This window comes from Hermetia illucens, chromosome 3 (genome assembly GCF_905115235.1).
Source record: "Hermetia illucens chromosome 3, iHerIll2.2.curated.20191125, whole genome shotgun sequence".
Classification (NCBI taxonomy): domain Eukaryota; kingdom Metazoa; phylum Arthropoda; class Insecta; order Diptera; family Stratiomyidae; genus Hermetia; species Hermetia illucens.
Genome location: NC_051851.1, coordinates 90802609 through 90872178, shown reverse-complemented (window position 1 = coordinate 90872178; position 69570 = coordinate 90802609). Strand labels below are relative to the sequence as shown.

Below are 69570 nucleotides of genomic sequence, written 5' to 3'. Positions count from 1 at the left end.
GGGGTTGAAAGTGATCACTTCTTTAAGGGGGCCATTCTCAGAAACTACCAAACCGAAAAATCTGAAAAAAATCAGGAGGCTGCCACTATATAGTGCCTTGGCTCTGAAATACCTTCTATAGTGATATCTGTACAAACAAAGTTAATAACAGTATATTACCATAATTTTTAATAATTGACTGCAAAACTCCCCTTAAGTTCTTGCTAGCACGACAACACAACAATATAGAGTATAACATGGAGCATGATCTTACCAAGTTTGGTGGAAATCGCAAATTCAAGACTATGAATGTCAATATCATCCGAAAATGGAAATTCTCACATAATATATGGATATATTACGTGCTACGTACTAAGAAATACACAAAACCTTTCGTACCTGAAGCGTCCAGCTTCCGGTTTCCCGACTTGTTTTTCTTTTAAATCTGATCATTACTTTCCCAATATATCTCCTAAGCCAGACGGGGAAAAATTGAGAATTTCAGAATTGAATCAGTATTTATATTCAGAACACAGAAATCAAATAAGTCAGTATGAATGACAGGAAGATATTCTACAAATTTTGTTGGTCTGTATAATGGGGCGAACGCTCTCAAAAATATTTACTTTCTCCATTACTAGCTTTTGTCAACAGCAAAGTACTTCGCCATGATGATCCTTCTCGCAAAATGCAGGTGTTGTCATTACAAGCAATTCCCTCTCGACATTTTTCTCCCAACCAAAAAAGGAGTGGACAAAAAACAAACAAGGTTTTGTGTAAAACAAAATCTGATTAAAATCGGTTCATTTGCTGCCAGACACACGCACACGCACTCTTCTTAGAAATGGTTTTACCGATTGACACGAAATTTGGTAGGAAAGTGGGAACTGTGAATGCCTACACATGCAAGGGGTTCCATCGTTCTACATTGAGTTTAATGGGGACGGGGGTCTCAATAGATACAAAAGGGGGTGTAAATTTGTTTTACCGAGTATAGTCATGTGGGGTATCAAATGAAAGGTCTCGATTATTAGTTAACGAAACTGATATTAGTTTTGGCGTGAATTATAAAATGCGAGAGTAAGGAGTCAAAATAAAGATAGACAGCGTTTATTTTCAGAAACTACACAATCCGAAAATCTTATCTTATATAAAATCAATGCCTCAAAATATGTCCCATTCCGAAATATGCTCAAATTTAGTTAGTACATTACCAGCTTTTAGCAATTGACTGGAAAGAACAAAGTTAAGTTCATTCTAAGACTTCTAAATTGCACCAGCATAGAAGGAAGCATTATACATACGCATGCCAAGTTTGAAGGAAATCCGGCTATTAGTGTCAAAGTTGTAGCAGTTCAAACTTACCAATTCCGCGCGAATTTACTGCATCATGCAAACAAGGTGCTGACGTCATTATTAACGAGAATAATTCACATACGCGTGAAGAAGAAGAATCTACTTCTTGCTAACCCTTTTTAAGGTTTCGTTTGAAAAAAAATCTTATTAAAATTGATTCAATGTCTGCTTGTCACACCGGTTTTACTCAAAAACGGCTGAACCGAAATTTGTTGAGAATGTGTGGTCTGTGAATCACTTTATAAAGAGCAAGTGGCGCCACTTTGCGTTGAGTTTGAAGGGGGCTCCCTATACATGCGAAAGGGGGTATAAAATTTCTTTTTACAGAATATGTGGGGTATCAAATGAAAGGGAAAAGCTATGTTTTCTTCGTAATTTAGAGTGATAAACATCTTCATATTCGAAAGGGGACTTTTCAAACAGATTTTTTTCAAACGCTTTTTTCTCAACATGACTTTTTTCCATTTGTGGAAATTCTAACTCAAAAAGTAATAAAATTATGAAATTTATAGGTATAAGTCCTTAGAAAACTACCAAGAATATGAACCAACACATTTGGGATGATATTATATTTTTAAAGGCGCCATTTTGACATAATTACTGAAAAAAAAATGGAGAAAATCCGAATGTGTTTTTTTTGTAGTTTCGATTTTCAACTCCATTGAGGTTCATACTCTTAGAAAGTAAGTGATGTAAAAATAAAACCTTCATGGTTTCAGATAAAAATTGAAGTTGCCACACATCACGCAGTTGGAAAATGTGGAACAATGTCGCGTAATTTTTTTTATTTTTGGCTTAAATTTTTGGAAAAAATTGTCAAAAATTGTTCGGAATATGTCTAATATGACTGAAGCCATCCACAACACAACCCTCCGCGACACCTATAAGAGGGAAATGGATGCCGCAATAACCGCAGTCAATAGAGGACCTGGAGATGAAGCATCAACTAATGATCTTCACAACCACCTGAAGAACGTTATCATGGATACGGCCACAAATATACTTGGCCCCAGCCGCAAAAGGAGTCGGAACGGCTGGTTTGACGATGAATGTAAGCTAGCAACGGAACGGAAGAATGCCGCATACCGAGTAATGTTGCATTCTCAAAGAACGCGGGCACGCGCAGAGACTTATCACGAACTCCGTCGAGCGGAGAAGCGACTTCACAGACGGAAAAAGGAAGCCTGGGAGAACCAACAAGTCTGTGAACTAGAAAAGTACAGGGAGCAACCGCACCAGGCGCGGAAGTTTTACCAACAAGTCAGCAGGATGAAGCCTTATACACCTCGATGCTCATCCTGCCGAGACAAAGAGGGAAATCTGATTTCCGACAGAATGGGCATATTAGAGCGATGGGTTGAGTACTTTGATGAGCTACTGAACAACCAGAACATCGGCGAGTTGGAGGTCCCGCCAACTGAAGACGACGGACAAATACTGCCACCACCAAGTTTAGGAGAAACAGTCCGTGCAATTCATCGGCTAAAAAATCATAAGTCGCCAGGAGCCGATGGAATTACAGCCGAATTGGTTAAATATGGAGGCGACCAGTTACACCAAGTGGTTCATCAACTTGTGCTCAAGGTATGGGACAGCGAATCAATGCCTGACGATTGGCAGCGAGGCATAATCTGTCTCATACATAAAAAGGGAGATATCACACAGTGCAGCAATTATAGAGGTATCACGTTGCTGAGTACCATCTATAAGATATTCTCCTCTATCTTGCTAGGCCGGATAGCCCCATACGCCCAGAACATCATTGGCCCATACCAAAGAGGCTTCACTCCAGGCAAATCAGCAACAGATCAGATTTTCTCTCTGCGGCAGGCGATGGAAAAACTGTTGGAATATGGACAACAGTTGCACCATCTGTTCATCGACTTTAAAGCCGCCTATGATAGCATAGCCAGGGTAAAACTGTACACGGCCATGAGGGAATTCGGTATCCCGACGAAATTAATAAGACTGACTAGGCTGACCCTGACCAATGTGCGAGGCCAGATAAAAGCAGCAGGATCACTGTCAAGACCATTCGACATCAACAACGGTCTACGACAAGGGGATGCGCTATCATGCGTCCTCTTTAACCTGGCCCTCGAGAAGGTGATCCGTGATGCTGAGGTGAATGCAAGAGGTACGATCCTCTTCAAGTCCACCCAACTACTGGCCTATGCTGACGATATCGACATCATGGGAAGAACCACCCGAGACGTTCAAACTGCCTTCATCCAGATCGAGCAGGCGGCGCGAGATCTTGGGCTGCACATCAATGAAGGCAAGACAAAATACATGGTGGCAACGTCAGCACCGAAGACGAATCAACCAACAACATCAAACCGCACTGGTCAAACACAAACACGAACAAAAATAAGGATAGGGGAATACAACTTTGAGACCGTTGACAATTTCTCCTATCTAGGGTCGAAAATCACAACCGATAACAACTACGATGATGAAATCCGCGCACGGTTGTTGTCAGCCAACAGAGCCTACTTCAGCTTACAAAGACTGTTCCGCTCGAAACGTCTCACCATAGGGTCAAAGCTCTTACTGTACAAGACTATGATCTTGCCAGTCCTCATGTATTCCTCGGAAACTTGGGTTCTTAGCAAGAAAAATTGCGAACTCTTGGCCGCGTTCGAGAGAAGAATCCTCCGAAGAATTTTTGGCCCCCTACATGAGGATGGACGATTCCGTAGCCTACACAATGACGAACTCTATGAGCGATACCATGACCGTCCGGTTGTGGATAAAATCCGGCTCAATAGGTTACGGTGGGCGGGTCACTTAATCCGTATGGATGAAGATGATCCCACCCGGAAAGTCTATAAGGGCAATATCTATGGTAGGAAAAGAAGACGAGGCAGACCCTGCCTAAGATGGAGCGATGGCGTGGGCCAGGACGCCAGACAGCTTTTAGGGATATCGAATTGGTGGACCTCGGCGCAAAACCGGGATGTCTGGAGTTCCTTATTAAGGCAGGCCTAGACCGGATACCGGTTGTTGCGCCGTTGATGATGATGAATATGTCTAATATAATGTAATTTGATTAAATTCCAATTAAATCTTCCCACTAAGAAATCCGAAAAATAAACTCTCTAATGTGATTTCCCCCCTTAAGGATGCGCATTGAACAACAATTTTCGAAGAATTTTAAGGTCATTGTACTCAAATATTATAAATTGACACCCCCTGGCTAAGACGACGTGCCTGAGAAAGGATTATTTTTTGTAACGACTTGAATCGCTAAAAAGGAATGATTCAGTAAAACCTCTCAGTAGAGACGTTTAAGGTAAAAAATGCAATCTGGGTAAATTTAACTGTTTCAAGGCAATAACTGGTTGTAAACTCTTCGGAGTAAGACAGCGCCTTCAACTTCTAGTGACTCCCATTTAACGTCTTGCATCTATGCATATGTGCACATCAATAGACATATGTATAGATATGTATGTACGTCTGTTTATATCCATGTCGCGTTCCTCACATACTGTACGTTTCTTGTCAAACAATCTTCCAAATATGCATTCTCAGTCGATGCATATTAGGTTGGCGTTGTTAGCTGAATCTCATCAAACATATCAAATATAGACATAAAATAACTATTAATGTTCCTTCCGTGGTACCAACCCAATCCATCCAGTCATCATTTGGTCACACGTTCTGTATGCATTCCACACATGCATTCGATACTGCGAAAAGTGGCGGTGACCTCCCCGACGATTGCCTTTTAATGAATGAAGAAGTTATTCCCCGAACTCATTTCTCTCCGTTGAGAGCCTTTACAACCGTTGTTTCCCTACACATGTGCGGCACCTTCTAATATGCGGCACGTTTTCATCCCAATAGCCGACCGAAAGCAATTAAATAAAAATCACACATGCAAAATATTTAAGAACATTTTAAGCAACGAACAGCAGCTGGAGAAACTAAGCGCCACATTCGACTGGAAACATATGTACCATGCACATCTACATACTCTCAGACGAATTGGCCCACCATGTATAAAAGCATAATTTGCGGCCAATTCCAAATTAGTGCATGTGAAAGCCAATGAAAATTATTAATGAAGGCGCAGCTATTATAATTAGTCAGAACAAAGAACTTTCAACCCATCACAGTGGAACTAAAAAAATCACATGTATATTTTCATAACGAGCTCTGGTGTGCAACAAAGTTGGTATCGCTTCGGGTTATTAGCCTCATCGGAAAAAGACATCAAACTGAGAAACGCGCGTCAACCAAATGTCGATTTTATATTACATCAACACTATCATCATTTGTCTGAGTTTTTCCTGAGGTACTCCCTGGCAGGTCAAGGTGCTCCGTACCCCAGGTACGAAATTAACATTTTCATTTGGGTTTTGGGCTTAGTTTCACAGTTTTTCTTCAAGAATGTAGTATATATGGTATGTAGTATAGCTTCATTAGACAGTGCATAGCCTTCCGCGAAAACTTGCGCGACTTGTATTGCAGGAAAAAAGATGGAAACCGTTTATTACATTAAACTTAAATATGAATCTATGAGCGATACCATGACCGTTGTGGATAAAATCCGGCTCAATAGGTGGGCGGGTCACTTAATTCGTATGGATGAGGATGATCCAGCCCGGAAAGTCTATAAGGGCAACATCTATGGTAGGAAAAGAAGACGAGGCAGACCCTGCCTGAGATGGAGCGATAGCGTAGGTCAGACAGGTTTTATGGATATCGAATTGGTAGACCTCAGCACAAAAGCGGGGTGTCTGCAGTTCCTTATTAAGACAGGCCTAGACTGGATCCCAGGCCTTCATTATAGAAGGAGAACAATTAAAAGTAGGAAATTCAGGAGATTAAAATTGTACGATGATCCATAAAACCGATCTCTCCATATAATTTTTTTCTCATAAATTTCTGACTCGTACAGGATATGAACTGACTTCACGGTTTCGGCCTTTGGCAAAAAAACGGTTTAAGTTTGGTATATAGAATGCGAGCACACTCCTGGTCAGCCATATGGAGGACCCCCAGAGTGGTTGCCTCCTTCAATTCAAGCGATACAGATGGACATGCTGGGCCTATGCGAAGTAAGATGGTGCGACCCTAGAGACTTATTCTCTCCCCCTTGCTGCACCCTGCTTCAGTACTTGGTATAGCCTAGTTGCAACAAACGCGAATCCGCTATCGGTTTATTGCTGACAACTATCCGAAGGTACGTTCTCATAACGTGGCAGGATTTCACTGTGAGATTCCAATCACAATTGTGTAGTTGGGTTTCGGCGTACATATAATAAGACCGACCCTATCGCGATTAGCAGTAGATTTACAAGCTATCCTTGATCTGCATCTGAATCGGTATTGAAGGGGATCGTCGTCTTCACTCATAAGAGCACAGAGCGTCGACCCCAAAGGTTTGATATGAGCCGTTTCCGCGAACGATTTGTCATTTGTACCTTTCAAAATAAAATAGCGGCTTCCAAGCATTGTCCCAGAGGTATCGTCTTCTCATAGCTGCATTGCGAACGGTTTATTTTATGGTATTGTTCCAAATATACATCACCAAAACCAAAAAAAGATTAGGTATTAAATCAGCTTCGACATTAAATATTAAACAAGTCGGGTAATTGGAAGCTGAACACTTCAGGTATGAAAGGTTTTGTGTATTTCTTATATAAGAATATTTCAGGGGGCATTTGTCCCATTTGTACCTAGCTTGTAATGTTTGTGCATTTAGTTTGCCAGACTATTCACGTTAGTGTGATACTGAATTAGAAGGCAATAAATTTGTACAAAAGAGACAACTTTGACCTATAAGAACTTTATTAGTAAGCCTATATTGCTACGAAACTTGATGATGATGAACTTAAGAGTGGTTCCAGTCAACTTCTAAACTTTTCCCTATAATAAATAGAGTAATATGGTACTAGATTACTTGGTACACTGACGAATCCCTCACAGCAGAGGGAGCGGGTTCCGGTGTCATTGGTCCAAAGAAAATGTACTTTGAGCCAATGGGTAGGTACACTAGCATATACGCCATAGACAAATGTGCCTCCTTTAATCTGCAAAGGAACTACAGGGGCAGAACATAGCTATTCTCACCGATAGCCAAGCAGCGATCAAGACATCAGGTCCAACCAGGTGAACTCTAAACTGGTGAATGCCATGAGAGACTGAATACACTCGGCTCGTCCAACAAGGTCTGAATACTTTGGGTTCCAGGCCATGCTGGCTTGGAAAGCAACGAGGCAGCGGACGAACTAGCCAAGAAGGGAGCAGTACACCACAGTTTACACGGGCCAGAACCCTGCTGTGGAATCGGAAACGATTTCATGGCTATGACTCTAAAAAATGAAGAGGAACGGTTGAGGGAACTATATTGCGCGGGCCTAGCAGGGATGGAGGGTGCTTATTGGGCGATGCGAACCCATGCGCAAAAAGGATTGCTTAAACCTCATCAAAAAGAACCTCCGAATCATAGTGGGAATTCTCACTGGTCATTGTCGGCTGAACTATCACCTAGGGAAGCTAGGGATATCTACGGACACTGCTTGCAGGTTTTGTGAGGAGTGTGACGAAACCTCTATACACGTCCTGGGACAGTGCCCAGCATTTATGCAAAGTATGTCGAGGCATCTGGGAGAACACTTAATTTAAATAGGCATCGATATGGAGGGTATTTTGATGCCTGCTCCCAAGCGCAGGTAAGGGAGGGTTAAAAACAAAATGATCATGATGAGAGATTCTACGCCTCGGAAAAATTTAAGAGCGTTTCCCTCAGTCGACCGACAAGACCGGCTCCGATTCTGTCGAGTAATGGGTAAGGATTCTTGACGCATGCACGGCGTCAGGACGTAAGTAAATTAGTCCGAGCGAAACAAATACGTGTTCGCATGCTAAATATTGGCACCCTCACTGGAAAGAACGAGAGGAAGAAATGATCTCACTTACGCAATTACCAACCATTGCGAATTTGGAAGAAACGTGGAGGCAAGTTAAAGGCACGATCTACAAAGTGGCCTACGCAACCCTCGGGGTCACCAAGACAAGTGAACGGTTCATCAACCGAGATACTTGGCCTTGGGATGACGATTATCAAATGAAGTTCCGCTGAAATAAAATGCCTCTACCACAAGCTTCTTGACGATAAAACCCTGGCCGATTGATAAATTAACAGCTAATCGGGATGCAAGGAAAGCTATCGCTGTCGCCCAAGAGGTCCATTACAAAGATCTTTACGATAAACTGAACACTCGGGATGACGAAAGAGATCTGCAACAACTTTTCAAAAGCCAACATAAGCACACATAGGATATTGAACACTTCTGTGTTCGGTTGCTGTCCCACACAATGAAGATTTTTGAACGCATTCTTGACAACCGCATTCACGAAATGGTTCATTGTGAATTAAACCGGATTTGTGAAGAAATGTCCAGTGCCCTATACACTACTTTATGCAGATGATGTTTTCCTGGCGTCCAATAACAAAGGAAAAAAATAGAATCTTCGTCGACCGATCCCCATGAAACAACAACTCAGAATGATTTAGATATTTCTGGTCAATGCTATCAGCCAATGGAGAACTGCGTTATGAAATTGGTCTCGTTGTTTGTGATCGATGAACGTCTCAAATCTAAAATTTACCGCACTGTCGTCCATTCAACAATGAACGGCGTCTCGCGGTAATGGAGACGAAGATGTCGCGCTCAATTAGTGGGACGTGCCTTGTTCACATCTGAAATGAGGATATCCGCGATCGATATGGAATTGCATCAATCGTGGAAAAATTGTGAGAAAGGCGTTTTCAATGGTGTGATCATGTAATTCGCGCTAACGAGAATTCACTTGCCAAGATTGGTTTGAAGATCGAAGTCGATGGTAAGCGACCAAAAGGCCAGCCGAAACAACGGCGGCTTTATACGCTGGATGGGGATTTGAAAGCCTCGTGGGTGCATCCAGATCAGGCCTTTGATAGAATAAAATGGCGCAGCCGACCACGACGAACCGACCCTGCTTGTGAACGTGACAAAAGGTTCTTTACCTATTAAAAAATCTGTTCCATCAGAATATAATCATACTGACTACATCTTAGACATGAAAAAAATTCCTGCATTTGGTACACGTTTAAACTTAAACAAATGTGTTTTTCTCACACGAAATTTTCCTGTTTAACCTAACATTTCTGTATCAAATGAAAGGTCTCAATTTTGATGCCCGTCTTAGTTTTGACATTTGTTGGAAAGGCGGGGAGTGCTCAAAACCTTCTCAAAAAATACCCAACCGAAAAGTCTGACAAAAATCATGAAGATGCCTTTACACGGTGTTCAGTGTACATATACATATCGATATATACTTAAATAAAGCTAATAATAGTACATTATTTTTGTGAAATTGATTAGAAACCGCTCTTAAGTTGATCCTAGAGTTATAAAAATTTGCAGACTATAGAAGCATAATATCCCAATAAGTGATAAAGTTAGCTCTTAGTTGTCTTTTTCGTGTAAAATTACAGCAACCTAAAATACAAAATATCAATATGATACTAAAATAAGTAGTTTGGCAAGCTAAATATACATATATATTACGGGCTACACACAAATGGGATAGTTCTGCACTCAATTAAGAGTATGCATAGCAAGCTACAAAACTTTTCACACCTGAAGCGACTTCCTTCCGGTTTCTGACATGTCCGTTAAGACCGAATTTCTGTGCTTCCTTTAAAAATTGTGTGGCTTTTCCCTATTTATGTTCTACCTTCACAGGCTTGTAACTGCCACTAGGCGGGTATTTAGTATAAAATGATGTTAATATGATTTTATTAGAATAAAACGAAAGATTAATGTTTGTAAAAGAAAATGAGTACATTGTGTATGTTAAAATTCGAAAAAAATTTGGATTAAACAGGAAAATTTTGGGAGAGAAAAACACAATTTTCGAGTTAGAAAATTTATTATTTCCAAACGACTCACTTTATTTATTATATATAAATTGACATTTGTATTTCAAAATGAAGTCTTCGCTACGATGTAGTGGTTTTTTCAATGCCTTAGCTATCATAGTTATTGAGTTATTGCGATTTTAGTATTTTAAGGACGATTTTTTTTTAAAGTAGAATGCCTGTGGCAACTAAGGAGTTGAGAAATCAAAAAAAAATTGCTTTATATTTCATCTTTTACTAGTAATTTGATGCGAAAGGGGTAAATTTGACCTCTTATAACTCTGTTACTAATAGTAGGATGGTAATGACTTAATTAGGTTGTTGATCATCAAAAGATCTTCTTTAGTGGCCGGGGAGAGGGAAGAGCTAACCCAAAACCTAAAAAGATGGCAAAATTGACCGTGAAGGTCGGCCCGTAAATATTGAACCTTCATTGAAGTGCTCCATCTACATGTGCCTCTGTGCTAGCCAGGCTCGGGAATGTGGGGGAGTCCTTTGAGCACTTAGATCCCTCACGCCTCATTGCACGAAATTTACGTGTCTTTTCCGGTGCGTGGGTTCGCACCCGATCCTAGAGAATTAATTAAACATGGGGATTAGCGCGCACTCAAGACAACTGAGATCGTCCAGATCCCAAGATACTAAGAAGGCACAATCCTCTTTTTCGCGTTAAACCTGCACGACCGACGTTCTCGCGGCGAAATTTTGAAACAATTTCACTCATTCTTAACCACTGCTAACGTATTTTCCAAACTTAATAGTTCGTCGGTGCATTAGCATCGATGTCGCCGCATACGTGCAGAACGCAAGTGAAATAAGACCCCGGGTGGAGGAAAACGCATCCACCCATCGCTCAGTCGCCGCCGGCGCAGCAACACAACAGAAAGTCTCAGAAACTCCTACCCCGACCAATTTCCCACATCAGATTTTCCTCCCACAACAAAAGAACAACAGCACACTGAAATCGTAGGTCGTTCTGAAGCCCGAAGCAAAATCGGACCGCTTTCACTAAATTTTCATCCAAATATTTGAGGCAAATCAAAATTCCAACTTAGTACTTAGTAGAACGGAAGTGAGCATGATTCCAACCTTATAAACAGGAGACTGCGAGAGTTTTATTGGATTTCTGAAACTTACATATTGAACAGCGACCCGAGTAGGTCAAAATTAGGTTCGGAACACCAAATTTTCCTGCCAAAGTTAACAACATTCACCTCTACAGTGATCTGTAACCAACTTTCCAGTCAAGCTGTCCATCGATCAGCTGGTCTAGGTCCCGCTAATTTACAATACCTTTTCAGTCGCCTCAACCAGAAGCAAAACGTTAGGCCTGCATTTAATAATATGTGACCTGGGCAAGTTTATTTGCAAGGTCAACGTTTCCTTTTGGACGGGTCATGCAATATTCGAAAATTATCCTTATTCACAAATTGATTTTAGGGAAAAGTAACAGGTGGTTAGGTTTTTATTAATGAAATGAAATGATTAATTTTAAAATTTTAAATTATTGACGTAAGTGAATGCTAGGGTGGGAAATAGGAAACTAGCAGCAGTATATTGGGGAAAGCAAGGGATATTAAAATGAAAGAAAAGGGGAGAATATTATATATTATTACATGCATTCCCTTTTAAGTTTGCTGTGGAAAAGGCGAATGAAGTACTGCACGTGTAGCAAAGCTGCGGACACTACAGGATTTGCTCCAAACATTACACTATGTTGCCTATATTGCTGCACTATCTAGGATGAACTTAAGCTGGGTTTTCAATAAATTTTCAGAATACATTAATATACTATTATTAACTTTATTTGAGCAGATATCGATATTGAGGATATTTGAGTCCTTGGCACCATATAGGGGCTGGAAATGGGTCCGTGAAAGCAATGCTCACTTTCGAACACCCAAATCCCAACCCCGAAGACTTGGCAACTTATCTCCAAGGAAGTTCGGGTTCAGAGCAGAGAAATTCATGGTGGATGCTGTTATGGAGGCGAGAGTGTCGCTGATCTCGACAGATAGTGCTCCTTGTAGTGCTTGATGTCAGAAATGCCTTCAATTTTGTAAGATGGACAGATATGGTAGGCACATTCGGAATTTCATTCCACATGCGGAGCATGTGGGTTATTGAGGGATTATTTGAGAGATCGCTCCCTGCTCTATGACACGTTAGAGGACCAGAGGAGGATGAAGATCACGTCAGAATAGTACAGAGAACCATCCTAGGACCGACAGTCTATTGAGATCCGACATGCCATAAGAGTCGAGCCTGATCGGTTATGCAGATGATGATGTACTGTTGAACAGACGCATGGTATATTGATTCAACGGGTATGCGGATAACAGCCCGTGGTGAAGTAATCGTCTTGACCAGAAAGAGAATCCCCGCCCTGCGTCCCAAGTCGATCGGCAAGTTGACTATGGATCGAAAACAAGGGCTGAAGTGCAGAGACGGGGAGCTTTGCAAGTGGCGAGACAGGTGAACTGCGCGGTTCATCAGCAATTCAAAATGGGCATGTAGGTTTTCAGTCCTACTTGCACAAGATTGGGAAGGCACGATCTTTTGATTGTGTATTCTGCATTACATAATTTTTTTCTTGTGAACGATGGGATAAGTTTCGTTAACAGGTTTATGAAGACAGCTGGACTCGTGTTGCGCATTACGCTCGGATTTTTTATGTTGCGAAGAAGATTGAGCTCTACACCTTTTCCCTCTTCCCTCTTCACCTTAAAATCAACCATTAGAGTTGCTGTACATCGTGCAAATGATTTCTAATTGTCTGATCGCTGACAGAGTACCAGTTATCCTGGCCTGTACGCCGAGCAGCTCTTCGTTCTAGAGTGTGTGGGGCTAGGTACACTGATGACAGGCCTGAGACAGGTGCTAAGGGGTGGAGGTTTCCAGTAACAGTGGTGGCGTGCGTTGCTCCCATATAAAAGCACAAAGAGAACATTAGCGCGAAACCTCCGATAGACCTTATACAAAACAGCGAAGAGGAATCTTACGCGTCAGCATGTTGGTGTTAATCTTCATAGAGAGCAACATGTTCGAGGTATTTGAGGAAAAATATCGTGGTGTATTTAAGTCCTCCATATCCTCCGGACAAAACAGTAGGATGAACGTCACCGATAGCAAGAAGGAATAGTATTGGAGACAAAATGCATTTTGGTCAAACCCAGCTTTGATATATATCGCTCTGATAATAGCTATTAGTTTCTTCGGAGCGCCAATGCTTCGTAAATCATTCCAGATACACTCTCTCTTCAAACGAAAGTTTTCTCGAAATCAATGATTAGCAGTTGTAGGGAAGGTCTAAACTCCGAACGTTGCTCCAAAATTATCCACAGGGTGTCCATTACAGATGAATCCTGAGCGAAAATCGGCCTGGTTCCTGATGATCAAGCTTTCCTAATGTTCTTTGATGAAGTCCAGGGTAATCTTATCTCTGAAAATTTCCAAATCTTGCAATCCTGTCAAAAAAAAACTATTTCGACATCAAACAAGAATATGCACGACTTAAATTTTACCGTCTCTGATTCAGCTATGCTATCACCACTTAGGAGAGTGCAACCTAATCTCTCGTACGATAATGCCATTACAGCATTAAACATCTTCAAGTTGAATTTGATGTACCTATATACAGCATTGTATCTACTATCGCGCTGACTCTGACGATTAGCTTGTGCATAGCATCCAGACAAAACATGGTGCACGTTTATACTTTAACTGATGTCAAATTTTAGGTATTATTAGCTCAAAATTGGCAGAGGAAATTTAAAAATTTCTCTTAGAATGATCAGATTTATGTTAATTAATGTTCGTGGGATCAACATTTTATTACACTTTATATCTGTATGAAAAAAGTAGGGTATTACACCCTTGACCCTACGCCGAACACAACAGAAATGAGACGAATTCGGGAAACCGGAAACTGGTAGCCCCAGATATGGAAGGTTTTGTGTACTTCTTATCTACTTGCGTGGACATTTGTCCCATTTGTACCTATCTCGCAATGTTTATGCATTTTGTATGTCAAATTATGTATTCACTTCAGTGTGATCCTGAAACTCAATCAGACAATTTTGAACTATTATAACATTGTCGATCAGTCATTTTCGGTTAAAAAATCCATTACGATCTGTTGCTTCCCCACTTTAATACTTTAAGTGCGACTAAGATCTTTGATTTCTTTCACGCGAATACACTTAAAGAAACAAGTCGAAATCTAAGAAGCTTGTCGTCTCGAGTATAAAGATTTCGTGTTCATCTGGCTCAATAGATTACGGGGGGCGGGTCACTTAATCCGTATGGATGAGGATGATCCAGTCCGGAAAGTCTGTAAGGGCAATATCTATGGTAGAAAAAGAAGACAAGGCAGACCCTGCCTAAGATGGAGCGATGGCGTAGGTCACGACGACAAACAGCTTTTAAGGATAACGAATTGGTGGACCTCGGCGCAAAACCGGGATGTCTGGATAAAAATAAAACTAGGTAGCTTGCTCCTACTACAATATATTTTTTAATAGTTAGTAAATACGTATTTCGAAAGCTACTTACTCTCTTCCTCAGTACTTAAGCTAGCTACCTAGTTTTATTTTTATTTAGAAGAACTACAAGCATCGGAACGATAACTATTTTATGTCTGGGGTTCCTATTAAAGCAGGCCTAGACCGGATACCGGTTGTTGCGCCGTTGACGATAATGATGATGTTCATCCTATGCGAGAGACTTTCTATGCACGTATTTCTTTCATTAGTAAAAAGCTAAAAATTCAAAATATTTACGCTTTGCTCCATGTGCAAAAGTATATTGCGTTAATTGAATACCGCTGGTAACAACATGCATACATATACATCCATCTGAATTGAACACTACCCACAAAGTTCATTATCATATACATAAGTCTGTCTCGAGTAATTGATACTGATAAACAAATAATTAAAAACAAGTCGGAAACCGGACGCTCGGCCCTTCACGTAGGTTGAACGTACCCGATATTTAATTCGATGTTATCTCTTAGAGAGTAGTAATTTGACGTGATATTTTATCTCTTAGGGAGTACCAATTTGACATTTTTGACCTACTGCAACTTTGTTAATAATCCTAGAATTTCCACCAAACGTTCCAGTAAGATGCTTCATATTAAAGTCTATCTACTCCAAAATTGTACGGATCTAGGATGATCCTTAGGGGGTAGGCAGCAAATTTTTTTCAGATTTTTCTGGTGGGTGGGTTATAAGAATGGCCCCTTAATTTAAATGATTCCTTTATAACTTACTCACTCCCCCGTTTCGCAATCAGCTTCAAAACTGAAACCGGATTTGGAAAGTACTTATCGAGACCTTTCGTTACTACACACGACTATATTCAATGCAAACAAATTTACACCCCTCTTTTGCATATGTGGGGACCTCGTTAAGTTCCGCATAGAACGATTATTTTTGTTTGGAATAGCAGTAGGTATTCGGATGTTACGGTTGCTGGGTATATCATCCACAAAAAGTGGAACTTCACCGGATGTTATACAATTCAGAATCGTGGAGGAATGTTCCCTGCACCTCTGCGGCTGCTTATTATCTACCGTTCCTCGCAGGAACGTAGAAACGCTTATGACAACCTACAAGTTCTTCTATGATGTATGCGGTAGCGAAATCGTTTTCATTCACAGCAGCTCTTTTACCAAGGCTCTCTCAGTGTTTTACGCTAATTGGTTTGTTTCCATATCTCTGCAGTCAGCGGCGGCTCGATGTTCATTGAAATTCTTGCATGGATTGTTTGGAATTTGTGTTTTTGGGTAACAGGAAAATTTTCACACCGTTAAACAACAGCTGATCACAGCAACGGCTCAAATGGCTTGCATTTGAAGGGCCGGCGCTCTTTTCCCCTACGAGCAAACGTAGTAGCGATGCACAAGCGAAGGTAAGCAACCACCTGATACCTTTCGCTGAACTAAAAGACAATTCTCCAGTACATTTACTGCTGATTGTGGTGTGTCGACTAGGTAATATGTTCATTGTCGTAAGATGTTCAGCTTGAACCGCCGATGACAAGTTGTACTCTTCACCGTTGATATTGCGGTCACCATGCGCCTCCCCATAGACCCCATCACATGCCCGAGCAAGGTGTCGTCAAAGCCCATCTTGGCATTTACATCACTTGTCACGATAAACAAATATTAAACAAACAAACTTTTGACAAACTAAAACAGTATAGGGTAGGAAACACAAATATAAGAAGAAAACCAAATGACAAATGTCCTGAAAATTATCAAGTCGAATACAAATGGACTGCAACAGCGCCTACAAGAGTTGGAAATCGTTCTTAATACTGAGAAGATAGACATATGCCTTATCTCAGAAAGCCACCTTACAGGCCCCACGAACGCTAAAATCCGTAGCTTTTGCTCATACCATGCAACAGTTCCCAGTCATCAAAACAAAGGGAGAATACAATTTTCGTTAAAGAGGATATCAGATAAACAGAAAATTGAAGATGAAAAATGCAACTTGTGACTATTTGTGTGCAACCATTTAACAAAGTCATGAAGATCTCCTGTCCGGCCTGATCTAGCGTTAAACAAGTTGGGATACCGGAAGATGGGTGCTTCGGTTATGTGAGAAAGTCTCTATTGACGATTTTCCATTCGTAAATAGCTAAGAATACAAAACATTCCGTCATATTTTGCCAAAATCCAAGATACACATATGTACATACATATCAACTACATAAATACTGTGTTCATCCTAAACAAACAAACATCTATTAGCGCATGATGGTGCATACATATATATGTGCTTATCGACATTGATCTAACGCATTTTCACGCAATTTTTACTTTACTCCGTGTACAAAAGCATTTATATGTATATGTATATACGTACATTAAAAACCGTAAGGTATACACATGGCTATTACATTGGTTACTACCCGCGAGCTTTACTAGCACACAAATACTTACGCATGTCGACTTCATGTAATTGACACTGATATGCAAATTACTAAAAAAAGCCAAGAAAGGAAAACTAAAAAGTCCCCATGGACCCCGCCGTTCATATAGGTTCACTTTATATGATGATGACGTCAAACACGTCTTCGGGTGCAATAAATGTACCTGGAATGCAAAACTTTCATCTTCCATAACTATGTTAGTAATAGTTGGATTGCCTTTAAATAGAATTATGTCCTATGATATCGCCTACGCTGATGTCAAATTTTGTACTTCTGGGATGAGCACAAGGGGGGTTGCCGGGTAAATTTCTGAAACATGGTAACAACTATTATTGACTTTATTTGTGGAGATATCGGAATGGGATCTATTTTGAGGCCTAGATTTCCTATAGATGTATAACTGTCATTTTTTTCTGATTTTCAGATTGCATATGTTCTGAGAACAACACCTTTTTCACTTTTTGAGCCCTATATCCCCAAAGTTTCGCTCAATATCAGAAATAATCAGTTTCGGAAAGTAGTAATTGAGCCATTTCATTTAATACCCCACATGGCTATATTCTGTAAAAAAAATTTACACCCGTCTTTCCATACATGCGAAATGGCAGTGCCGCGGGGTAAGCGGAGGAGAAGCAGGTGGTTTTATCATCTTATGCAGAACCTTGCAAGGTTCTAACGTTTAGGATACCTGACGGTAATGTGTATATTGTACGCACAGAATTGTTTACTGTATGGAGGCAAACAGAAATGATAGAACTTGTTAAAGATGCTCCACGAAAAATGGTGTGGCTGTGCTTTTGTTGTTCTAAATTCGTTTCATTTTTTGGAATCCTATAACGAATTAACGTTTACACAAATTTACCTTGATCTATCTCCTGTTTCAAATTCATCATACAAATTTTTGGACAATATTCATCGTAATAACGCTGACCCTGCAGGTTTTCATAAAAGTTGTCGAAACGAATCGTATTCTCAGAAATTTCACAAGAATTTTCAACGGTCGGAGCGAAAAAGCGACAGAAAACTCTCAGTTTCAGTTACTCGCCGAGCTCTTCGTAAAGGATAATTGAAAATGTACTTTTGAATCGGAATATTTCTATTGCCGTAGTATTTCATCATTCTCTTTCGCCGCCTCCCCATAAACTATACAGACAGGTATAGTAGATGGGCAATTTCGATGTCGTTCCCCATCTCTATTTTTCATTACCTTTCACGAACTATGATTTGAATCAAAGATACACTGTCACTTTATGCTCTTACGCCAATCGTAAAACTTCTTTTTTTTTCAACCTTTGTCCCGTTCACAAGAGGGGCCGGCTCGTCGTGATCGGTTTCGCCATTTGGTCAATCGTAAATGGTGTACGTAAAATATAAGTGACACTTCATTATGCGCATCGTAAATGCGGAATTAAGACCCATATGGACGTAAGGCATCCAACTCTGAAGCTGTGCAAAGGATCGAACCTGAAGGTTATATAAACTTTCCAAAATAAAGTGCTTAGAACCATTCGTTCATTCGTAATGAAGATCTGCATATGGATGGATGGAAAGTACAGTTGGTTATTGAAATCATCAAAGGCCAAGCAACTAAATTAAATCCGAAAATTGGCTGATATCTCTAATATGACGAGACGAGTAAGTCCGAATGACTTGCTAACATAAAGGATACCTAATGTTATAAGCTACTGAGGAACTACCAGTTCCTCAACGAAGCCAACCAAAATGCTGGGTTCCACCACAGACTCTAATCCCAATAATTCTCCGCCGTAGCTTGACGCGGGATGATTTTAGTGGGTGAAAACCACACTTTCAGGGATAGTGAACTCTGGGGTTAGTCTTTTGAAGATTCCCCCTCTTAAAAAAAACTTTTCACGTTCACAAAGCCTTTTCTGAACTACGTTTCGCTGCTCATAAGCGCGATCAAAGTCGTTCCCTGTAGCTTGTGAGCGTTTAGCGGTCAAAACAGAATTGGGGGGAAGTAATTATTGAGGAAATACTTTATGCAATTGTATGTATTGTATGCAATGCGATTTAATGGAATATTCAGTTTTTCCGCAGCGGATTTGACATTTCGTCGCAATGTTTTTAAGTCACAACGTCACATAAACTGACAACCCTCGCAATTAGACGCAAACCTCAAACGGTATGCTTTGCGTGGCTCGCGAGCGTTCAGAACGTCAAAAGGAACTCAGCTATAGAAAGCATCCCCATTCTCTATATTGGGAATCTTCGTTGATGCATAGCACTGCAAAACTGTGAACTCCTCAACCTGACCCAAAATTACGCAGTCAAAATTCTGTTCTTCTTTTCTTTAGGTGAAACGCATCATGTTGGAAATGATCTGAGCATGTTAATTTGAAGAAAAGCTGGCAGTCTTATTCAGCGACGCCGTCAATTGAACTACTCGAGCTCAACCGACAACAGATCTCGAGCTTTTGCAATATTTCGGAGCTTCTACAACCATGCTTTGAGCGTGGGAATAAATATTGATATATTAGCCACATCCGGCAATGATTCAACTACCTTGTGATGTTATTTGCGGTGCATATCTGCAAAATGTTCACATTTTTTCAACAAGTTTCCTATAGAACCGTTGGTTCTTGTATGATTTACAAACCGAATAAAGCCTTCGTCTGGTCAAATTTCAATTGATCCTGACTTTCAGAAAATGCACACTACTTTCGAATATAGAAGTTGGCAATTTCGTAAACAATGGGTGTTGACATTACTATTGATTTCTAATTTTAAAAACTTATTTTCCGGAAATGGTTTTCCATTCAGAAGCATTCTCTATTCATTGTACGTATCTCTGAAGATATAGCAGAGCTCGTTCCACATAGAACAGAAATAGGCACAGTGATAATAAACATCCGGATTTACATTGGAAACTTCAGTCCAAGTTTAATTCTAACTCGGCTACAATTCACATTTTGTAACAATGTTAGATTGGGAAGATGACCATATCAAGCCATGCGTTAGCCTTGAATTTCGCAAAAAAATAACATTGGCAACAATTTTGATATCTGAAACGTGTAACTTCATTAGAAAAAAATACTTCGTGTCCACCTATCTTGGTTACGACACAAGTCAATCTGTTCTGCTAAATATAATTCCTAAACGGAAACGTTTTATCAAATTTCATTCCATTTCCGCGCCTCGCAAGCTTTTGCCTGTCCTAATTACTCCTATCTAAGGCGAATTTTTTGGTTCTCAAAAATCTTTTTACTAAATGGGGAAAATGTATGGTACATGGCATTGATAAAATTACTATTCGTGGTTTCTATCCGTAGTTACATACATTGCCACGTTTTCGTGTAAAGTGATAATTTGTGTAACGGACTTCTAATATTATTAAAAGTTTAATTTGAAAAAGTAGAAATCAAAGAGTAGAATTCACAATGCTAAAGTATTAATCATTGCTGTCGCTTATCACAACGCATATTTTAAATATCCGTATGTGGGATGCGAATGCGAAGAACTCGAGCATGTAAGATTGCGGTATCGTCGAGTGAGCGGGGAGGTGTATGGTGTCAGAAATGAAATTCTTATCACCAGCCAGTTCCGTTTTGTGTTCAAGTCACTATACTAAGCTGTTCGACGTATACACGATGGGTTCGGAAAATGATGAATGAAAAAAACATACAGAACAAATTATCTTGTGTAGTACTATTTTTATATTGCACTTTACAAATATAAACAAATTATCACTTAATCTACTGCGAGCGTATTCTTCTCTCTAAAATCCTGGATCCCAATTAGTCACTTGCGGTTCCATGTGTGTTGTATAACAAAGTAGAGTATCACCAGGTTGAGGAACAACTTTCACGTCTTTCAAACGAATCCCACATTCAACGTCTTTTTTTATGGAATCTACTTCATTTTTAAGATGGCGGATTGATTCAACTGGGCCTAAAAGATATTTTTTGTTTCGTATTATAAAAACCTGTTCAAATTTTATTCTGCTGGATTCGAAATAGAATAACAAATTTTTTAACTGGAAAAATATTAATCTATAGTAGCTACAAATTATAGAAAAATGTAAGCATTTATTATACTTATGAAAGCAATGTCTTGAACATACAAACACATGGAAAAGAGAACCCGTTTAAATAAAGAAATTCGAAGAGTTAAAATGAATAAATTTAGCGCAGTCACTCTTTTAGGGAAGCGGGAAGTGAAAGTAAGTTATTTGGACTCTTCTCTTTTTATTAACAAGATATTTGAAACAATTCAGTCATAGTCAAGTCGGAAATTAAGAATTCTGTTCTCCAGGCTTCATGCCAGGAAAACAGAGAGGCTTGTGTTTTTATTATGTAAAAATATTTCGATGAACAACGCTTCCACATATATGGAGCTTGCAGTTCAGCGTACAAGAATTTAGTATGTCCGATTATGTACTTATTTCGTGATAATTCTATATCTCAGAGTATAATAAATCTACACGAAATTGATAACCTACCTAGATGACCTGCTACAACTTTGTTAATAATAGTAGAATTTGCACTACCACCAATTCGATATCTCTAAAAGCTGTCTGGCGTTCTGGCCTACGCCATCGTCCCATCTCAAGCAGGGTCTGCCTCGTCTTTTTTTTCTACCTGGCTGGATTATCCTCATCCACACGGATTAAGTGACCCGTCCACCGCAACCTATTGAGCCGTATTTTATCCACAACCTGGCGGTCATGGTATCGTCCATAGATTTCGTCATTGTGTAGGCGACGGAAAGGGGTACACGATGGTTCCATCTTATAATACATAGCTCGCAGTGTATATATGTTAAATATACCCGATATTCAATTCGATGTGGTACTGACATTTTATCTCATAGAGAGTAGTAATTTGATGTGAAAGAAGCAACTTTGACCTAATATAACTTTGTTAATAATAGTGGTTACCCAACCGAAAAATTTTTAAAAAATTTGGTGGTCCATGCGCATGGTATCTAGGCTCCGAAATATTCTCCGGTACGATATCTGCTCAGATAGTTTCTAATAGCATGCTATTGTATTTTGAAAATTTACTGGAAACCAACTTAAGTTCATTCTAGGTCCGTTGCAGTAACATGTGTTTTAATGTGAAGCAATATTCTGGAAAGTTTGGTGGAAAACCTACTATTCTTAGCAAAACTATAATAGGTTAAAAATGCCATTATCGCGTTAAATTATTCCTCCGGCGATAAAATGTAACTATCACATCGAATTCAATATTGGGTATATTCAACGTATGTACAGTACGATTTATATATAAAAGGAAACATCGTGTACCCAAATATTCTTACATAAAAAATTAACAAACCTTTTTATACTTCAAGTACAAAGTTCCCGGCCTCTGACTTATTTCAACCGGTGGGGACCACAACTGAATTTCTGTTGAACTGATTGGGCTGAAATTTTTACACCACGATTATATTGGGTTGGGGAAAAAGTGATGTCGTATTTGTGGTCAAAATTTGACGCTTTATTGAACATACTTAGAATTATCCGATTTAAGTCAAATATGCGCCGTTTTGTTCGCAAATTTGTTTCCATTTAGAAGACAACTTCATTATCCTTATTTGCAAAAAACTCAGACAGCTAGTTTTCGCAAGCCTGCTCAATCGCCTGCTTCAAACAGTCGAGTTGCTCACAGTAGAGGACCAAATTGAGGCTCTGGCCATAGTTGAGCAGCTCATAGTGGATGATTTTCTTCCACCACCCCACACACAGCAAAACCTTCTTGGCCATCAATCCGGGCTTGGCGATAGGTTCGGCCGGCTCGCCGCGCTTCGACCACGATCTTTTTCGTTTGAGGTTGTCCTACGGGATCTACTTTTAATCACGTCACTATTCGCTTCAAAAATGGGTTGAATTCGTTCCGTTTCAGCAGTGCGTCGCAGGCGTTGATTCGGTCCAAGAGGTTTTTTTGTATCAATTCGTGTGGCACCAACATACTCAGTTTTTTTCAGAATCCAATCTTCTGCAAATATTTCCAAACGATTTTATGGTTTATACCCAGTTCCTGGCCAATCGAGCGAATGCTCACATGCCGGTCTACTTGGATGATTTCGACGATTTTATCGGTTTCTACAACGATTGGCCTACCAGTACGGAGTTTATCTTCGACATCCACTACACCAGAACGAAATCGATCAAACCAACGCTGTGCTGTGTGAATCGTTACAGTGTCGGGCCCATAAACTTCACAAATTTTTTCGGCCGCCTTCGTTGCATTTTACCTCTCAGGTAGTAAAAACGTAAAATATGACGAATTTCCTGCTTGGTGGACTCCATCTTTGACGCGCTATAACTTGAGACTGAAACGTACGATCACAACACTGTAGTACAGATTGTCGTCTTCAAATCGCCGTATAGTATGACCCGATGCGATAAGTACAACACAAGATATGTTTAATTGTCGCCATCAATTGACAAAATACGACATTTCTTTTTCCCCAACCCAATATATTTTTGTTAATAATTTCTTGTATTTATTCAGGATTTTCAATGGAAAATAGACATGATTTTTGAAGATTATCCCCTACAACTACGCCATTTTATTTCAGTAAAGTAAAATTATAATCGTGGTTGGGACGATTGAAAAATTTATACAGAATAAGATAACGTTTAAGTTAAGTTTTTAGATTCAGATTGCTACAAATGGAGATGTGCTTCTCACCAGCTCCTCATCTTTTTCTAGAGGAGCCCACTTTCACGCAGAAAAACAAATACAAACGATTAACAAATTCGTTAATATTTTCTATCACAATTCAAGACTCCAATAAAAACGTATGAAAAGATTACACTTTTCTGTAACAAAAAAAAAACTCAAAAACGGTTGCTATATCAAGGAAAGGAAACCTCCTTAAGTAGATAGATCGGGGAAATATGTATCAATCCTGTGTCCTTAAAACGTTTCTTCTGAATTAATGTTTGAAACGTGTTTCATAATGAAGTGAAGTGAATGAACATTTTTGAGCCTTGATCTGAAAGTACAAGTATGAAGTGACTTAGACAAAGAATTAACCGTGTCAGTGTGCACAATTAAATATTAAACCAAAAAACAAATGCTGTCAGTGGCGCGATGGGTACCTTTCAAGAAAACAGCAACAGCAACCAAGAATGGATCGTGAAACCAAGTTAAAGATACGATCCAAAAAGCGGCAACGCTCGGGCTCACCAAGCCAGGTAGACGATGCCCAAATGAGGAACCGTGAAAAGCAACGAGTCTACCATAAATTTTTCAACCATAAAGCGCTGGACAAATAGCAAATTTACAAGAATGCCAATCGGGAAACAAACAAAGCCAACGCTGTTACCCGAGCGGTCCATTAAAAGATCTTTACGATAAACTGGACACTCGAGACGGTGAGAGAGATCTGTATCGATTTCCCAATTTTCCAATGATATCTGACGAAGGTGCTGTTGTCGAAACTGAGGAAATAAATCGTTTTGTTGAGCACATTTTGGTTTGAATATAGTTTTATGGTAAATGCACGGAAAAATTTACCTCTGAAATCAAACGAGAAACAGGGGTTAAATATTTGGGGATTAAATTCCATAATTAGACAAAAAATCACTCTGGATGACACATGTCGAGAGCATACATATGGCCGAAAGCTACAAGAGCTTTAATGATCCGCAGGTCCATAGTAGCAAAAAATGGAGATGTTCTCCGAAAATACGACGTTAGATATATTCTGCAATAGTAAGGTCCATCTATCTATCATAATGAGAATTCTCACTGGCCACTGTCGGCTGAACTATCACCTAGGGAAGCTAGGGATATCTACGGATACTGCCTGCAGGTTTTGTGAGGAGTATGACGAAAACTCTATACACGTCCTGGGACAGTGTCCGGCACTTGTGCAAAGTAGGTCGAGGCATCTGGGAGAACACTTAATACCAGATGCAAAGTTGAAAGATCTGAAAGTAGGGAACATACTAAAGTTACTGACGGTTATATGCCTACTTGAGATACTATGACCAATAGGTACACTATAACCAGTAAAAGGGGCACAATAGTTCTTTGAGGACGGGGTGCGACTTTCCCTTAACAGAATAATAATAAGGTCTATCTAAGCAAATAGAACTGAACTCAGCGGCTTACAAACAGGGACTGTTGCGAAAACTACAAAGACTGGCTTGCCCGAGTATCAGCGAGGCAATGAAGACATGCCCAAAGGCATCCCTTGTGGTCCTGCTGTGATTAACTCCTCTCCATTTTCATTATAGATGCAGGTAAGGAGGGCGATCTTCAAAATGTATTGCTGCCTAAATCGAAGGAAGACCTTTAGGCGATATTACTGATACCATGGAATAGTACTATATGGCAATGGCGTTCTTTCGACAAGAGGTTTGAAATACGTTGGAGTAACAGGACAAGCTGGGAGAGCGTGGCAGTGACATGCAGCTTAAACCACAGCTGATCACCTGATACACCGACGGACCCCTCACAACAGGGCGAGGGCGCCGAGGTCATTCTTCCAAGGAAAACGTACTTTGATCCAATGAGTAAAACGGAAAACGTACTTTGATCCAATGAGGAGGAAATATACGCCATAAATGAATGTGCCTCCTCCAACATCCAAAGGAACTATAGAGAGTAGAACATACTATTCTAAGGGAAAGCGAAGCGACCATCAAGACATTTAGACCCCACCAGGTGAACTCTAAACTAGTATGAGAATAACTTATTAGATTGAATACACTCGACTCGCGTAATAAAATCGCGGATATTCGGGTTTCAGGCCACACTGCCAAGTAGTTTGAGGCACCTGGGAGAGTACCTAATATCAAATTGATTCATAAATTTACTGTGCAACGATCACTGTATGATCATACACCTATCAGAACTGCTTTCCTGAATTACATGACGTAGTTGATAAAAACGTTCAACATTGTTTTTAAGTAGACGTTCTTGTGAAACGAAAGCTTATTAAAATTGATTTAATGTCTGTCTGTCACGCCTGAATTACTCCTGCTGGCTGAACCAATTGTCACGAAATTTGGTTATAAAGTGTGGTCTGTGTAAAACGTCGTTATATGAACGGCGGGGTCCATGAGAGATTTTTGTTCTTTTTATTAGTTATTTGTATATGTATGTGCTAACTAAGTTTGTGTGGCGTTAGTACCAGTGGTATTTACTTTAAGTACATCATTTTCATTTTCATTTTATTTATTTCTAATTAGTGTCTTACATCTGATACATTTTGCTTAAAAGTAGCTTAGAATTAGCTTAGCTAGCTTAGAATTATTACAATGGGTGGCTATACATTGTTTGGCCTACCCTACCTTCTCTGTAATTAACTTTATTGTGTAAAAACAAACTGTAATTTACAACGTTCCTTGGCTTTGTATTTAATTAAAACATTACTTAACCTATTTTCAAAACTGCGTCCGCACTAATGACGCGAGAAGGTTTTGTTTTACTTACTTACATCTACCTTATTACTACTTACATTTACTTACATAAATACTTAATTCTACTATATACAATAGCACTTAATATTCATATAGTGCTTAGCCTCTTTGCACTCCTACCAGGCAAGGTGTATCGAAGAGGGACAGGATTATTGATTTTAGGTCAGGGTTCAGTATCTGGCACGGCCTAAGGAAAGTCGCTAGTGGGATTGTTTTGCCCTGCTCATGCAGTCTTCTAATTTTTGGGTTTGGATGGTTTTCAAGTTTATTGAAAAACCGCTCCGTAATGTTGAGAATATATTCTCTAATGGGGTCTATATTTGCTCGCCGGTATACTATGGCGTTCCTGCCGCACTTCTTAGTCTTCCAATTGTAAGACAATCCAGTGCAATGTCTTAATACACGGCGTTCGAAAGACATGCATTTATCCATGGCTTTCGAAGAGCAAGTGATCCACGAGGGGGCTCCGTAGCATATGATGGGCCTGATGAGAGTCTTATATAGGATCAGCTTAGTTTTGGTGCTTAGACCCACTTTTTTGCGAAGAAGAAAGTAGATCTTGCGCAATGCACCATTTGCTTTTCCAATGGCGAGTTTAACATGGTCGTTAAATCTTAGGAATTCGTTGAAATTGATTCCTAGATATTTGATCGATTTCGACCCTCTTACTATTGTATTCCCGATTTCCAGTTTCAGGCGTTTAGCCTTCCTGTGGATAGATCTAGATCCCGAGTATGTAGATTTCCTCCTGAAGATACAGACTTGTGTCTTGGTTGAGTTAATTTTAATACCCCAGCTCTGGTAGTAGTAGCAGAGGTCAACCAAGTAATCCTCTATATCGCTAACTGCCTTGTCTGGGCGAAAATTAGAGGAGTAGATGAGTGTGTCGTCGGCATACTGAATAAGCTCTGTACCGACCTCAGGGGAGGGAACATCAGCAGTGAAAATATTGTATAAAGTAGGACCAGAAATGGATCCCTGCGGCACCCCAGAAGTGACCGGCAAGAGATCGGAAATCTCATTTCCGACACTGACGTAAAAATGTCTATCCTCGAAAAAACTGATGGCAAGTCTGATAGTCGGGATTGGGAATTCGTATTTGATCAGTTTATAGATTAGCCCGTTTATCCAGACGGAATCAAAGGCCTTTTCTAAATCCAGAGCGCAAGCTACCGTGGGTTTGTTATTGACGTTAAGTCTGCTGGCCACAGTATCGTGGAGGTAGCTCAGGGCGTGCTGTGTTCCGTGTTTAGCACGGAAACCGAACTGATGGTCTGGAATAATGTTGTTAAGATTGCAGTGTTGGACCAGCCCTACGGTCCATGCTCTCTCAAAAAGCTTCCCCAGGTTAGATAGAAGTGAAACAGGTCTGAAATTACCAGGTTCACAAGAGACACCTCCTTTGCGAATGGCTATAATTTTGGCTATTTTCCAGGTGGATGGGAAGTAGCCATTATTAATGCAGTTATTAAAAACCGCAAGCAGGAACTTAATGGAGGCTACTGGAAGATTTTTTAAGACAAAATTCGTAATTCCATCTGGGCCTGCTGACTTTTTACCGTTAAGGTTATGGGTAATAGCAGTGAGTTGTGATAAACTCAGAAATTTGCTCGAATCAGTAGGCTTGTTGGAAGGGTTCTGGGCAGAAAAAGACGTGATTCTGTAGCAGTTCCTAGAAGTGAAATCTCTGACTGTTGAATCAACAGTCTTAGTGAGAGCCGTTCTGTTGCTCGGAGGTGTTGCGTTGAGCTGTCGCTCGAAGAATTCCCCAAGTGTTTTTGCTTTCTCAGCATCACTGCAGACTCGCACTTTGTTTTGGGTTAGAACAAAGTTGCGGGCTTTGTATTTCCCGGTTAGCCTGTTGATATTTTGGAACATATTAGCTCCAGGCTTAATGTCTGCAAGTTTGCGGGTCAATTCCTTGCTACGGAAGGTCGCCACCATACCACGGATTAGCGTACTGAGACAGTTAATCCGGGAGAGTAATGCTTTATATTTCGCATTTATTTTATTCCCGTACTCGTGAAATTTGCGCTTAAGATTACGCCTCCAAATCTGCCTAACTTTCAAGTGAAGCATTATCTCATGTGGAAGAGAATTGAATTCAAACTCATCGACTTTTATCAGCTTAGAGTTTCTGCGTGTAGCAGTGTCAATAACGTCAGACGCCAAGTTAATAGCCTCGTCGATTTCTTTGTCCGACAGATTGCGATTATTTGAGAGCTTTTTCAAGTTGAGTTTTGGTGCTAACTCAGCCCTGAATTTATCCCAGTCAGTGTGGGCGAAAGACCTAATTGTGGTCATTACTCTCTTTTGCAGAGAAAAAGGTGAGGACAGTTTGAGATTGACCGCGAAATGGTCGGACATGCCTGGTAAGGTATCACATGATATTACCTGAAAGCTTTGCTTCATTTCCATAGACAGAAGGAAGTAGTCTAATATAGATTGACTACTGGGCCTTGACGGAGAATTCGGCAAGATCATCACGAGATTGGTAGGCGAGAAAGGGTCGTGGATCCATTTGAGCAGGGTTTTCCCATTACAGTTAATGGCCGTGTTGCCCCAGTGAGTGTGCCTGGAGTTGAAGTCGCCTCCAAAGACAAGGTAATTAGATTTCAACTGGAGATCGCTCAAGACTTTTAAGTCATGGCCCAGTTCCTCATTTCTAGATTGGCACCTAATATAAACGGAGACAATGAGAATCCGTTTATTGCCAGCCATTTTAATGAAAGCCGCCGCGGCGGAACAGGTTAGCAGGTTGTCTATGGCGACTTCCTCGAATTCATAATCTTTTTTGATTAATAGGGCAGAGCCGGTGTTGTTATCGTCCCGGATGGTATTATATCCGGTGAAGTTCACGTTATGCCTGCTTTTAAGATGGGTCTCCGAAACGCAATAAATGTCTGCTTTCAGAGAGTCGATCAACACCTGGGCAGTGGTACGTTTGGCGTGAGATACAAGGGACGCGGAGTTAAAAGTAACGATACTTAGCTCCATAAATTAAGAATAAGTTTAATGGCAGCGAATTGCCGTTGTTCATTCGTGCTGGCTGAGGTGAGGGCTCCAACCAATTCACGGAATGCAGCCGGCTGGTTTGGGAGAGACTTTGTTGGAGGTGAAGGTGCAGGAGCCACGCGGGGCAGTGATTGTTTCATGGCTTCAGCGTAAGATATGCCTGGTTTGGCCAAACTTTGCGACAGATGTGCTACTGCCTGTTTGGTCTGCTGTGCTTCTTTAGATTTGCGGACTTTGGCAGCTTCTTTTCGGGCCAGCATATCTTTATATGCTGGGCAACCGCGGAAGCTGGCGGGATGTCCGACTTTGCCGCAGTTGCAGCATTGCGGCACCTCCGTTGAGGGGCGTGGGCAGTCGCCACGCGGATGTTTTGTGGTGCATTTAACGCACCGATGTACAATTGTACAATTTTGAGCAACGTGCCCAAAATTTTGACAATTGAAACATTGAATCTGTCCCAACGGTCTTATTTTTTCTAAGGAAACCTTCTGGTGTAGAATGTATTTCACCTTGAAGGCGTCGTTGAGCTCTTGAGAGGGCTCGAAGGTAACTATAAAAAGTCCCGATTGAGACTTCATTGGAAGAGAAGGATTCTCCTTATGTAGAGCTTTGTCCTGATTTGTCAGGAAGTTGGCTACAGACCGGATTTTGAGCTGCGGATGCTCAGCTTTGAGCTCCGCCAGAATTTCTACAGCATCGGTTTCCCGATGTAATCCTCGAATAATGAGGGACTGCGTCCTCAGGGATTGAGGGGTGCTAGTTGTGGCGTTTAAGCCTTGCTCTTTGATGAGAGCGAAGATTTTGCCGTGATCCTCGATGGATTCGGCGAAAATGAGGGTCTTATCCGCCCTCGTGTTCTTGAACGTTGCCTTTATCCCTTTTGCCTTAAGGGACTTTAGCAGAACAGGAACATTTAATGAATATCCGGTAATCACCGGTATCTTCTGCTTCTTTGGTTTCTGAGCGGGGGTTGGGATAATATTTGCCTGGGGAGTGCTTTCACTAATTTTAACACTTTTGGCACTAACCTTACTCCTTTTTGACTTACGTCTTGTGACGAAGTTGAATGGGTCTTCGTCCTCCGATGTTGCAACGGTGATGTTGTTCGTTACGGTTTTGTTGGCTCCAACGTTGTTCGCTTCAATGTTGCCGGCTACGATGTTGCTGGCTTCTAAGTTGGTCGGCTCTCCCGAGACATCTCCGGCGAAAGCAGACGCACATCCCACGATGTCGTCCACTTCAATGGGCTGTCCGGCTTGCAGGTTTTCCTTCTCCTGCCGTTTTTCCCGTTCTGCTCTGAGCTCTGCCCGGAGCTCCGCGATCTCCTCCTTCAGCATTTTGATTATCTCGAGCAGATTTGCTCGATTCTCGTCTCCGGGGCTCGGGCCCCCCTCTTCGTCAGAGGGGCCCCCTGTCTTCGCCCTCTTGGCGGACATTTTGTCCCCAAGCCCGTCCTGCGTGGATGTCAGGAATTCGGTTCACTAAAAGAAAACAGAAAAAAACAATCGCATGTAAATTATACTTTAATATACGGTGTCTCAATAATATTGAGATCCACTGTATATTGTTAACAGAACGATACTTCCTTTGTTTAATTGCTCTACAGAGCACTCCACTTAACACTTCCGTCACTTTTGTCACTTTTTAATTTTCGTTCCTAGAACACTTGAATTGCTCCGCAACACGTCCGTTCACTACGAGATCTCGAAGCGAACTGATTTAAGTACATCGATGTTCGCTTTTGTGCACGCAGTAAAGTGGAAATTCCTAAAGACGCGTTATACGTACATACGCATGTATGCATCAGAATGCCATAATGGGTAACGTTTGTTTATTTAGGATGAATGCAATATGTATGTTAGTTATGAGTGCACATATGTACATCTAGAGTTTAACAATTAACGAGGGAATATTTTGCATTTTAGCTATGTACGAATGGAAAACCCTACGTAGAGGGTTCCTCACATAAGATGAACACAAAACTCGCCATAAAATACTCCACTTTTCTCAAAGGAGACATCGTAATGGACATCGTAGCCGGAATTAAATATACACAAAACAAATGAAGTCGGCATCCGAAAAGAAATTTGGCGACTACTAGCCACCACAAAGCAAAGGCCATAAGGGAAAGAGTATCGTTTAATCACTAAAATGCCATTGAGGGGTTGCAGAAGGCAAAGAAAACGCAGTGGTCATCATGGAAAAAGAAACATACGACGACTTAGTACGGAAAAAGTTAGAAAAAGACTAGTTTCATATCATGACGGAAGACCCTCTGTCAGACTCCGTTAAAAGAGGGGAAAAGTCTCTGACAGAATGCAAATCCATCATTAAGAAAGCATCCGAACTGAGAATGCCTAGCAATCTCTACATAAAATCAAATGCCTCCCCAAAATACATAACGAAAATAACGAGGTCAAAGAGATAATACAAACAACGAATTCACCAACCCAAAATATTCTGAAGTGGCTCCTGGAAGAAGTCTAACAAGTAGGCCTAAAAATAGGAAAAAGGGCAATGGGAAACAGTGAAGATGGTACCATTTATAAAAATGTAGTTGACATCCAAAAAAATTTTTCAGTTTTCTCAATGAATTTTTGTTCTTAAATTAAGCATAGTAAATGTCACGTTTCTACTACTACGCGATTACTCACATGTCACGGATCGACACGACTACGCTAGCGTTAATTGACTTCTTTTAAACTCATCATCAGTTTGTATTTCGGGAACTAATTTTCTCCTTTATTAGTGTGCTGAAGAGAGCATCCGACCGATCTAGAATATTACGAAAACCCTAGAAGAAAGAGTGTATGCGACTTTTAGAGAACAAACTACCATTTCGACATAGAGGCAATCTATAAAGAGGAGCAAAGTATTCCTAATAGGATTCGACTCTGGCGAACTCCGCATTGTAGTTAAAATTCGATAGAGATTTTACTTCGATGGAGCATGTGACATTTTACGCCGCCATATGGGCGTTTGGCTTTTCTGCAATATCCTTTCCGCATTCTCCTGATACACTCCCCCCTCACGGTGTCGAAAGCTTATTAGAAACCGATGAAGAAGAGGGGAAGCGAGAATCTAACCTTCTTACAACCCTTCGAAGTTTGGTGGCTATCACTTTTTAAGAAGAATAAACAAGCAGCGTACAAAACTTTAAGAAATTGTCAGAATTTCCCAAAGTTCAATCGATAGAAAGTGAGAGAAATCAAAAGAAAACACTGACCTGGAATACTCAAACTAAAGTAAATTTTTAAAATATCATCAAAGTCAGATTGCCAGAAGAAAGAGGGGATGAACAATCTCAGGTACCTTCTTGTTACTTACTCGTAATATACAAGGCCTACAATGCTTACGTAATCCCGTAACCAAATGATTCTATCTCCACGTTTTTCTCTATTGGTGGATATTATTTAGTTTTGGTATCGCTTTAAGGGGGTCATCCCGTGTGAAGGCCTTTTTTTCGCTTTTTTTTAGAATTTTTTTGTGAAAAGCTGGATAAAGGTACAAATACGAATTTTTCACCATATGTTTATTAATATCACGAGGACTAATAATATCATCAATCTATTGATGTGTAAATATGTGTTCATGTACTTTCTTCTCCGACTGTGTATGAGCACGTGTTTGCTCATCTCTGGTGCGTGAACAATATTGTAGGAAGTGGGGAAACTTATGGTGTTGAAAAATGTATCTAAAAGGTACTAAATGGTGCTTTCTTATGAGCGTAATTAGGTTCAAGTGAAAAGAAACATTCGTCAACCCTGCTGTTGTATTTTGTGACATATTCATGTCTATCGTGTAATCTGACCACCAATATTATCGGTAAACTGTGAAAAATTGTTTTAGGAGAGGGGCGGTTAAATCACATTCACCTAAGCTTATATGGGACAATGCAATTAAAAGATCAAAACATTAACTCCACCATAATACAGATAACACAAGGAAAGCAATGATACTGAACATAACCAAGTGCAACAAAATCATTGACACAGAAAGAACAAGTCGGGAAACCGGAAGCTGGACGCTTCAGGTACGAAAGGTTTTGTGTATTTCTTAGTACGTAGCACGTAATATATGCATATATTATGTGAGAGTATCCAGTTTCGGATGATATTGACATTCATAGTCTTGAATTTGAAGCAACAACATTGATGTATTATAACTTTACTAGAATGGCCCCCTTAAAGAAATGATCACTTTCAACCCCCCGCATTCCTCACCTTTTTAACAAATGTCAAAACTAAGACCGACTAACTGAGACCTTTAATTTGATACCCCCCATGACTATATTTGATGAAAAAGAAATTTACCCCCTGGCCCCCCCCCCCCTTTAAATTCGATGTAAAAGGATGCAACTCACTGTATGCGTGAGGGTTCACAGTTCCCATCTTTCTACCAAATTTGTGTCAATCACTATAACCGTCTTCGAGAAAAATGCATGCGACGGACAGACAGACAGTAAACCGATTTTAATAAGGTTTTGTGTTTACAATTGCAGCTGTAAGGCAACGGTGAATCGAACTGCGGAAGCAATGAATCACATCGCTTTGAAGGCCCAATTTAATTGACTCTCGGTAGTATGCTTGAAAGTTGCATATACGTCACGATTTTTAAACAGCGCATTAGCTTACCTACAAAAGCCAAACTTTTGCTAGACCACAAAGCTAAATACCCACTACCGCACGCTCTTTCACAAAAGCAAACTGTTTTCCCGGAAGTAAACGCTTTTCTTCTGGCCGAGCGACTATGAAATTTTGCCACCCACAATACTCTGCGTATGCTTCAAAAGTGGACCTGTCCACACATGTCGGATGTCGCAACATCTCCTTCCAATGTCGTGGTGCTTTTGAACAAACTTCCAGCTTTCGCAGTGGGTCGTCCCACTTTATGCCCAACTTTGTGTTGAACTTGTTGTTGTACACACACTATCGCAATGCGAATACTAGTTGAGGCAGCCTCAGAAGCTATTGACGGCAGGAAAAGTGCAAATCGTGTCTGCCATCTGAGTGAGCAGACTTTATTAAAGAGGTGCTTCAAGTACCTCATGTTTGGACACTTCACAAAGGCATGCACCGGCGGAGGGGAGGAGGAAGACAATATTACTAGGGAATGCAATAAGGACCTCAAATGCCTATTGAAAAATTACATATGTTCAAATAAACCTGAATCACTGCAGGGTTACTCACGATTTCCTTGAGCAGATCACCGACGAGGCCTAGATGGAGGCTGCCATCTTAAGTGAATCATACAGAAACCTTCACCGGAGCGTATGGATCACAGAATCGACTGGTGGAGCCGCAATATGGGCTTGTGGTAGGTAAACTGCACAATGCATCATGAATCAGTCGGTCAGTGGCTTTGTGTAAATAAAAATAAGCGGCGTGTACGTGTGCAGCTGTTACGCGGCACAGAGTCTCACATTGCCTGAGTTTGAAGACTAGTTGGACAACCTTGTTCACAACGCAAGGGAACGGAGTTTCGGACAGCAATAGTTCGCAGGTAAAAATGTGACGAAGTTCATTAGAGGCTTTTGTTCAGTTAGAAATAGTTCTGTAAAACGAAGGTAATGTAAATACCTTACGGAAAGTAGGGTTTACTTCAATCATAGACATGATCTTTGTAATCCCTGCACTGACGCATTGTATGTCCAAATATGTTAGCGAGGATTACACCCACAGCGATCACACGGCAATTATTTTCGAATTATTGGCTGGTCATTAGCCTGATCGACAGAGGCACTGGATGAGCAAACTTTCATCGATGTGTGGCTAGACCAACCTACTAAGGTTCGCGGACCCAAGGAAAAGCTCTCCATGCGACAATGCATCTCTAAGGCATGTGACGTCTCCATGCCTAGGAGATGCACACTCCTAGTAAATAGCAAACTACTGGTGGAATATTGAATTGGCAAACCTTCGATCAACCCGCCACTGAGCCAGATGAATGGCTCAAAAGGCGGTAGGAGGATCGATCATATGCAAAAAGAGGAAACACACAGGGAAGTCCGAAAAATCTCAAGCTAGCCATCCAGCGGCGCAAAAGTGAATGCTTTAAAGAGCTCTGCTCGGAGGCAGATGGGTCGCCTATGGAGTTGTGTTGGGACGAATCAAAGGTCATTTCCGCAGATCATGTACCCTACACTCTTGTGGAAAATCATCCAGGGGTTATTCCCCCAGCAAAAGAAGGGCGCTGACACCTTTCAGAGATCTCTGAATGTGACGGTAATTCCGCCAGTCACCACTAATAAGCTATTCGAGATCTGCAGAAGAATAGGTGAACAAAGCTTCAGGCTTGGACGGAATACCGAATAGGACCCTTAAGCTCGGCGTGAAATCCAGACCGGAGATGGTCGCTGAGTTGTCCGAAGCTTGCATGTCTGAAGGGACATTTCCTACAGCATAGCAAATCTCCAGGTGAGCCCTCCACCTATAAATGCATATGGCTTCTAAACACTATGGGGAAAATGCTGGAGCAAATGATCTATTGCTGATTGCTCTCGGTTGTTGAGAGCCAAAGAGACTTTTCAGATCAAGAGTCTGGGCTCCATAAAGACCGAACAGCCATATCCATGCCATCAAAGCAATTCACGGAAAGGGTAGTACTAGCAAATATTGCGTGGTAGTAACACTGGCCGTGAAAAATACATGCAGTCAACTGGAGCTGTATATATCAGTTCCTGACGAAGATTAGTGTTCCCACCTATTTCGCTGCCATTGTATAGAGCTACTTACGAGAATGGACGCTCTGGTATGCCTAGGTGTAAATAGGATTAATTTAACGGTGGTTTTCAGTCAATTTCTAAAAGTTGGTAATATACTATTAGTAGGTTTATTTGAGCAGATATCGGAATGGAACATATTTTGAGACCTAGATTTCATATAAGTGCATCATCCTAATTTTTTTTGGGTCCTTGGGTTGAGCAGTTCCGAAAATGAGTTCTGTCTCATTTCAAGTGCGCACATTTTGATTCCTTACTCGGAATACCTTTACAGTAGACTCCTCGTCCTATTTTCACTAATGACTTATATGGTTCAATCTACCTATGTGTTTGAAATTATCAGCATTTTTAATTTAAACGAAATTCAGACAAACTGAAAACCCCGCGCCATATTATGTGACGTCACACCCTGAGCCGAGAAACTTTAGTAGTCCAGCAACTGGCAGTTACTCATAAAAGTATAAAACGATCAAAATTAATTTCCCGCCTGAAATGCCAAGGACGACGATGAAATATTATTTCGTGCTTTGCTGCCCAAATAACTCCACAAAAACCCCACCAAACCGTTTTTGGCTGTTCCGAAAGGAGATTTTCGGAAGAAGTGGATCGCCATCGTCCGGCGGAATCCAGTTTGAACACAGGTTTAAATTGTTAACTTCAATCTTAATTGATAATACACGATTGCGTTAGAATTTTGTGTCATTATTATTCAAATTCATCATGAGATACCGGCCCAAGTTTCGAATTCCGCTTAGTGCAATCCACTTTTTTGCGGCCTGTGAATCTTGCAGAAACATACATTTTATCGCTGTTCAGGTAATACTGTCAGAATTTGGTATAGCAGCTATATATAGCCTTTTACCATTACTGCCAAAACGTAAAGTAACTTGAAGGATTGTCCATTCACGCATAAATTTTCCACTTTCCTGTTAAAAACTGATTTACTTTGAAAGTAACAAGTAACAAACACTAAACCGGATGTCGTCACGTAATTAAGATTCAAATAGCTCGCTCGATGACGTCACCGCGTTTCCTTTTTCACATTCTGAGAATTCAACTTTTAAACCATTATAATTAACAAATGAGCGTTCCGAATGGGGTTTCTTAACGGTTATGGTAATTTGGCAGGTGAAATTACTACTTCGGCGAACGCGGGGAGTGTATTCATGTCAAAACTCACAGAATCGGAAAATACTAACCGAGACCGTTCGTTTGATGACAATGATGATATGACTATATTCGATGGAAAAAAATTTTACATCCCCCTTTTGCATGGCACTCACTATATGCGTGAGATTAAATAGTCCCCATATCTCCACTAAATTTCGTTCGGATCGGTTTTGCCGTTTTGGAGAAAAGTGCGTGATAGACAAACAGTGAATCGATTTTAATAAGGTTTTCTTTTACACAAAACCTTAAAACGGGTTCACCTAATAGCGGCGAATAGCAAGGGTGCTGGGGAGAAGAGGCTTGGTCATATTTTAATATTTCACTCAAATGCCAATTATGACGTCATTATCTTATTTGCATGGCTTAAAATGCAGCCAATTCGCGCAAAATTGCTCTTTGAACTGCTTTAGCTTCAATAGTCGCATTCTTATGAAACTGCAGTTATGTGGAGCATAAACCCAGGGCGAAAAGTTAGTAATATACTATTAGTAAGTTTATTTGGGCAGATATCCGAATGGGACATATTTTGAGGCATAGATTTCATATAAAGCGCATTGTTCTGAACTTTTCAGGTTTGTGGTTTGGGTAGTTTTCGAAAATTAGCACTGCCTCACTTTAATCTTGCACGTTTTTACCCCTCGCTCACTCATTTTACAATATACGTGAAAACTAGAATGTGCTTTTGAAAGTTCTACTACGAAACCTTTCAGTTGATACCCCACACTGGTGCGCTAGGTGAAAAAAATTTGTACATCCCCTAAATTTATATCAACTTTATACGATTTCATAGTCCCCATATGTCCACGAAAATCCGATGTGAAATCAATTTGCCTCATTAGTTTAACTAGCTGAGCTTGCAATGATGTTACTCGATTTTCAGGAATGAATGCATGTTAAGTTCGCAAAGACATAAAATAAGCTAGAGTTATATATTTCAATTACCGTCATAAAGAACTTCTCCATTGCGCAGTAAGCGGAAATTTGAGCTCTTCTTCAGGAGACCTTTCGTGCAGCGACAACCAGCGACAGGCACTTCTTTTCTACCCTCATTAATGAAAAATTGTTGTAGGACATTCGCTTCGCCGACGACGTCTTCAACTTCCACCGATGGCAGTTTCTTACTTATCTCCTCCTTCAGATCGTCGATTAGCCGATAAATAATGTTAAACTCTCTAATTGTAACATGCTTTGGTGGCTTTGCAGGCGCGTTGACAGAAAATGCATATATAATGGCCTTAAAAGTACGCGCCAGTTCTAAATCACCTTCAGTGATATCACCTACTCCATAGTGAACAATATTTAGACGACATTTATCATGTTCGTTGTAGCTATCGAATACATCCAAAATTGCTTCAACGGATCCATGTACATCTCCTTTTAGAATTAAATTGACTCGGGGAGTTGGGTCATCCTCGTAGAGTTTCTGGCGTGGACCATCAGGACGCATCTTAAATCGACCAGCCAATCTGCGTGCCTCGCGCGCGGCAATGTATTTTTCTAAATGTTCTTGTTCTTTCTTTAGTATAGCCTCTTGGTCTTTCTCCGCCTTTTCTTTCTGTGCAGCATTTTCGCGCCATCGTATTACAGAATGAGCTTTTTTCTGGGGATTAAGTATGGTCATTTAAAGGGTGATTATATTGAACTAGCTAGTAGGGTCTCTTACCTCTGATTCAACTTCCAGAATTATATCTCCTGCTAATGGTAGTTCTCGCCACCCCAAAATCTCAATTGGGGTCCCTGGTGTTGCATCATCTACGGGATTTCCCACGTGATCAAACAAGGCTCTAACTTTTGCCCAAGCTTGACCACTTACTAGAATACTACCTTTTCGAAGTGTACCTCTAGTCACTATCGCAGTGGAAAGCTTTCTTAAAATACAAGATTCATGCTTATCGTTGCTCAATAATAAAAGCTGGTTAGTTACCCCCGCCGCTTATCATTTTTCGATTCGACAACAACACCTTCTACCAGCCCAGAGTATTCTGATTTTAAGCTCATCAAAGTGGCTTGTGTGACAATAGCCTCAGCCAACTCTTTTAAGTTCGTACCTTTCAATGCTGAAATGTTTACCACTTGTGTTTCACCACCATGTCCTTCCAGTGCAAGACCCATTTGCATTAATTCCTTTTTGGCGCGCTCCTGCAATAATGGTTAAATGCAGATAACACCGTTGTATAGAATTTTCTATAATAGCAATCACGTGTCGCGTTATTTCACCAAGTATCGATGTTTAAAAACAAAAATCTGCAAAACAGTCGGCAGGCTAACAATTACATAACTTACCACATCAGCTTCCGGTTTATCCACTTTATTAATTGCCACTATGACTGGAACTGAACAGACACAAACAGTTAGAATTATAAGCAATATGTTATTATCTAGGAAAATTCTCACCATTTGCATCTTGTGCCAATTTTATGACTTCCCGGGTTTGGGCCATAACACCGTCGTCAGCAGCAACCACCAGAACAATAATATCGGTAAGATTGGCTCCACGAGATCTCATTGCACTAAAAGCTGCATGTCCAGGTGTATCTAGGAAAGTGACAGTCTCGCCACTACTCAGGGTCACGGTAAAGGCACCAATATGCTGAGTTATCCCGCCTGCTTCGCCTGCAGCTACAGAAGCACCTCTTAATGAATCTAAAAGTGTGGTTTTTCCATGATCAACATGCCCCATAACAGTGACAACTGGTGGACGTGGTTTTAAATTTTCCGGAGGAGCTGGCGGTCGAGGTACGACATCGCGATCTTTCTCTTCATGAATTTCTTTATCTGGAGCCGCAACAATTCGACTTTTCATTCCACATTTTGTTACGATTTCGCGAATAACTTTCACATCTTCAAGACGAGCTGATGGGTCAATATCATCCGCGTCTTTCACATACAGCATCACCTCCTGAATGTCCTCTGAAGCGAAAATTGGCATACATATGTACAATGACAGACGTATCCAGAGATTTTTACAAGCATTTTATATTAACTTCAATAAATAATGAAAAGTGTATTTAGCCTGCATCTCTTATAAAAATGAAACTCTTTCTAAAATTGAATCACCGAGTAAACTAGAAATTGTATTCCATACGTTGACAAGACGCTGACCAGTCGGCAAATTCATAAAAATACGAACTGTAAGGCAAAGCAATGGAGTTTTTGCTCTACCTCAATGGGTAACCTATCAACATCCGCTTTGTCGTCACCAAGTCTGGGGGTATTTGGCCCGTACTCTGGTCAAATTCTTCATTTGTTATTGTTTCAGGCCACAATTCCGCGATGGCACGACGTAAACATGAATTGATGAAAACTTGGAGCTTCCGAGTAACAATGGTTGTCGCTTTCCCATTACTACTCTCATATAGCAGTACAGTTGACGCGGAACAGCACAACAATTGTTCAAAGCCTTCAATGTTTTGCCCACTATATCTAATGTGTACCCCTCCTATACCTGCGTCCTAGGTAGTAGCTTCAGTGGAGAGCGAACTGCTAATGATCGATACACGTCGGGACACACTCAGCCCCTACAGCTGTCGGAAACTCCTTGCCGACGTCAATGAATTGATGTGAGCCTATCTCTGCCGAGGTGATAGTTGTGGCGTCCATCAGGAGCCAGCCCCTTCGAAACCGTGGTCGGGTAGTTTATATTGAACCGGTATTAGTACACCGCGTTGTTCTGGGGGAGCGCTGATCCGTCTATGAGTTCCGGGATCAGCTAAATGTAGGTTAGACCCTCAGCAAAGGTATGAAAACAGGCTAATTGTATTTCCTTCTACAGGTTGACATAAAGAGTAACAGAAGATGGGCGAAAAGCAGAAAGAACAGCGCCCTTAAGAGCACCGTAAGGCGTCAAACGGATCATAGATAGTCTGACGTAAAACTTGAAAAGCTCAAGGAGGAAGGCGGAAGGAAGGACTTCACCCGTGTAATCTACAGGACTCGAAAGAGGGACAGAAGGCAATAACACGCCGCGCCGTCAGAAAGCTCCAAGCGGAAAGATGGCGAGATGAAGAACTAGATCCCCACCTCTGCTTGCTAGGCCGACGGAAGGCAAAACCTCTCTTTAAGTCCTCATCGAAATCTGCTAAAGGATCAAACCTGAGGACAGCGGACCAGAAGTGTCTTTCTATAGGAAAATGAAGAACAAACAAAAATACGTTCTGCAAAACGGTCAAAGTGTCCGGATGGCTGAGTGGTTAGAGCACAAGGCTGTCGTACGGAAGATCGCGGTTCAAATCTCACTGGTGGCAGTGGAATTTGTATCGTGATTTGACGTCGGATACCAGTCGACTCAGCTGTGAATGAGTACCTGAGTCAAATCAGGGTAATAATCTCGGGCGAGCGCAATGCTGACCACATTGCCTCCCACAGTGGACTGTGGTGTACCGTTACGGTCTTGAATGAAGTGCTCTAACACACTTCAAGGCCCTGATCCAACATGGATTGTTGCGCCAACGATTATTATTATTATTAAAACGGTCAAATCTTTGTTTTTAAGCCTGGAACCCACGTGCTCTTTGGAAATGCGAGATCTTTACTGCCGAAGTACAATAGAAGAGGCCACCAAGTGCGGATGTCCGGAGGTAACCAATGCCTAGTTTGGTATCACATCTTGTGAACTTTTGAGGCCACAAACTTGCTGTGGTGAAAGTTGTCGAGCAGTACGCGGTGAAAATCCTACAGCGGGAAAATCAGAATTGGTTAGGTAGTTTTGTACGATATGAATTCAGGTCGCCAGTACCAAATGTTATAGATCTTTAGATTATGAACACACGTCTGCACCCTGTTGCGGACCTGACAAGAGGCCAGCATGGCGTAGATGCACCCAGGTAGATCATGAAGCGAACACCTGCAACCAAAAGGAGGCTTGCCTTCTATGCAGGGATTATGGCGCATCTGATGAGAGTACATACCACGGGTCTGGGACGATGTCCGATGCTCAGAGCAGGACTGTAAAGAGCTGTTCGTCAAGTGTCGGTCAGTTGAAACCCAAGCGGCCTTATGGCAAACTCTATGCTCGAACAATGTAGGGGGAGTGCAACACTGTGTGCATAAACGCATTCACCTACCCTACCCCAAAAAAAGTCTTCAATCTCCAGCTTATATCTCTGAGATTCTCACTAGAGTTGGAGAAAGCCAGTAATAAAGTTTCGAAATTTGCAGGTTGCTAGCCCACAAATTTCTACTTTTCTTTTTTAGTCGACTTTGCTACAAACAGGGAAGACTGACTGGATCCATAAACCCTAACTTACCGGGTTAATTGTATTGCATGTACGGTATCCCACCGACACTTTTAAGATAGATGCTAAAGAAGGCTTAGAGTTGTCAGGTCACAGTGGCAATCATTTTCCATGTACTGTATAATATTGATATAAAAGTAGAGAAAGAACGCTGGCGCGAAGCAACCACAACTTGATGTCGATGTTGAGGAAAAGAGGAAGAGCTGCTATACTACCTTCTGGGCATTTCAAGTCACCTGGCTTGATGGCATTTATCTAGTGATGCTTAAGGAGGATATAGAATACCTAAAGTAACATCTGAGAAATTTTCTGACGAATCTTGCTCTGGCAGAAGGTTAGATTTAACCAAAGGATTGGTTAGGTCCATACCAATGTCTGGGATGGATAATTATTTAAACTTAAAGAACATCAGGCAAATTAGCTTAACATCATTCTTGTTGAAATGTCTGGAGAAACTGGTTGAGCGTCACATTCGGAAAAAGGCGATAAGGTCGTCGCTACACACATGTGGACTACCCCTCCCGCGTCCGCTTTCTGAACCTTCCCTTCCTATAACAGCGTAGATGCTATCTGGATCCATGCACATTCTTTAAACTTTCCTCGGGTCTGACGGACTGCTCCGCCGCTGACGAGATCACCTGCCGCCCTGCGTCTTATAACACACGTAGCACAGACATTTTCAACGTGCCCTTCGCAGAGCTCGAAGTCTACTTTCATTCCCCGATTCCTAGGCTTCGCCGAAATTATAATACAGCTTGGTCCTTTTAACTTCCCTATTTTAAGTAATTTTAAACGTAGGATACGTTTTTGGATTTCTCCTCTTCCTGAGGACAATAATTAATTGGAATTTACTGTTTATTGTCCGTTAAATTAAATAAATAAATAAATATATTGACTCTACTGCATAGGGAACGGCAGATGCATTTCCTGTTGACGTTGATGAAAGTTTCTTTAGAAGTCAACGGAACGAAAAAATAAGTCGACACAATAATTCGCAGGTTGTTGAGGAGGTCAATACAGGAAAATTAGGAGCAGAAATCCGCCTGCTCTCCGTCAATCAAATTTGCGAAGTGTTGTTTGATGTGTTCCAGTATTTTTTTAGCTATTATTTTTGAAAAATGTACAAAACCATAAAAAGTAGCCCGCCCATTGCCCTCTAGGTTCCTATGACCGAGAATCCAGAGGGTGACGTTAAACGTGCCGCCTAGACTTTTTACTGCACTGCCTATTAAGCTTCGTTTTATTGCACTTTTTCTCGAAGCATCATAAAATAGAGCATCAGTTCCGTTTTGGACACGCTCCTCCCATGATGTCACTTATTATCGAGGGAAGCATCCCTAACACTAATATCACGAAATCATCGGCATACGCCACCATCTTCACCGCGCCCCTTTCCATTTATAAAATAAAATTTCGTCCATCACTATTAACCAGAGCACCAGAGAAATGTCGCCACCCTGGGGCGTGCCTCTGTTCACAGCTCTGGTCAAGTGGCTACCTCCCAGATCCAACTGGATTATCCTGGTTCTTAGCATGATATTATCCAACGCATAAGATACCCCCTCCAATTCAATACTGGTCAAGGTTTCTCGAGGGCGTTGGTACTAACTACTACTATATCCAGGAAGGCCGGTGGTATTCCAGCAGAGGTATACAAACTGGTATTCCAACACCGGCCAGTCCTACTGCTCGGCACATTCAACGCTTGCCTGAAAGAGGGCACTTTCCCTCCTCGTTGGAAGGTGGTGAGGCTTGTGCTGATCCACAAAGGGAAAGGCGAATTTCCGAGTTGCCGTCTTCACAGCTCAATATGTATTTTTGACACTGCTGGAAAATTGCTCGAAAAGCCCAATAGAAGTAGACACGCTGAAGCGATTCGCCCTGCCGGAGATTTATCTCCCCGGCAGTTTGGTTTTAGAGCAGGGAGACCCACAATCGATGCTGTCATGCAAGTCGTGGATGCCGTTCGACGAGCTGAGGCACATAGCCGCCGAACTCGACGGTTGGTGGTTCTCGTAACGCTTGACGTCAGACGGAAAGACATTCTAGGCACACTAGACAATACTTTCCACGTACCGAACTATTTCTTACGAATATTGAGGGACTTACTGAGGAACCGCTCCCAACTCTATGAAACACTAGAGAGTCAGAGGAGGATGGAGGACACGTCGGGGGTAGCACAGGGATCCATCCTAGGGCCGGACCTCTGGAACGCTACCTATGATAGTCTACTTAAACTCGACTTGCCAGAAGAGTCGCGCCTGGTCGGTTGTGCAGATGATGTCGCGGCGCTTGGTGCTGGACGCACTGTGGAACAGGCGCAAAGCAGACTCGGCATATTGATGCGACGTGTAAGCGAATGGATGACTACCCATGGTTTCAACCTTGCACTGGAAAAAACCAAAGTAGTCTTCCTGACTAAAAAAAATTCCGACCCTGGGTCCTATATCGGCGAGTCGATAATAGAATTAAAACCGGCGGTACCCTTACCTCGGGCTAACCCTTGACTCAAACATGAGCTTTTTTCAGCAAATCAAAGCAGCAACGAACAAGGTCGCAGCTGGAATTTCGGCGTTAAGTAGGCTAATGGCAAATATTGGGGGTCCTAAGTCTAGCAGGCGACGTCTCCTGATGAGTTCAACGCAGTCTGTCCTGCTCTACGGCGCAGATGTATGGGCTGACGCTCTTGACAAGGAGATATGTCGTAAGCGTCTCGCGCAAGTGCAGAGATGCGAAGCTTTGCGGGTGGCGTCTGCGTACCACAATGTCTCTGAACCGACCGTGATGGTGATCACGGGAGTGAGCCCCGTTGCCCTTCTTGCTGAGGAGCGTGAAGCCATATACAAGCGCAAGGGAGATAAGCCAAGGGAGGTTGTTGCTCATGAAGAACGGCAACGAACTCTAGACGAGTGGCAGCTCTCTTGGCAAAATGAAACTAGAGGCAGATGGACTGCGCGGCTCATCGGCAACTTAGGTGTGTGGCTGAACCGGAAGCATGGTGAGACTGACTATTTCCTTACCCAATTTTTAAGGGGGCATAAAGAATATCAGTCTTTCCGGCACAAGATTGGAAAGGCGCCATCTCCGGATTGTGTGTTTTGCAATGGAGTTGTGGAGGACGCCCATCACACATTTTTTCTTGTGGAAGGTGGGATGGGATTCGTCAGCAGCTCTATTTAAAACACAGAGGATCTCTCTTCAGACACATTGTCAAAGAGATGCTGAGGAATGCTGACAGGTGGAGCCGTGCTACCCATTACGTTCAGGTCCTGCTCGTTGCTAAAAAGATAGAGCTCGACCGGTCAAGGAGCCGGATGGCAAGAGTTTCCTTGAACTGACAGTTCTCTTCCTCCTCTCCCCTACCGCTAGGAGGGAGAATTCGAGGAGGCCCGAAGTAATGTGACAAACGCTTCCAGGCTAGCTCTCTGACAATGGGAAAGTGTTTAGTTGGTAGTCCGATGACGTACCGAACCGTGAATCTTACTAAGCCTTGCAAATTCACTAGTGCTTTCAATGTTCCGATAATAGTCTAGCCAGTACCGCCCCTTAACAGTTTTGATGACCGGCTTGGTACTTCTTCAGACGGTTCTTGTATGGCTGTCAATATTTGTGACTGTAGCAAATTATCTCCCTGGTCATCTTCGAGACTTTGTCACCAGTTCGCCTGTGGAGCCAATCTTACCAATTTAATCGTCGGAGAATTTGTTCTTGATATCTTGACAAAACTTCCCCAACTCGATAATCCTGGGGTCTCGGAAAGGTTTGGAGATCACTGTGGCGGGATGTAGACTGAAAAAAATCCAACTATGACCTAAGAAGGATCTATGCCCAGACACTCCCCAGTTCTCCACCCTGAAACTCATTGCTGGTTAGCAGGGTGATATCAAAGACCCCTCTCTAACCGCCACAGTTCTGCGAGCTGGGAAAATGGAAGGTTGGTGTACTGCTCCTGTTACACCTGTCCTGGAGAATATTGTTAAATCGCGATGGGTGAATGCATTCATCGATCTACACAAAGAGGAAAATCCCCATCCAACTCATCCAGTTCCGGATCCCAAGGTGGAGCGGGTATAGCAATCCAACTAGTGTTACGGAGTTAGTAGGATTCAGCGATGCTTCTGATGATGCAGTAATTTACAGTCGGGTCAAAGCCAGCGGGGAATATATCGTAAGATTGATTGCAGCCAACGGGCGGGTCACCGAATCTCAGGCCGCACCAAGAGTCCCGGACCTACACTATTCCCAAATTAAACTAGAGAACGTGATATTGTTGACAGAATTATGTCGGGATGTGAAGAGGAGCTCGAGAACCATCCCCACAAAGTTGTTTGTTTATACAGATTCAGAAGTAGCTCTCGCGTGTTTTCGGAGCCAGAAGAAATTCGAGAACAAAGTGGTGAAACGTAGGGTCTGGTCTATCCGCAAAATGCAAACCCTCTCCCAAATTCACCATGCGAGGTCAAAATAGAAGTCAGCGGACTGGGCCTCTAGAGAAGATGCCATTGAATGACCATTGCAGGATAAGGCTTTTTATGACACTAATTCGGGAAAGATTTCATATTCCGGCGTTACAAAAACGGGTAAGGAAGCGAATCAGTGAAAGAATTAGATGCATCAGATTTAGAGAGCTGAAAAGTAATTGAGTTCGGAAGTAGCTGAAATAGTTCACTAGAATCGAAGGTTAGTGTGTAAGTGGAATATATAGTTAGAGTTGTGAAGTTAAATTACAAGTTCTAGAAAACAAACGTGTTCAATGGTTTAATTTTCCTGAATGGCAGATTTATGGAAAGAACGCAGGTAAAACCTTATATTCTTTTCAGCCTTTCCTTCGGAACGACGACTGTAGCGATAAAACCAACGGCCCTTGAAAGTGCGTGTCCCAGGATCCAACAAGGCGAATTTAAGTAGAGCCAGCGCATTTCCGAAAAGATTTTGTTTATTGGTAAAGTTGGTCTGATATGGACGAAAGGAATTTAACGTTTTGCTTAGAATTGGGTACCAATGGAAGGCAGAAATTTGATTTACAATAAATTGAAAACCAGAGGGATGCGTGATTACGGAAGTTCGAGTCGTAATCAAAGAAACCGCATTATCATCAAACTTATGGTATTCTAATAAAGTAACGGCCGACAACGGGAAAGGATTTAATGTACTTCCCGGATTTGTTAATAAAAACAATTTTCCTCTAAACTCACCCAGTGGTCGTTGCACAGCATCCGCAAGTTCTTTTACCGTTATGTTCCTCCAAATATCAACAACTCCATGGACTGTGGGCTTGTTGGAAGTCTTTTTCGGCGAGTATTCGATTATCCTCGGAGATTTCTGCAATCAACATAGATAATGATCGGAACTGAAATGCTTCCAATTGAATTATTGCAACTAACCCTTTCCTCGGCAGTTTTCCTTCTTTTGAAAAGAAGTTCACTCGTTGTAAGACTGCGGACAAAGTGCCCCCGGAGCCATACATCCTGAATTCCTACTCCCCGAAGGAATACACTGGAGCCGGTACTAAAAAGAGGTTAGAGATGAGAATTTACTTTCGAAAATGTTGCACGAAAGACAAAAAGGTTTAATTTGGATTCAGCCGGCAATAGGAAATGCTCTTGCAGGCTGAACAGAAGATGAAAAGGAAGCAGTTACCAAAGGCGGAGAAATCGGCGCGAAACGAACGACATATTTACAACAAAACAATCATTTGAATCAGCTGTGGCCAGCGACTGTCTAGTTAAGTACAGAGCATGAACTGGTTTTTGGGATTTCAAAGACAGATGCCGCCATGAGCACACAGACTGTGTCTATGCTGGCAATAATGGGAAAATTGATCCCGACTAGTGAATGACAGCACAATTGGGACAACCTAGCACGCACCTAAACCATTGCCATTGGTGCGACTCCTGGGAGAGGGTTAAGGGGATATCCTTCAACTTCTGCACCCAAGTGTATTGGGTGTGTGGAAATTGTGGGATATTAAGCCTAAATGAAGATTTCAGAATGCTCTGTTTTGGAATTACGGTTCCATAATTATGAAAGCAGCATTTAGACTTTCGATGCTTTTCTGGGGAGGGAACACTTTCTTGTCACACCGATTCTGAAACCTTGATCGATTTTTAAACAAATCAGTGTCATCTGTGGGTAAATAGAAAAACAAAGTGCAGTAACTATTAACAAATAAAGTGGGAAATTCCCCAACTATTGTGAATTCAGGTTGTTACGCCGGGAGCAGTTTCTGTTATTCTAGGAAACTGAAATGCTGGGGATAATTAATTGATTGTGGTACTTCGGTCACTTGCAAGTTTGCATTGAAACATTAAAAATATCAATTGTTTACGTACAGCGAATCATAGTTTATTTGAACCACCACACGTTATGTCGGATCCACATGTTTTCCAAACCTCAATAAGTCAGCAACACTTGCCGAAGTGGGCGCCCGCCAAACGTTAGGCGAAATTTGTAGTTTGCGGGAAGTGCCAATCATGTGAAGCCGGCATTAGAAAATTGAATTGAACAAAATGGGGTTTTAACCCCATAGCCTCCCGTAGACGACAAGGTCAGGGTTACTAAGGCGACCAAATATCAGTGAGACTCCATTTGAATACAGTCAGTTACCTCCGACTGCAAACTATCCAACAGGTATGGTTCACATAACACAGTAGGCAGTAGGAGTCGCAAATCAATGGCACGGCACGCTATGACTATGGCACGGCCGACCTCCTAAGCCTCATACTCGTGGGATTCAAATGAGTATAAAAAATTAAAAAACACAATAAACTAGTGAGACCAACTACCGCATCCAAACTAGCCCATCAGACGGAGGCAAATCTCCGTAACATTGAGAGCCAGGTGACTATGTAGTCTTGGATGAGCAAGAAGGGAAAAGTTGGGAGGTCAAGTAGTGGAGCCAAGGTCAACATTGGTCTACTGCAAAGACGCTCGTTCAAAAGGCAAGGACGAGCAAGGGTGCGTCTAAGGTCAAGATATCAGACGTCTTGAAAGAGACAGGCCGCAGTGGCGTAGATGCTAAATAGTATCTGCGCTACCTGAAAGAAGACCTAAAACCAGAAGAGGCCCTTAAGAAGGCTCAAGACAGACGTAAGCCAAGAAAGCGGGGAGCAGCGGGGAAATGCTTCCAAAAACCCGAACCCAAGAAAGCGGAAATCTCGGAACGATCAAAAATTAAGGCAAGAACCAGGAGACTCGTCATTAGCTAAGCTAAGACTGATCATACCGCCGAAAGTATTTCCAGAGCAAATACTCGCTCGTGAGGAGCAGGAAATAATTGAAGACCTCATCGTCATGGGGACGTATGAGGGATAGAATAAGGAGCTTGTGTTTACCGGCATACGTTTTCGACCAGGTAAGACCTGAACTGGTAGCTTGCGAGACAGAGGACACGGTGACTGCTCACGATCGAGGTAGGCGGCGGATCCCTGTAAGCAATTAAATATCGAAATTGCCTCAATTACAGATTTGGTAGCATACTTGTACAGTTTCACATGGAGAAATAAAGTAAGGATACTTCAGAGGATACATCGGGTGGAAGTCCTACCGATGTTCCCGAAGGAACAGGAGAGGTTACAGAGGCGGAAATGGCAGTACCAAACAGGGAAGTTGACCTGCTGTCCACAGAAGAGGAGAATCTGAAAGATCTTGACCAAGACCTTCTTGTGCTGTAGTTTACGCCGACATTGACAACACTAACGGAGCCGATGGCCAGCACTAAAATAGCCCAGGTAAACAACCTCCACCATACAATCAGCGACATTAATCGAAGAACCTTCTGAAATTCATCCTCAGTAACAAGTTAGAAATTCATAATATAGGGAACACTCCATCATTTGTGACCAGCACCAGGCAAGAAGTACCAGACATAACTCTGATGAGCGGCTTGATCGAATTGGAGAGTGTCGGATGAGCCTTCCATGTCGGATCACAGGATAATCGAATTCCGAAGTAGATAGAGTAATAAGGAATCCCAGGAGAACAGACTGGGACTCCAAAATAAGACACCTGAGTGACAACATGGCTAATTTACAGATGAGCTCACCGCATCAGGAGCGAAACAGAGCTAGAAACAGCGGGGGAAAGCGTCAACAAAGTCGCCATTGACGCATATGAGCCCAGTTGTCTGGGTAAGACAATCAAGTCATCAAGAGACATACCCTAGTGGAATGGGAACCTAGCCAGAATGTGAAAGGAGGTGGGAAAACTCTTGAACCGAGCGTAATAAACTGGGCACTGACAGAGGTACAAACGAGCACTGACGACGTATATCAACGCGATCAGGGAAACAAAACGAAACGGCTTCAGGGAATTCTATGAAGTGGTAAATAATAATAATCGTTGGCACAACAATCCATATTGGATCAGGGCCTTGAAATGTGTTAGAGCACTTCATTCAAGACCGTAACGGTACACTACAGAACACTGTAGGAGGCAATGTGGTCAGCATTACGCTCGCCCGAGATTATTACCCTGATTTGACTCAGGTACTCATTCACAGCTGAGTCGACTGGTATCCGACGTCAAATCACGATACAAATCCCACTGCCGCCAGCGAGATTTGAACCGCGACCTTCCGTACGACAGCCTTGTGCTCTAACCACTCAGCTATCCGGACACATGAAGTGGTAAAACAAACCATAAAAGCATCCATGCTATATAAGGATCGGTTTAACATCATATCGATCGTGGATATCCTCATCTTGGACGTGATCAAAGTGCATTACAACACTAGCCCAAGGCAACATCTTCGTCACCATTACCGAGACGCCGTTCGTTGTTTTTTATAGTTGGCCAACACTCAGAACCATAGAAAGCAATAGGGCAGACGACATTGCGGTAGATTTTAGATTTGAGACGTTCGTTGATATGTCGATCACAAAAAGCATCAGTTGTGGAGCGCCGCTTCATCTAATTTACTTTAATGCGTGAAGCAATTTCATAACGCAGTTCTCCATTGGCTAATAGCATTGACCCGATATATTTAAATCTCTCAGTTCTGGGCAGGTCACTGCCGCTGACAGTGATTGTGCCTGTTTCATGGGGATTCAATGTCAAAAATTCAGTTTTATTCAGATCGTGTTGCGTGAGGCGATCATTCCATTTTTGGGCAAGTTGCTCGAGATAATTTTTCCTATTAGACGCTAGGAAAACATCATCTGAATAAAGCAATTTATAGGGCGCTGGACATTGGATGTCCCATACGACAGTGTCCATGAACACCGACAGAGACTCGAAGCCGTTTAGATACACCCGCCCTGCTACGAATTTTACTTTTTGGATTGTGGTAAAAGTATTTAACTCAGTAGACAAGCTCTTCTGGTGCTAGTAATTTGTATTACAACTAGACAACCTACTACCATTGAACGGCGGGAGCCATTTCAAAAGGTGTCGCTCGCAACGAAAAATAGCAGAAATAGTATGTCATTGCCAGAACTCAGCGATTTAAATATCTCGAGTCAATGTTATCTGCCAATGGAGAACTGCGTAATGAAATTATTTCACACATTAACGCAACCTTGATGAAGTGGCATTCCCCAACTGATGTTCTTTGTGATCGACGTATCAGCGCACCTCCCAAATTTAAAATTTACTGCAATGTCGTCTGCCGTTCTCTATAGTTCTGAGTGTTGACAACTATAAAGGACAATGAATAGGGTCTTGCGGTAATGGGGACGAAGATGTTGCATTGCACTGGTGGCGTGACACATTTTGATTATGTCTGAAATGAGAATATCCGCAATCGAACGGGTTTGCACCGATCGTGGAAAAACTGCAAGAGAGGCGTTTTCGATGGTGTGGTCACGTAATTCACACTAACGAGAATTCAACAACCAGTATTGGTCAGAACATCGAAAGCAATGGTAAGCAACCAAAAAGCCGGCCAAAACAATGGTGGCTTGATACGCTGGATGGGGATTTAAAGGTCTCGAGATTACATCCTGGCCAGGCATTTGATAAAATAAAATGACGAAACCGATCACCAAGGGCCGACCCCGCTTCTGAACTGAAGGCTGAAGAAAAAGAAAAAGATGTGAGGAGCGACGAGTGCATGACAGCTCCGTGGAATATAGCTAATAATTCCGTTGCCCTCTATTTTCTTGAAAGCGATTTAAATAAATCATTTGATCGAAAGCCCTGTATTGATAATAGTCAACCTCATACCCTTCACTCTCTGAGTTTAATATTATTAGCAAATGCCAACAATTAAACCAACATCAAATATAAAAAAGGGCTAGGGAGAATTAGATTCTTCTTGAATGGAATTTTAATATTTCACTCGAATTTCAATTATTCTCGTTAATTATGACGTCAGCATCTTATTTGTATGGCTTATGGCTGCCTCGAACGAGTAATCTATAACAGTTTAATTCGAATTGCCGAAAAGGATGGCGGTCTCTCCGAAAATCAGTACGGTTTTCGAAAGGGGAGGTCTACAACGGAGGCACTTGTCCTAGTAGCTAACACAGCTAAGACCGCACTTGACGAGGGCAAATGTTGTGCAGTGATTACATTTGATGTGAAGAATGCCTTCAATTCCGCTAGATAGAGCAAGACACTTGAGTCCCTAATTAACTTAGGCGTGGTGAAGTACCTGGTGCGTATTATTGCTGACTTCCTAATCGATAGGACTCTGTGCTGCGAAACAGATTAAGGAATGAAATCCTACCAAACGACATGCGGAGTTCCACAAGGGTCTGTCCTAGGGCCACTCTTGTGGATTATTATGTATAACGGGGTACTGACCCTAGACCTTCCTACTGGTGTGGCCTCCATTGGTTTCGCGGACGATAATGGTGTGACGGTTGTTGCACGCCTTCTCGAGGAAGCCGAGCTCTATGCAAATGAAGCAGTCTATGAGATTAAATCCTGGTTACAGAATGCTGGTCTACAGCTCGCAGAGCATAACACGGAAGTAGTACTTATTACCAAGCGGAGAAAGTGCACTTCCATGAAGATCAAAGTTGGAATGCAAACAATTTATTCCCAGCCTGCACTTAAGTACTTAGGGGTAATGATTGACCAGAGGTTGAATTTCAGATTGCATGTGGAGGGTGCAGCAACCAAGGCATATAACATCGGAGCGCTGGTTGCGAGAATGCTACCAAATATAGGTGGCCCAAGGCCGAGCCGTCGACTCCATATTTCAAGGGTGGTCAGTTCGATTCTACTGTATGCAGCCCCAGTATGGGCAGATGCACTGGAAAATATAATAAATAAGAAAAAGATTGGAGCTGCGTATCGCATAAGTGTACTCCGAACATGTTGCGCTTACAGAACAATTTCTAATGAAGCAGCTTGCGTGATAGCAGGAATGATCCCGATTGAGATTCTGGCGAAAGAAATACAACGATACGAACGATTTACAATCGAACGTACCTCACCGGAGAATCTCCTGCTCGTCGGCGACAGTTCGCACGAGCTGAAACTGTCGCGGAATGCAAAAGAAGCGGGACAAGTCAGAAAAAGGCCGTTGGACTCACAAAATCATATGGGATATCCGGAAATGGATCGAATGACCTCACGGCGAAGTAGGTTTCGACCTGACTCAATTCTTGAGCGGACACGGAGGCTATCGAGCATATCTGTATCGATTTGGGCGTGATGATTCGCCATATTGCCCACAGTGTGCAAACATTCCAGAGGACGCAGAACACGTCTTTTTTCACTGCCCCAGATTCGAAACCCAAAGGGCTACATTAGAGGCTACAACCGGGGAGCACTTTATACCCGAAAATATCATGGAGCTTATGGTGAAAGCCAAGGGGATATGGACCGAAGTTGAAAAAGTGATTACAGCCATCGGAAAGAAGCTTAGGCAGGAGGAGGTCAACCGAAAGAATGAACGCGAGAGGAACACGAATGTTGACATGAGCGAAGAATAAATTCTGATCCAGCCCCGCGACGTAATACCAAATGGGAGTCCCGCGGGGAGAGTGGAAGGAGAAGGAGGTGGTTTTAGTGGGCAAGAGTCCCACATAACCGTGTGGCAGGAGCCTGCGATAGCTTTTGAAGCTTTCTACCTTCCATCGGAAAAAAAAAGACAGACAGACAGACATTGAATTGATTTTAATAAGGTTTTGTTTTACACAAAACCTTAAAAAGGGCTAGGGAGAATTAGATTCTTCTTGAATGGAATTTTAATATTTCACTCAAATTTCAATTATTCTCGTTAATTATGACGTCAGCATCTTATTTGTATGGCTTAGGATGCTGTTAATTAGCCCGAAATTGATAAGTTTGAACTTCTGTAACTTTGACACTAATAGTTGGATTTTCATGGAACGGCAAGTGTATGCACGAGACTGTCCTCTATGCCGGTGCAAAATTTGGTACACCTAGGACGAACATAAGGGGACTTTTTTAGTCAATTTCTAAAAGTTGATAATATACTATTAGTAAATTTATTTGAGCAGATACCAGAATGGGACATCTCTCGAAGATTAGATATCACATAAGTGTTTTACACAAAACATTAAAAAGGGTTGCAGATAAATAGATTCTTCGTAAATGCGACTTTAATATTTCACGCGAATGTCAATTATTCTGGGTAATTATGGCGTGAGCATCTGATTTGCTTGGCTTTGGAGGCAGTAAATTCGCGCGAAATTGCTAAGCTTGAACTGCTATAACTTTAGCGTTAATTGCCAGATTTCCACGAAATTTAGCACGCATATAGGAAATATTGTCCTCTATGTTAGCACAATTCACAATTCGGAAGTTCTAGGATGAATTTAAGGGGGTTTTTCAGTAAATTTCTGAAAAGTAGTAATATACTATTAGTAAGTTTATTTGAGCAGATATGGGAATGGGACATATTTTGAGGCCTAGATTTCATCTAGGCGCACCACTCTGATTTTTTTCGGATTTTCAGGTTGGGTAGTTTCGGAAAATGAGTCCTGTCTCACTTCAAGTGCGTACATTTTGACTCCTTACTCACGCACTTTGCAATTTATGCCAAAACTAATGTCAGTTTCGGAAAGTACAAATCGAGACCTTTCATAGCTCCCATCTGTCCACCAAATTTCGTTCGGATCCGTTTAGCCGTTTTGGAGAAAAATGCGTGTGACAGACAGACAGACATTGAATCGATTTTAATAAGGTTTTGTTTTACACAAAACCTTAAACAAGTCGGGAAACCGGAAGCTAGACGCTTCAGGTATGAAAGGTTTTGTGCATTTCTTTTATAAAGAAATTTGAGTGTGCATTTGCCCCATTAGCATGTAGCACGTAAAATATGCATATATTATGTTAAAATAGCCACTTTTAAGTGATACTGACATTCATAGTCTTGAATTTGCAGAGGAGCGACAGTTTTGACCTAGTATAACTTTGTTAGTAATAGCGCTATTTTCATTAAATTTGGCAGGATCATGATCTATACTGTAGCCTATATTGCTGCAGAATTTTGTGATTCTAGGGTGAATTTAAGAGGGGTTTTCCTGTCAATTACTAAAAATTATAGTAATGTACTATTATTAACTTTATTTGAACATCGGTACCGATATGGAGGGTATTTCGGAGCCTAGGCACCATATAATGGCAGCCCCCTGATTTTTTTCAGATTTTTCGGTTGGGGTAGTTTCTGAGAATGGGTTCTTTAAAAAAATGACCACTTTCAACCCCCCGCACTCCGCATCTTTTCAGCAAAAGTCAAAACTAAGACCGGCTTCGAAAAGTACTAACGAAGACCTTTAATTTGATACCCCACATGACTATATTTGATGAAAAAAAATGTAAACCCCGCTTTTGCATGTATGGGGACCCCCCTTAAATTTGTCGTAAAAGGATCATACTATATGCGTGAGCGTTCACAGTTCCCACCTTTCAACCAAATTTGGTGTCAATCGCTATAACCGTCCGTCTCCGAGAAATTCGTGTGACGGACAGACAGATAGACAGACAGACAGACAGACGGACAGACAGACAGACAGTAAACCGATTTTAATAAGGTTTTGTGTTTACACAAAACCTTAAAAACAGCAAAGTCGCCTTTTGTTTGCAAAAGAATGCATTAATAAGGACACTGGTTTTTGGGTCAGTTTGGACAGTTTAAATTCGACATTTTCAACTTCCACGGCGAGTTTTATGTGTAGTGAGCTGCAAAATAATAATTTAAAATTGACAGTTAAGCATGGGGTGGGAGTGACATGGTTTGGATCTGCACGTCAGCAGCGTGCGTTGGGAATTTGGAGTTTATAGAAGCTATTATGGACAAAACTTCATACGTTAATATATTGATTTCCAGTTTTATCATGTCAACCGCCAACCGTGAATTGAGCTTGATCAATCTTGGCTGATTTAGAATTGTCATCACTTAATAGCACCATCAGTACAGTTAGCTGGTCTCAATGTATTGAAAATTCTTAAATTTTTTTTGATCCAACAAAAAGGGAATTGATGCTGCTCAGCACCAACACAAGGGTAACCGAATTCTACTTTCCACGGTTGAATGAACAAAGATTGGTTCTTTCCTTCATTGTAAAGAATCAGGGTGTAATCTTAGATCCGAAGCTAAATTGGTGATTGAGTATAGAACTGCGGGTTAGGCAGGCCTTCTATGCCTGCAAGAGAACCTTTGCAAAGAAGTGAGGTCTCCGGCCTAGGATTATTCTCTAGATGTACAGAGCTGTGGTGCGTTCCATCCTAACGTACGGCTCCATTGTTTGGTGGAAAGCTTTGAGCAAAAGGTAGAATAGAATGAAGCTTAATAGGGTTTAAAGAACCTCGTGCGCAGGTGCTACCGGGGCTCTGCAGTACTGCCCGGCAGATGCTCTTAATGTATTCTTCACCTCCTCTTCTTAGACCTCCACATTAAATACTTTGTAGCGTGCAGTGCTGTTAGACTACGTGAGTCCGGTTGTTGGACAGTGAAGTTCCACGGCCATAGTAACATCACGAGAAACTCTGTTGTGGACTTTCCAACCAGGGCAGAGAGGAAGACCGGTGGCGTGTTGAAAGGCTACGACACATTATTTTTCACTGACGGATCAAAGATGGCCTGTGTAGTCGGTGCGGAAATTTTATCGAATGTACACAGTGTATCCGAGTCACACGATTTCCGAGGTAATCCTAGTGGAAGTATTGTGCGATACTGGAAGCCTGCCAGGCGTAAGACAGACATTTTGACCGACAGCCAAGCATTCAGAAGCGATATCCTCCAGGATGGTGAAGCAGTGCAGGAATGCGCTGAACAATCTGGGCGGCACGCCTAAGGTCATCCTCCTTTTGGTTCGCTTCCCCCACCTGGAATCTACTCGCACTACTTAGCTGCTGTAGACCTTAGATGGCGAAGACTCACCACCTGTGCTAAGTCAGGATTTGGCTCGCTTATAACAAAACCCGATTGTGAGAGCTCTTGTGTCAGGCACGGTCTGCGCATTGCACTGGTGTATAGGGACCATGCCGCCAGACTGACTCGACATACCCTACAATTCACATTGCTTCTTTGTGAATGTTTCGGGCTGCATCTGAAGATCTGAGCCGATTGGACTGTGCCTCCTTTCTAGGGGGTGTTTGTGGCATCAAAATGGTGGACCACAGCGCTAATTGGATTAAAACCGCCGTTGTCACTCAGTTTCATGCAAAATCGATATTAAAAATTTTTATTTCAATAATGGAAGAAAATAATTCCCCAAACTATACGGTCATAACCTCAAACCGTATGAAAAAGGCTGAAAGCTGCCATCGGATAAAAGGCGAGTCATGCTAAACGTTGTATTAGGAAGAATATAATTAAGTGTTTCATACCAATCGATGTTTTGTCAGCTGTGTGAAATTAGGTGCTGTTACATTCCTCTATTGTAAGCTTTTAGCTAATATAATAAATTTATTTTTTTTTCTACTTTTATATTAACCAACAAGCCCGCCTTTAAATTTTGTTAATATTTCTTTTCATTTGGAAGTTATAATTACTTAAACTTTGAGTTTTGAAATACACTGTGGCCACTGTATATGATTTTTCTGCTTCTTAGAAAGACGCGTTCGTCCTTTAGGCGCTCGTGTTTCTGCTGCTATCTGTTTTCCCCTTTTTAAAGGTTTTTGTTTTACACAAATTAAAATCAGTTTAATGTCTGCCATTTACACCCATTTCCTCAGTTACTTTCATTGTTACGTAATCGACGGAAAGATGCGAGCTATGAATCCCATTACATACAATGAGTAACATTACTAAGAGAGTGGGGGGGGACCTCTCCATATATGCAGGAGGGGGTGTACATTTTAGTAGTAGGGAGTTGATGTGCTCAATGCAGGAGGATCTGGAGTGGAAAGCAACTCTGTCGATCAAGTTTTCGAGATGTTCTTTGATGCTTTCTAAGATTATTTTAGCTATTATCTTTGCGACGGCAGGGAGCACGTAGATAATTCTCAAATTGTTACACTCAAAATAGGTGATCTTGTTTGGAATCTTAGCGATCATCCCCTTCTTCCACTCTTTGGGTGGCTTTAATCCGTTTGAGAGCATTGATGGCTGAATTGGTTTTTCTTCCGCTTGGAGAAACAAGCTGTATTCGCATGTTAATATGAATGGCCATTTTATACCCAAGAGGCGAAATCTCACCGGATATGCGATACGGTTAAGAACTGTGATGAAGAATTCTTTCCACCTCTACAGTTGCTGGTTGTCGTGGACGGAAAAGTCCACCGTTAACGTCCTTCACAAAACCACCAAAAGATTTTCAACCTCATCCAAGTTCCTTGGTGATACGGTATACTGTTCTAAAATCATTCCTTCCCTGACCAGCGTAATTGCAAATCCCTTTTTGTCACGGTGGACATTATGCTTAACTTCTAGGGATTTCACTCGGTATTGGAGTTCGAGCGGGTCACGCCCATCACGCAGAAATCCACAAACCTCCCACCATTATCGTTACGGTTGAGAAGATCATGTTTCCCCATAACATGTCGAAGCAAAATGTTGTTAGAGCCCACATTGGTATTCAGATCAGCCATCATGATCATAATGTCACCTTTAGGAGGCCCCTCCTAAACTACCTGTAATTGCTTGTAGAAAGCATCTTTCTTCACTAAATCGAAAGCCTACGTTAGCCCATAGCGCTTCCTTCAACGTCGTGAGGCAGCTCAGCAAGGAAGATACTCTAGGAAACGGTGGAGGCACTGAAAAAGGCCGATTACAAAGTGTGGTTCGGAGTCAGGAATGCCAAAGTAAAAGTGTTCCGCTCTGTAAAACCGGACGACGACCTTGACCCAATCGACGCCGCCAACGAGCTGTTGGAGGAGATGACGATCGACGGTCCGACGGGGGCTGACGAACCCCCCACGCAAGCAGATCATGCTGAGGGTAACACAGATAAATCTGCAGCACTCGAAGTGTGCCTCGGCTAATCTGCTCGTCTTCCTCTTAGAGGAAGACATCGACATCGCATTAATACAGGAGCCCTGGGTCGGAAGCGACCGAACCATCAAAGGGCTCCAAAGCAAATATTTTTATTTATTCCACAGCACAGGAGACGCAGATCAGGCTAAACCTAGAGCATGTATTCTTGCGAGGAAGAGTCTGCACGCTTTCCTGTGCCCGGACCTGAGTTCCAGTGACCTAGTTGTGGTCAAGCTGGAGCAGGTGGGGGCAGAGAACGTGTATATTTCCTCGGCGTACATGGCTCACGACCGATCGCTCCGCCACAAGAACTACAACATCTGACGAACACCATAACACCAAAGAAAGCCAACCTGCTGATAGGCTGCGACGCAAATGCAAGGCATACGCTTTGGGGCAGCTCTGAAATCAACGAAAGAGGTGAGTCATTCTTTGATTTTATTATTACTTCAAATCTATCGGTGTGTAACAGGGGCAGTACACCAACCTTTCATTTCCCCTGCTCGGAGAACTGTGACGGTTGGGAGGAGGTCCTTGATATCACCCTAATAACCGACAACGGGATTCTTAGGGTGGAGGACTGGAGAGTGTCTGACCAGAGATCCTTCTCTGACCACAGTTGGATACTCTTCAGTCTAGATCTCGCCGCAGAGGTCTTCAAGCCCTTTAGAGACCCCAGGAGGATCGACTGGAGAAAGTTTTGTCAGGTAATTAAGAACAAACTCTCCGGTGCGCAAATTGGTAGGATTGGCACGACAGACGAACTGGAGTCAAAGGTCGGGGCTCTGGAGAAGGCTTTTGATACCGCTTTCAAAGTCTCGTGCCCTGCTAAGTACAGCAAAAAGACCCTGCCACCGTGGTGGAACGAAGATCTCTCTAGTCTCAGGAAGCTGACCAGAGAAATCTTTAACATCTGCTACAGGCAAAAATACTGGCAGCCATACAAGGACTGCCTGAAGAAGTACAAGTCGTCCATCAGGACCGCCAAGAGGCGGTCTTGGCTAGACTATTGTCAGAACATTGAAAGCACTAGTGAATCGGCGAGGCTCAATAAGATTCTGTCCAAGGAACATAAGAGTCCATCCTTCCTTAAAAATTCGGAAGGCTCCTGGACGGAATCTTCTAGTGAAACCTTGGAGCTGTTGGTGCAACGCACTTTCCCTCCAGCGAGGAGGACTGTGAGTCAGAACCTCGCTTGGAGGGTTTGCGGCAACCCCAGCTGTGCGAGACTATCAAATCGGTAATTACCGGGGATAGGATCGGCTGGGCTATAAACAGCTTCTCCGCATACAAATCTCCAGGCCCAGATGGCATAATGCCAGTCATGCTACAGAAGCAGCAGGAAAGGGTTGTGCCGTGGCTTGTTGAGATTTACCGGAGCTGCATCACTTTAGGATACGCACCTCTTTCGTGCTGAAGACCCTAGAACGCGTCCTGGACATTCACTTAAGGACGATTATGGAGAGAACGCCTTTCTCTAAGTCCCAGCATGCCTACCTCAAAGGAAAATCCACAGAAACCGCCCCCCACGAGGTAATTGGCACGGTTGAGCGGTCGCTGCAGTACAAGCAGTATACCCTTGCTGCCTTCTTGGATATAGAAGGAGCTTTCAACAACGTCAGTACCAACGCCATCAAGGAAGCCTTGACCGGTATTGGATTGGAGGGGTATCTCACGCATTGGATTATATCCATGTTGAGTACCAGGATAATCCAATCCGATCTGGGAGGCAACCACTTGACCAGAGCTGTGAACAGAGGCACGCCCCAGGGTGGTGCTATCTCACCGGGGTGAAGGTGATGGCGTATGCCGACGACTTGGTGATACTAGTATCTGGGATGTTTCTGTCCATTATGAGCGACATCATGGAAGGAGCGTTGCGAAAGGTGTGCCTGTGGGCCGCAAGATGCGGACTCAGCATAAACCCAACCAAAACGCAACTGATGCTATTCACCACCAAGACAAGGATACCTGAATTCCATCTACCACGGCTGAATGAACAAAGATTGGTTCTTTCCTCTAATGTGAAGTATCTGGGTGTAATCCTGGATCCTAAGCTAAATTGGAGGTTGAACATAGAACTGAGGGTTAAGAAGGCCTGTATAGCCTTCTATGCCTGTAAGAGAACCTTTGCCAAGAAATGGGGTCTCCGGCCGAGGATGGTTCTCTGGATGTACACCGCTGTAGTGCGTCCGATCCTGACGTACGGATCTATATGTGTATGGTGGCAGGCTTTGAAGAAGAAATACAATAGAACGAAGCTTAATAGGATTCAAAGAACCGCGTGTGCAGGTGCTACGGGGGATCTGCAGTCTTGCCCGGCAGATACTCTCAATGTACTCCTGCATCTCCTCCCCCTTGATCTCCACATCAAATATGTTGCAGCGTGCAGTGCCGTCAAACTTCGTGAGTCCGGATGCTGGGCAGCGAAGTCCTACGGCCACAGCAACATTCTAGATGAAATACCTCGAGAAATCTGGGCATCCCCCACGGACTATGTCACACGCAAGCTGAACTTCACGAGAAACTTTGTTGTGGACCTTCCAACCAGGGCAAAGTGGAAGACCGGCGGCGTGTTGCAAGACTATGACACTGTATTCTTTACGGACGGATCAAAGATGGCCTATGGAGTCGGCGCGGGGGTTTTCTCGAATACACATGGTGTATCCAAGTTGTATGGTCTCCCAGGTTTCACCAGTGTATTCCAGGCGGAAGTACTGGCGATATTGGAAGTCTGTCGATGGCTGGAGCGTGATTCGAGCCCCAAGCGTAACATAGCCATTCTGACCGACAGCCAAGCGGCCATCAAGGCCTTGTACTCAACGACGACATCTTCCCGGTTGGTGGGGCAGTGCAGAGACACGCTCAACCATCTGGGCGGCACGCTCAAGATCACTCTCCTCTGGGTTCCCGGGCATAGGAACATAGAAGGGAATGAGCGGGCTGACGGATTGGCCAGGCAAGGCTCTGCTCTTGGCAGTCCCTCGGGGAACACAGTCGGTGTTCCGCTGGCGGCTGTCGGGGGCCGAGTCTACTCGCAGTACCTAGCAGCCGCGGGCCTGAGATGGCGAAGGCTTACAAGCTGTGCCAAATCAAGGAGAATTTGGCCCGCTTATAACATAGCCCGATCACGAGAGCTCCTGTGCCAGACGCGTGCAAATGCATTCAAGATTACGGCGGTCTGCACGGGGCACTGGCCCATAGGGGACCATGCCGCTAGGCTCGGCTTACCCTACAACTCGCATTGCCGAAACTGCGGAGAAGGAAGGGAAACCCTCATGCACTTTCTCTGCGATTGCCCGGCTCTGGCTCGAGTCAGGCTGCGGACACTGGGTAAACCATTCTTTGGGGACCTCAGTGAGATTTCTAGTTACAGGGTCGGAGAGCTGCTTTCCTTCGTGAATGCTACGGGCTGGCTCTGAAGATCCGAGCCAGCTGGACTCCGCTTCCCTGTTCCTATAACAACAGTCACGGTCTTAGGAGTTTGTGGCATCAAAACGCGCACCAAAGCGCTAATTGGGCTCCTCGGAGCGGCCATTGATACCTACCTACCCTACCTAGGAAACGAGAGGTAACACCTCAAGCTAAGCGGTAATGAAAACTCCAAGCCAAGGTGTGACTACCGTGCTGAGGGTTGAATGGTCACCGGGGTTAAGATGTGGCCGTAAAAGCTGAACTCTAGGTACCAGCCGACACCCAGTTTTAGCTAGCCTTGTCTCGGCAAAAAGGGGCTCTGCCGAGATCGACTTACTTTACCCGATAAAACTGAGACCATGGCAGCCAATTATGAGAAAACAAAAAAACAAAAACCTTTTAAAAATCTAAAATTAAATCTCCATCGCGACTATCCAACCCCGAGTGAACGAAAAACCCTAAGCTCATCGATGGGGATCTGAGTCTAGACTCAGATTCTCCACTTATTCAAGTGGGAATCAATCTTATTGGGACCCAGTCCTTAACGGACGAGCCGAAGCAGACCCTTTCTGTCAGCACTTCTGACCCCAGGCTCCAATCGACGCCACCGGCTGAGGCTAAAGTCTTACCCACGGGATCACCTGTCCACGGACAGCAAACAGCATTCGGGCAAACCGCCTTCGGGCAAATTACAACCCACAGGCTGTGCCAACGTTGAGGGGAAAGGATCTTGCGGGGCACCTACATCTAAGGGAAAACCGAAGCGGCAGCGGTCCTCGAACGATTCAAACTTTTCGATACAAAAAGCAGCAAAGAGGGCTCGGTCGGCAACGGCTAGGCCTTCATTTGCAGCCAAGGCTATCGAAGCCGATGGATAGGTCTTGCATGATGAATCTAATTCATCCAGTTACGATACTGAGCAGCGCGAACAGCTTAGGAGGCGCAGTCCTCGGCATCTTCATCTGAAGCGTAGATGAGGTGGCATATTTCCCAAATAAATTTGTAGCATAGTAAAACGGCGACTGCACTTATCAGTCGCCGGATCAATAGCTGTAAGACATTTATATACCTCACACAAGAACCGTGAGTTGTTGGTGGGACAGTCAGAGGTCTAAACTTTGAACATGCTGACCTGTTGTATGCCAATGGAAGTGATTGACCCCGCTTCTGCATGGAAGTCTCAAAGCACTTTCATGTGATAGCTACACCACATCGGCTAAACTAACCATAAAAAGTCAACAGGGAAATAAAGAGATACTCTTTCTAGAGATACTCTTTATTTCCCTGTTGGTGCTCTACATATTTCCCCTATGATGCAGAAGAAGTTCCCACATTCCCCACATTCATGAGAGCTATCCAATATGGCAGAAGTAAAGGCGTACGAGTAATGTCAACGCTCACCACATATGCTAGTGAAGTTCCAACATGAAGATGATCGAGACTCTTGGAGTATCTAGTAGGAACGCATCCGCAGATCCTTAATTTGGGTAATAAATCCACTTCCTTCAATGTGGTCAGGCGAGAGGTGATCGACATCGAAGACAACATCCCCTGACATTGTGGCTCTGGTCGGAGATCACAGATCATAGATGCAGAAGATAGATTGGACGACGTGTAAAATAGAACTGAGCGCCCGAGTCACGATTCCTGGGAAACGCATCAATTCCATGCAATTGAGAAGACAACTCAGATGATCACAACTAGCATGAGAGTAGCTTTGGAAGGAAGATGTCCATTCAAGACGCGAAAGAAGGTGAAACTCGGATTCGGCAAAACAAAGGAGAACGACAAGGATGCTCCTCAATCGTGCTCTGTGTCGCTAGCTGGAATCGCTATAAAGAGGCATAGAAGACTCTAGAATAAGATCGGCTAAACGATCACCGCGGAGACGCTTTTGCGAAGAGACTAACTCTCTTGAGGCAACCTCAAAGCTGAAGCGGATTATTGTTAAAGAACGTAGCCAGAAGCTGGGTTATTTACGTTTACAAAACGGGAGGTACACAGAAAGGGATGAAGAAACGGCAAACCAAACCAAACCAAATCTGGCATGCAAATTCGTATCAATGGAGCGAGTAAAAGTCTGCGGGTCCGGATGGCATCATTCCTGCGCTAGTAATAAAGGGAATAGATGTTCTGGGTCTACATATACGCGATGTCCGAAAAAGAATACGCCTGAGGTGCACTCATGGACATCGAGGGTGCCTTCAATTATGCCTCTTTCGCGGCAATTTGTGATGCAGCAAGATAGCATGGAATCGAACCGCTGTTATCCAGTTGGATCCTTCATATGCTAGAGTGGAAAAAAAACCACATATTGCTCGCCCAGAAGTCTATTTAGGCAGGATGTGTTAGGAGCTGCCCACAGGGAAGGGTCCCCTCTCCGCTGTTATGGCTCCTGGTAATGAATACCTTGCGGTGGCCCCTGGAGGACAAAAAAGTTTTCCGGCTAGCATTTGTGGACAACCTAGCCACAATAATTGCCGGCACAGTATGTGACCGCTTGAATGCAACTTTGCATGAAAACCACAGTAAGTGTCTCCGCAATGGACTTACGATGAACGCTAGGAAAACTGGAATAGTTATGTCCACTAAAAACATCGGGTGGAGCAGTTATATACTACCCACTTTAGCTCCAGCTAGCATAAACAGTCAAATATTCAGGAGTTCATTTTGACTCCAAGTTAATGTGGAAGCGCCAGATCCAGGAACAGCAGCTGCCCGTCCTCCTCAGATCTCGGACGAAAACCCCTTGGTAAGGTTTTCTTCAATCAAGAATCTGCACACTCTCTGCCTCTGCCTCTCTCAGATCCGCTAAAGCCTGTGAACGCCGTACGCGGGAAGACATTGAATAGGCGATTTATGGGAGAAGTAGAATGGGCCTAATAATGGCCCGAGTGCTTGGAGTTGAGGCTCCTCCAGTAAAATAAAATAACTAACTAGCGCATAGCATTCTACAATTTGGAAGCTCCTTAATCTGGACCGGAATTGTGGAGTCAGAAGTCTACCGATAGGTCTTCGGCGTCAGGCCAGTCCCCATCCGAGTCGTTGTTGACGTTTCGGTAGCAATAAAAAATTGAAAATTGGCTGGTTGCTAGTCCACAAATTTCCAACAATTTTAGTCGATAAGCAGGGAAGGCTTTGAGTGTATTTTTAAGCCACAGAGCAGCATCAGAAGCTATGCAACCAATAGTCTGCCGATCCATACACATGCTATCTAGGCCTCAATATACTCTCCGTACCAATATCTGCTTAGATAAAGTTAATAATAATATTACTGTATTTATTATCAGTATATTCTAGAATCAGGCCTAGACTGGATACCGGTTGTTGCGCCGTTGATGGTGATGATATTCTAGAATCTCCAAGTTTTGCAGTTATACAGGCTATAGGCTAAAGTTAAAATATGTCAAAGTTGCCTTTTGCCAGACGAAAGAGGAAGGCCCCTTCTTTCTAATCCCGGCGCAAGGATTGCGGCGATCACCATCGCTTTAAACGCCATGGCTCCTCCAAACGCCACTCCTCTTAAAAAATTATGGCGTCTTTAAATGGGAGTATTTTGACATTATCATGGTAAAGCTGATTTTGCCAACCACACCGCCGAAGAGGGAGAAGGTACAAACAGGTAGCCTGAGATTATCCTTACAGCCTTTTCATTGCCATCCTGTAGACACTACTTCTAGCGTTTACATATATGCAGGGAGGTATACGGAACTAATTTAGAAGGGAAAGAATACTGCGTCGTATCGGTGTTGTTTGAGTCACTAGAGTAAGTATTTTATTTTGAATTGTTGGGAGTACGAATGTTGTTGTTGTTAACATGTTAAAATTTCTCTTAATATTATTAAACACAAATAATATAAAGTTTCTCATAACATTTGTTAGATATGAATTATAATAAGATTTATTCAATTAATATAAACGAAAAATAAGAGTAGATTGGAATTCACATTGCAACTTGCGGTATAAGAATAAATTCAAAGTATTCCCTTAGTGCACTAAAAGGTGACTAAAAAGGATAGAAATTGGTGAATTAGCAACCTGAAAAGTTCGAAATTCTATTGCTACCGATGCACCAAGACGCCTCAGATAGGAACTGGGGATTGGTTTCTGGATTGTGCGCATGCTCCTTGACAACGGTATCGAGCGCTCTCAAGATGCTCGTTTTTAAGGTTTTATGTAAACACGAAACCTTATTAAAATCGGTTTACTGTCTGTCTGTCTGTCCGTCTGTCTCTCTGTTTGTCTGTCTGTCCGTCACACGCAATTTTCTCGGAGACGGTTATAGCGATTGACACCAAATTTGGTAGAAAGGTGGGAACTGTGAACGCTCACGCATATAGTGAGTTACATCCTTTTACGCCGTATTTAAGGGGGGTCCTCATACATGCAAAGGGGGGTGTACATTTTTTTTCATCAAATATAGTCATGTGGGGTATCAAATTAAAGGTCTCAGTTAGTGCTTTTCGAAGCCGGTCTTAGCTGTGATATTGGTGGAAAAGGTGGGGAGAGAGGGAGGTTGAAAGTGATAATTTTTTTAACGAATCCATTCTCAGAAACTATAATACTTAACCGAAAAATGTGAAAAAAATCAGAGGGCTGCCGCTATATGGTGCCCAGGCTCCGAAGTACCCCCCCTACCGAGATATGTTCAAATAAAGTTAATAATAGTACATTACTATAAGTTATTGACAGGAAAACCCTCCTTAAGTTTATCCTAGAATCACAAAATTGCAGTAATGTAGGCTACAGCAAAGAGCATGATTCTGCCAAATTTGGTGAAAATGGCACCATTACTAACAAAGTTATACTAGGTCAAAACTGTCGCTCCTCTGCAAATTCAAGACTATGAATGTCTATATCACTTGAAAGTGGATATTTTGACATAATATATGCATATTTTACGTGGTACATACTAATGAGACAGATGCACACCCAAATCTATTTATAAAAGAAATACACAAAACCTTTCATACCTGAAGCCTCCAGCTTCCGGTCTCCCGACTTGTTTATGAATAGCTACACTCAGTTCAGCAGAAACTATCTATAGGTAACATTACGGTCGAGATGAGTGATTTGAATGCCAAAGAGGGTTCTGACAATACCTTAATTTGGGATGTAATAGGAAAGCATCATTGATCGTAACAGCAATGGAAAAGGTGTATAGACTTCTACAACTTTTGCCTTTTCGTTATTGGCGGTACACTAGTCTAGACCAACGAACGTCACAAGGTCAGTTGGGTTTCCGATCGACCAGCTACGAACATCTAATCAGATTGACCATACTGTGATCCGCAGTAGGGTACTAGAACTCGGTTCCCCAAATTCAATACTAGCCTTTTCCGCGATCCAGCGGTCATATTGCGTATTATTTCACAAGCGACGTAGACTTTAAAAACCCCACTGAGAATATTAATGAAAACTGGGCCGCGTTCAAAATTGCTTTCGTCTCTAGTGCGGGTTAATTGGTCGGTTACGTCTGTAAAGAATATTACAACGCCAGACTGACTGTGGAAACGTGGAGTGGAATTGTAGAACACAAAGAACAGAAAGCTCTGGTTCTGTGGGGGGAGGAGACATGGTAGGCTTTTCTTCAACGAAGGACTTCTCATCCGAAGATGGTTGAAATGGCAATTCGTTGTATCATATGGATACAGGTTGCTTCTCCAAACAAAATCGAAATATTTTGATAGTCACCCCACCAAAATTGTCTGTGCAGACCCTATACTTTCTGAAGAATTGTTATTTAGACTCATTTGTAAATCTCGGGAACCTGAGACTTTACCTAGGAGATGATCATTAAAATGTTCCATCTTGTGTGCCACAATTAGAAAGGTATTTGTGTGCTTGTAGGATCAGATGGTTATGAGTCGTTGATGAGACAATATGTTCTTTTGGAGAATCTTCAAAGTAGTAGTAAGTAGTAAGGAATTTCCTTCTATGGACAAGCAGTAGGATTTTCTACTGAGAACACTACTACTCATCATAAGTATGATGATAACTAAACCTAAGTCCAGGCAGATACTAAAAGGGTCTCAATGACGCTATCTAGAGCTATCTAAAGTTAGGAAACAAAAGAACATA

The 69570-nt window shown here is 42.3% G+C and overlaps 1 protein-coding gene across 1 annotated transcript; it reads right to left on the bottom strand.

Moving 5' to 3' along the window:
- Window positions 1-20848: 20848 nt before the first annotated feature.
- Window positions 20849-48461, bottom strand: LOC119652747 (translation initiation factor IF-2, mitochondrial). The gene is made up of 9 exons (XM_038057046.1): window positions 48378-48461; window positions 48122-48245; window positions 47933-48059; window positions 39898-40413; window positions 39787-39836; window positions 39428-39642; window positions 39167-39371; window positions 38446-39103; window positions 20849-21106 (listed from the first exon to the last, which is right to left on the bottom strand). The coding sequence occupies exons 1-9, from the start codon at window positions 48410-48412 to the stop codon at window positions 20934-20936; spliced, it is 2103 nt and encodes a 700-aa protein (XP_037912974.1). The 5' UTR covers window positions 48413-48461; the 3' UTR covers window positions 20849-20933.
- Window positions 48462-69570: the final 21109 nt, after the last annotated feature.

Coding starts and splice junctions, on each gene's coding strand:
- LOC119652747 (XM_038057046.1), bottom strand. CDS start 48,412: ATGTCGTTCGTTTCGCGCCGATTTCTCCGCCTTTG. Junction 48,246..48,377: donor CGCCGATTTCTCCGCCTTTG/GTAACTGCTTCC, acceptor ACCTCTTTTTAG/TACCGGCTCCAGTGTATTCC. Junction 39,104..39,166: donor TTCTGGAAGTTGAATCAGAG/GTAAGAGACCCT, acceptor CTTAATCCCCAG/AAAAAAGCTCATTCTGTAAT.